At 50.1% G+C, this 70,907-nt stretch overlaps 2 protein-coding genes across 6 annotated transcripts in view; one reads left to right on the forward strand and one right to left on the reverse strand.

The window, feature by feature from the left end:
* The first annotated feature begins 1,650 nt into the window (after positions 1-1,650).
* Positions 1,651-46,302, forward strand: KY (kyphoscoliosis peptidase). The gene is made up of 11 exons (XM_036267412.1): positions 1,651-1,824; positions 4,842-4,904; positions 8,690-8,752; positions 20,786-20,860; positions 21,820-21,873; positions 24,531-24,613; positions 27,540-27,648; positions 28,958-29,075; positions 36,394-36,582; positions 37,830-38,020; positions 41,968-46,302. Exons 1-11 carry the CDS (start codon positions 1,689-1,691, stop codon positions 42,861-42,863), a joined length of 1,977 nt encoding a protein of 658 aa, XP_036123305.1. The 5' UTR covers positions 1,651-1,688; the 3' UTR covers positions 42,864-46,302.
* An 18,417-nt stretch (positions 46,303-64,719) lies between these two features.
* Positions 64,720-70,907, reverse strand: part of CEP63 (centrosomal protein 63) — a 46,938-nt gene continuing 40,750 nt past the window's right edge. For 3 of the 5 annotated variants that reach the window (XM_036266915.1, XM_036266913.1, XM_036266914.1), the window contains exons 13-15: positions 68,203-68,408; positions 66,913-67,192; positions 64,720-65,096 (exon numbers count right to left, since the gene is read on the reverse strand). In XM_036266915.1, coding sequence (XP_036122808.1) covers positions 64,938-65,096; positions 66,913-67,192; positions 68,203-68,408 — 645 coding nt within the window. In that variant the 3' untranslated portion in view covers positions 64,720-64,937. Of the gene's footprint in view, positions 65,097-66,912; positions 67,193-68,202; positions 68,409-70,907 lie in introns of those variants that run through there. The other 2 variants (XM_036266916.1, XM_036266917.1) reach the window with 2 other exon arrangements.

The following is a 70,907-nucleotide window of genomic DNA, read 5'->3' on the forward strand; positions in this document are numbered from 1 at the left end:
ACTTCCCCAGCCATCTAGAAAGCAGCAAGGCTCAGCCAGCCTCCCAGCCGTGTGTGGCGAGGACAGGACTCACTGCATGAGGAATCCTGCCTTGGGAGTCACCCACCTCCACTGGTCCCTCAGCTCAGCCCTCCAGGGCTCCAGTTCAACAGTGTCAGAAGCCAGTGACCTCCCCTTTCAACAGATGCCCAGTGGGCAAGGGGGCGGTGGTGATGCAACAAGGCAGCCACCTTTACCGGCAGCCAAAGTGTGAGCCACAGTCAAGGGGAGAGATCTCCAGAGTCTGAGGGCACAGCTGTGTGACTCCCAGCTCCATCACTGACTTGTCAAGTCACCTGTTCCTTTCTTAGTCCTTAAAATGAGGTAAGAATGACAGCCACCACTGGGAGACCACTTATTATGAGCCAGGCACCTCACATGCACAGCATTCCTGCAGCAGCTTGGTGAGGATGTGTGTTAGGCCCAAGATACCGGTGAGAAAACGGAGGGGCGACAGCTCGTCTGAAGTCACACGGGCAGTGAGTAGTGGAGCTGGGACTGGAACCTAGGCCTGTGCAATACAATCTGCTTCCAAGGCGGATGAGGGAGCTCTCAGAGGCCATGCTGCAAAGTGGGGTCACAACACTCCAAGGTGGAAAGGATTTTAGAGCAAAGGCCTCCATATGCTCCGCATTTATTAATGGTGGAAATCAAGCTAGGGGACTGTGCAGGCGGGTGGGCCCACCATACCAAGGGCTACCAGGAAGATGTGGCTGTAAACACTCCTGAGACCCAGAGCCAAAGGCCCTGCTGCTGTTGCCCGGGCAGGCCAGGCCCAGCTAAAAATAGCAGGGCTCTCAGGTCCAGCTCCCTGACCACAGCAGGCAAGTTGCTCCCTGTCCCCCAGCCTCCTCCTCTCCCCGCCTCACTTTCCCAACGGGCAGGATCCAAGCTTCTAGAAGGAACAGAGATGTTAAGATTTTCACTTCAAGGTGGAGAAAACTGTCAAGTTGATGCCCAGTGAGCATGTTCCAAGTTCTGGTGGGGCCATAATCTGGGGGAGGTTCTGACCCCAAGACTCACCCACTTCCTTCTTAGAGAGGGAACTGTCAACCTCCAAAACCCACCCCGGGAAGGAGTGGGGCCAAGGCCAAAAGTTAGCCATTTCTCCACACCTTGCAATTCAATCCGGAACCTTGTTTTTCCTTTCTCTGAAATGACTCACTGTTGACAGCTCTATGCGATTCTGTACTCGCCATGGCCACTGGAGAAGGTCTGTTTCAGGACCTCTCGGGGAACCCCTCACCCCCACCCCCACCCTGAGATGGCAGGGATGAGACGTGCCAGCCAGGCCAGAAGACAGTGCTGGGGTCCGGGACAAGTCCTTCCAGCGCAGGGGGCGGCAGGCGGGGGCGCGGGAAGGGAGATTCTGGGGCCGGTGGCCTGGGTGCAGGTCTGGACTCAGCTGGGGATTTCCTTTCAAAGGTGACTTAGAGCCGCTTCATTAGGGGAGCGCCCTCCCGGGCGGGCTTAATGGCGTGTTTGGCAGAGTCAGCGAAACGCGGCGCGCAGCGGCTCCGCGGCGGGGGAGCGCCCTCTCCCGCGCCCTAGCCATCTCCCGCGCCGGGCAGCGGCGCGCACGGGGCCATTTGCAGCGCAGGCAGCCTTGCGAGCGGCCGCGGCGCGCCGGCAGGGAACGAGGTGGCACCATGGAACTGAAGAAGGACAGCAACGCCGTGTCCATCGACATGCTGCTGATTGTGCACTCGGAGAAACGGCGCGCTGCGCAGGGCACGCACTCGGACCGGCAGGCGGACCCGGGCGCGCTGCCGCAGCGCAAAGGAGGTAACGCGCGCGGGGCCCGACCCCCTGAGGCCCCAGCATCTCGGCCTCTTCACCCCAAGGCCCGCCCGCCCTGGGGACGCCCCTCGTGCCCCCGAACGAGGTCAGCGACACTGACCCTCTCCCCATGGCTGCCTGCGCCTCCAAGCTGTGGCTCTGGCGTCCCTTGGCAACGCGCAGCCCCGTGATTGCCCTGAGTTGACTCCTGTGCAGGCCTGTAGGTGCTTCCGTCAACCCCGGCAACCAGTTCCCTCCAACCACTCTCTGAAAGGTGCAGATCAGGGTTAGAAGATGCCCTGGAAGAAGGGGGCCAGAGCCTCAGACCTGATTCCTGGGTGGCCAAAGCCTGCTCCCCATATGGCAAATGCAGGGTGCAAGGTGCCCAGGGAAATCTGTGTGCTGAGTCAGACTTGAAGATGAGGAGCTCCCCTGATGCCCTTGCACAACTCACGGCCTCAGTTTCCCTTTCTTGAGCCCTCTCCCCCTCTTCTACAGAAGGCTTGAAATCTGCTTCCCCCACCTTAATTTGTCTATTAATGTTTCTTTCCTTCAGATCTTCTGGTCACTTGTAGAATGGTAAATAAAGTGACTGTTTATAGAATGATTGTGAACAGCAGGTCCCAAGCCTCTGTATTCTCCAGAGGAGAGGACACGATGAGAAGAGAATGCAGGTGCATAATAATTGTTAACTAAGTCCCTCAGATGTCTGGGAACCTCTGGGTCCTGGGTCTAGGAGGAAGCCCTTAGGAAACCTGGCAGAGTGGTGTGCGCATGCACTAGCCTGACTGTGCACCAGTGCTTTGAGAGTGATGCCTAACAGCCCCACGGTAAAATGGCCTCTGCCTCCCACCTCCTCTCCAGCTCCAGAGCTCCGTGGAGTCTGCCCCGGCTCTTCTTCTGTCGCCAGAGTCCCCTTGCACTTTGACCATCCACTTTCCACCTTTCACAATGACACCATGGATAGCTTTGCCCCTGCCAGCCACACAGGCTGGAACTGCCCCATAGCTCCTGGTGACCCCGTGGGGAGGCAAGCAGGGGGAAAAATAGATTCTGGGGAGCTGAGAATGTTTCTCTTTAGTTCTCAGAGCTGCCCACCCAGAGTTTCTGTAATGAGGAAATGGGAGAGGCCGTCGGCTTTCTGATAGAAATGGGACTGTTCCCACTCCGCACATCAGAAGGCCTCCTCCAGTGTGTGGCACAGCCAGACGGCCCCCACAAGGCTCCGCTCGGGGTCCGCCCATTAGTCCCTAGTCCCTCTCCTGCTCCGATCACTTCTTTCCTAAAGGCTCTGTCACTAGAAGGAAAGAGAGAAGCACACAGAGAAGCCCCAGAAATGCCTGGGATCAGGACTGCACCTTCCACAAACCCTGCATGACTCCAGACCAAGGCACTTCACACTCGTGACCGTGACTCAGGGAAAGAAGACCCTGCTTGCTGAGCCCTTCCTGCCGATATTTTTCTCCAAATATTGTCCTAACAGATGTTTCTCCCAGATCCTGTGTCAGTAGAGAGATCTGTGTCTCATATTTAGTCAGAAGTTCTGCACCGGAGCAGAGAAGAGGGAGCATGCACCGTCTCCGAGGCCTGCTGGGCAGCGGTGATGGCCAGGAGACCCCTGGTTCAGCCAGCCTGCAAGCCCACACAGCCTAAGGAGGGGAAACGCTGAGCGAGTCTAGCTTGTTCCATGGCCTCTTATTCGTGTACAGATCCAAAACTCACCCATGCCCACTTTCAGTCATTTCCTCCTGTCTCCTCCCTGCTCCAGGTCCTCAGCTCTGCAAAGGAGGGCCTGAGGCTCAGTTATTGTCACCATGCAGAGGACTGACTGAAGATGTGACTAGGTGGCTTTCTGCTGTGTCCTTGCAGCAGAAAAGAGTCAAAGGGACAGGAGGCAAGGAGTGTGGCACCAGGAATTTGGGCCAAAAGGCCAACAGGTGCTCTCTCCCCTTTCCTCTAGGGCCCTAGCATTTTCCTAGCCACCCCTTAATGCAGTGCTTCTCAAAAACATGTCTGGACGCCCTCGAGTCACCTCAGGTAGTTCCCCGGCTGTGGACAAGCAGCCTGCACCAAGTCTGAAAGAGCTTCCGAGTTTTAGGTTTTATCCCCAAAGTCAATGTGACGTATGCATGCCACTCCAAAAGTGAGTCGGTGAGGGTTTCAGGTGGTAGGTCCCAGACACTGACTGTGGAGGGCTCTGCAGAAGGGGGACTGGGGAGCCTTGGAGAGGCTGAAAGGGCTGGGGAACCAGGCTTGAAGCTGAGCTTCCAGGAACAGCACTATGAGCTGTGCAGCAGAGCTGGTCTGGTGAGGAAACCTCTGCTGCCACCAAGGAGCACTCGGTGCTGCTTTCGCACCAGGAACTTGATTTTATTGCAGCTGTTCCCACTGCTAGAACGTATGCCGGTTCTGTGCCAGGAACTTGACCTTGCAGCCACCACTTCCAACTGTCACCTGAGGGAGAGAGAGAGATAAATTCCATTCCCTTCCCTGTTGCCTCACCGGGTCCCAAGACAGAATTAGACACAAGTGCCACTGACTGGCCAGGCCTAGGCCACACATGTCCATGCTCTAGCTGCAAGGGAGGCTGGGAGAGCAGGCAGCTATCACTTTCAGTTCCTATAGGGAAAGGCAGTCTTTGCCCTCGCCCATCCCACATCAAGACTCTAAAAGTGTGAGATTCATCACATGCAGAAATAAGCATGAATGGCAAACATATTCAACAATAATCCTTCCCTATGTACGCGGTGGAAATGTGGTGGTGAGAAACAGGTATCTGTATTGCAATGATCCTGATAATCAACCTTGCCACCCTTGAAAACTACTGTTGTAATTTTTTTTGTAATGTTTAAAACGTTGAAGGTTGCATTCATGCTTCCAAGTGCAACTCATTCGTGGGCAGCCTCCCTCGGATCCTGGGAGAGCCAGGTTCCACCAGCCCCACTCTAACCCAGACGCATCATTCTCCAGGCCTGGGTCTCTGCACCACAGAGAGCCTCACACCCGTCGTTGTTCTTTCACAGGACTCCAAGGCATCAGAAACGAAATACGGAAATGGCAGAAAATAGAAGAAAACGGCCTCTGTGGTAAATTCTCTCTTTTCTTTTCGTTTTTAACCTCTGGAGTTGAACACGTTGAGAAATGACTGGACTCATTGGGTTTCACTTGTTTGAAGACTGGCTGTAGTCATCTAGCCACTCAGAAGTGGCTGCTTGTAACTCAGCAGGGCCTCTGGGGCCACTGTGACCCTGGAAAGTTTGCCCTGGCATCAGGTCCCCCTATTTCCTGGGGGCTGGAAGGACAATGCCATAAGCTTTTGCACCCACTTGTTCACTGGCATCATTTGGATGTGTTCCCATGGAGGTGGGGCTGCTCATCTCATCTTTTGAAAAATTTTCTGAATAGAGAGGACAGAGTCGAGCCTTGGGACAGTGTTACTTGGGGCCTGGGAGATGCCAGTGGCTTCCTGCTGGCCTGAGACCCAGAATACCATAAAATCTGAGAGAAGGCAGCTTCCAAAGCCTCTTTTTTCTGGTGCTAGGTGCCTGTTGCCCTGCATGCCCAGGACGTTCTGGGAATTCTATGCACGGACCAACTATATTGAGCCTTATTCTGTGCCCCTCAGAGATTCATTAGCCCAGGCTCCAGAAACAAACACCCATGTAACTTGCACTGTGGGTATGTGAGAATTCTACCAGGAGTCAGACCTCACTCACAGAGCCCCAATAGGGGGCTCAGGCAGACCTCCTGGGTCAGATGACCGACTCATCAAATGCCAGTGTGAAGGAACCACCCTCCACAAATGGGGAAACAGAACCCCAGTTGAACAAGACCAAACAGCTATGCTCTGCCATCCTGCTGACAGTAACAAAAGGGAAGGATGAAGTTCTAAAAGTAAGTTCATTCATTCATTTCCCTCAGTAAAGGTCTACGGTGCTTACTCTGAAGCAGCCACCAAAGTTGGCGAAAGTATGCTGCAGGCTCATGAGAATTAAGATCAAACTCCGACCTCCAGAGACCTGTCAGCCACAGAAAGGCACAGCCCATGCAGGCACGTGAGCCCAGCCAGTACACATGAGCAAGTGGGCAATCGGGCCATAGTGGGAGGAAAGAGACGTAGCATCTTAGTTTGTTGCGGCCCTCTCACTTTGATTGGGTTGTCTGAAATGTATCTTATGTCTTCTCGGGCATGTTATTACATCAGGAGAGCACTGAAATATATTGAATTCATTCTGCTTTTACCATCTTCAGGGTTCCTGGTTTGGGGGAAGTTTAGTGGAAAAACACAGGGACATAGTAACTATTGCAAGACTTCTAAAAGACATGAAGTGGGTCCTAGTATAATATGTCAGCCAATTGCCTGGCCAGTGTGGCTCAGTGGTCAACCCATGCACCAAGAGGTCACTGGTTCGATTCCCAGTCAGGACATATGCCTAGGTTGTGGGCCAAATCCCCAGTGGGGGGCATGTGGGAGGCAGCCAATCAGTGTTCTTTCTTATCAATGTTTCTATCTCTCTCTCCATCTCCCTTCCTCTCTCTCTAAAATCAATAAAGGAAAAATGAATTTTTTCATGTGTCAGCCAATAAAGAGGATGGTTAAAATAGTTCTTGCAAAAACGACGAGTTTCAGTAAATGCGGGGCTCCACAAAGGCCTGGAGCCCGTGCCACTCCACCAAGAGCTGTAATTTAAAGTAAAATTGCATTTGTTTTTAAATGACACACTTGCATGAATGCAGAAATTAAAGTTACAGCTTTCTTCTATGTTTTCTGATGGTGAGGTTCTGGGTACATATCTGCGTTGCCTGTGCTCAAGGCACCCAGCCCTGGAACCTGGATGGCGTGTTCATCTGAGAAGGAAGCAGCTGATGGCTGTGCTTGTGGGGTGTGCACAAATGTGGCTGGACATGGGACTGATCCAAAAGGGCACATGTGCTCCCCCCCCCCCTTTGCTGCTCTATGCACTCCTTGGGCTGGGGCATTGGCAGGGTAAGAGGAACCTGGAGTGCTCCAAACTTTTCCAAGCAGCTGGTGTTTGGGGCTGAGCCACTCCCACACCCCAGCTTGCCCAGCAACGGGCTTCCCCTGCTGTGATTGGCTGCTTTCCTTGGTCCTGGCTGAAGTCTGCCTAGCAGCACAGGGACTGACGCCCCACACTTAACAGGGAAACCAATTGTGCAGCCTGACTATAAATACCCCACAACCGTTATGCCAGCTAATCGCCCTCCTTGAGGATTCCCTTCCCAGATCCTGTTTCCTCCCTCGGCCAGCAGAAATGCAGCCAGCTGTGCCCGCAGGAGGTGGCCTGAATCTGGCCTGGAGCGCCAACCCAACTACCATATCATGCTGGATAGGAGCTCCCGTGGAGCTGGCCCTCAGCCAACCAACCTACCGTGGGCCTGGGGGTCAGGGTCCTGGCTGGCCTGCTTATAGGAGAAGGCTGGAGCCAGGAGGCTTCTCCAGGGCAAGACCCTGCCAGGTGGATTGAGAGCCCAACCCAGCTCAGTGCCCCACCCACCCCCGTGACTGGCTCCTGCCTGGACCCAGGCGTGGGAAGCACCGAGTCGCAGATCTGGTTGGGTGCACAAGAGATGTCCTCTGAATCGAACCTGGACAGGCCAGTGCCCGAGTCGTGCTTGTTTCCAGGCCCTGGTCCAGCGGGTCACTTCCAGTGGCAGGCCCCACAGCCTTGCTGCAGACCCGTGGGAGGCCAGGGGGGAAGACGGCTGGCCAAGGTGGCAGCAGGGGGAAACCTCCCCGGCCACCACAACCCTGGCCTCCCAGCCCCTGCCCCCACCCCTCTGAAGCAGAGATTCAAGGGCAACCTCAGCAAGACCAGAACACCTCGGCGTCTGTAAAGGGAGAGATGTAGGAAGGGTGGTGCTTCCCCCAGGAGGGGCGGGTAAACCTGTGGGTTCCTCCTCATGGCCTATGGCAGGAACAGGGCATCTCCTTAGCAGCCTGACCCACTAGGCTCTGAGGACAGCTCCGTGTCCCCGGGACATAAATATTACTACCATGTGTAGGGCACTTTCACATATGGGTGCCCTGCAAATGTTTGTGCAACTGAGCCAAACTGCAAGTCACACCAACTCCTAGACTAGGGTAAGAGGCAGGCTGCCCCCTTCTTCTCAGAGGGAGTCCGGAGGCTGAGCTAGGAGTCTGGAGGCTCGTCTGACGCTCCCTAACTGCAGAGTCTGGCAAAAAGTTAACCAGTCCAAGCTGCAGGTCTCCTAGCTAAAAATTGGGACAGGAACCTCTCAGGCCACTCTAAAAGGTGGGAAAGTCACTGTGCCCAGTGACACCAATGTCTGAAGTGGTGACTTAACCATGGAGGCATCCTCACCTTCTTTGGAAGAATTTGTGTTGGGTGGTGAACACACAATGCAATATACAGATGACATAGAATTGTGCACCTGAGATCTACATAATTTTATTAACCAGTCACACCAATAAATTCAATAAAAAAATTTTCTTAAAGGAAGAGAATCTCATTCGTAAACTCAAAACAAGCCAAAGAACTACACTCATAATGCTACAAAAAGTTGTATATATGTATCTGGAAAACAAAACTATGACTGCAATAATCAAAAGGAGCTAGAAGTAAAAGTACAAAAAAAAAAGAATCTGTGCTGTCACCTGCCGGGTGTGAAGGTGTGTGCACAGGTTCCCATTCAGGTGTGTGACAGCTGATTTCCGTGAAGCACACTATGGGGCTGTGTAGATGGGTGGGCGTGTGTTCAGCCAGCCCTGGGATGAACTGGCCTCCACCAGCCTGCCTTTCCTGCAGACACACAGCTCCCCGCTCTGCCCGGGGAAAATTTCACTATGGTCCCAGTAGTCACTGCAGGTCCCTCTGTCTTCCTTAAATAGGAAACCTGGCCGAGAAGCAGCATCCTCAGCAGACCCAGGTCATCACTTCCTACGACAACCAAGGTAAGGAATTCGCCACCAGTCATGACCTCTTCTCAGCTCCTGTGTGCCAGAGACAGCTGGGTGCAGAGCACAGACTGTGGGGAGCAGGCTCCTCTCTGCCCCATGAATCTTGGTGCCCCCTTTCCCTCTTCCCACATCCCTGGGAAGCAATGAGAGGCTGCATGGTATCATGGAATCAAAAAATAGTCCTTGGGCCCTGGCAGGTTTGGCTCAGTGGTTAGAGCATTGGCCTGCAGTCCCAAGAGACCTGGGTTCGGTTCCCGCTAAGGGAGTGTACCTCGGTTGCAGTGTGTCCCCGGCCCTAGTTGGTCGTGCGGGTGGCAGCCACTCGATGTGTCCCTTTCACATCGATGTTTCTCTCTCTCTCTCTCTCTCTCTCTCTCTCTCTCTCTCTCTCTCTCTCTTCCTCTCTCTCCCTTCCACTCTCCCTGAACAAAAAATGGAAAAATGTCCTCGGGTGAAGATTAAAAAAAAAAAAGAAATAGCCCTTGGGCCACAGAATCCACTGGCGTCATCATTGTCACCCTCGTTGCTGTCACTCCAGCCAACATTTATTGAGCCCTAAACTTGTGCCAGGCACCCTGCCAAGCCATTTACATGATTATTCTCATATAAATTAAGTTCCACAACAATCCTGATTGATTGGTACTCCTACTACCCTCATTTTACACATGAGTCAACTGAGGCTTGAAAAGGTTGTCATGTGTCCAAGATCAAACGGCCAGCAAAATTCAGAGCTGGGCAGTTGACCTCCTGGCAACCACCACCAAGTCCTGAGCTCCTAACCTTCAAAGCTCCGCTTCCACCGCAGCCCTGCCCCCAAACCAGCCTCCCCCGCTGGCTCATGTGGAGCAGGAGGGCTCCGCCGCTGAGGCTGGAGGTGAGGCCAGGTGAGAGACCCCTCCCCTGCTTTGCATTAAAGATTCTCAGGGCCTGGTGTCTGAGGGCGCTCATAGGCTCCGCCCTGAGAGTTCACCACTGGTGCTCTGAGCACTGCTGTCCTAACCTGTGAGGAGGTGACCTGATGGCATCCAGCAGGCAGGGTGGGCGCCTGAAGGATTGGGAACCTCGGGGGCTGCTCTCTGAAACGTGCAGGAAGGGCCTGTCAACGCGGGTTTCAGCACGAGGCAGCCGGCTCCCCCTGCAGCCGGATCAGTACCCCTCTAGGCTAGAATTCCTGAGAATGCAGCTCCAGGACAGGCTCCAGAGCCTCTCAGTGGGCCCACCACAGCCTGACCCCACCCTGAGCACCACAAGGACAAGCCTGGCCCCCCTGCTTCTCTGGACCGTCAGCAGACAGCTGGCCACAAAGCCAGAATGAGCAGTACCTCGCTGAAATGAGCGTGTGGATTAGCGACCCGTTATCTCGCTTAGTTCTGGCGACACCCCCCTCCATGGGGTCGCGGTGTTATCCCTGTTTACACAGGAGAAAGGGAGCCTGGGGATACTTCAGTCCCCGAGCCGGCTCCAGGGTCAGACCTCTGCATGGACTGGCCGCCGTGTCACAGGCAGACAGGGTGGGCTGGGGCCTGCTGGCCACCAGAGCTGCACCCGGCACACCGCAGCCTGGCTCACGTGCGCCACTCACATGCCATCTCCCAGCATTCAAGGCTCCGGGGGCAGGAAGGAGGGCTGCCTTGGCGTCCTATGAGAAGGACGGAGCCCTGTGTAGGTCGGGATGGGCCAGCCTGACAGAGTCCTGTGGGAACCTGGGTCCCAGCAAGAGGAGGGCTCCCCCTTCTTTGAGGGCCTAGGAGAGTTCACACTGGTACTGACCTGCTCATTCCCCAAAGAGCAACTCCTGATGCAGGCACCGGGGACCATCAGAAGAGAAAACAGACAAAGGCTCCTGTCCCCATGGCGCTGACACCCTAGTGCGAGACACAGATGACCCCAACAAAGGGAGACGGATGAGGCTGGAGGGAAGATAAAGCAGGAAGGAGAACGGGGTGGGTGTATGTGCACACGCGTGTATTCGCTTCCTGTGGTTGCTGTAACAGATGATCACAAACTCGGTGGCTTGGCACACATTTGTTCTCCTAGAGAGTTTCAGAGACCCCGTTTCATGTCAGTCTCGTTGGGCGGATGCCCGAGGGTCGGCGGGGCAGGTTCCTTTTGGAGGCTCATGGGGAGAACCTGTTCCTCACCGCTCCCAGCTTGTCAAGGCTGCCAGCCCTCCTTGACGTGCAGCTGCATCGCTCTAACCTCTGCTGCCCTGGCCACGTGGCCTTTTCTCCATATAAGAGTCCTGTCTCCCTCGGCCTGTCTTATAAGAACCTGTGATTGCACCGGGCCCACCCAGATGCTCCAGGATAATCTCCCGATCTTAAGGTCCCTAACTCAGCCACATCTGCTCAGTCCCTTTGGCGTACAAGGTGACAGTCACAGGTCCCTGGAATTGGAACCTGGATATCCTTACGGGCAATTATGAAGACTACCACAGGGGACAATTTAAAATAGAATAGTTGTAAAAGGCCTCCCGGAGAAGGTGACATTATGGTAAGGGGGGAGGTGAGGGAGCAAGCCATATGGGCCTCTGGGGAGGAGCTTCCGGTAGAGGGAGCATAGTGTGAAGGCCTGGTGTGTTCAGGGAGCGAGAGGTCCCTGTGGCTGGAGGGACGGGGGAGGGGGTAGCAGAGCTGAGTGAGAGAGGACACAGGGCAGACCCTGCAGGCCCTGAGGCCACCCTCCGTGTGCTGGCTTCTACTCTGAGGGCGCCTGCGAACCACGTGGGTTCAACCCGAGAGCCTCCAAAGAGTACAGGATAAACAGAAGTGGGCGAGGGCGGATGCCAGAAGAGCCTGTAGATGGCAGCATGACGATCCGGGCGAGAGGGGCCTTCCATGGCGTGGACTGGGTGTAAGAGGAAGACAGGAGTGAAAGCTGGGAGCCGAGGATGGAAATGGAGGAGCTGCGGGGGGTGCATTTTAGGGGAAGAACGTGGAGGATTCAGATTGGCTTGTTGAGGTTGCCAGTGCTAAGCAGCCACATACCCGCTCTTCTGGACAGTAGTGACCAGGGACATCGGTATTCCGTGTGCCGCGTCCCTGCTCATTCAGCAAGGCCCGCAGCTTGTGAGCTCTGTTCTGCCACCCACACCAGCCGGCCCAGCGCAGCCTCCTCGGCAGCTCTTCCTATGGCAGGAACAGCAGGGCCCCAGGGGGACACTCAGTGTGGGCCAGCCTGTGTCCTCAGCCCCTTTTGGGGTCACCTCATGTAATCCTACAACCACCTTCTGTGTAGTTTATCACTCCCATTTGACAGATGAGGAAACTGGGGCCAGAGAGATTTTAGTAACTTGCCAGGAGTTACACAGCTGGCACATGCCAGGCCTCAAAGTTAAACCCATGTCCGTGGGCTTCCAAAGCCAGTAAGCATAAGTATCCCACCCTACGACCCCTTCCACACCGGGCAGGGACCCATCTGGTGGGGACGATTTGGGTACCGCACCCCGCCCCCCACCTTCCCACCGGACAATAAATTCAAGATTTCAGCCAGATCTTGTTACCCAGAATGCTTCAGCCTTTCCCCCTCCTCCTCGTGTTGCCACTCAGTGGAAGATTTGATGCAACAGGTGACAGAAGATCATTGGAATCTGGGACCTTTGCGTGCAAGGGGCTTCAGACGGTCCGTCTGGAACAGGTGTGGGGGCTGAACGAGAGGAGAGCGCTCACGGCGCCCCTGGACTTCAGGCCTCCGTACTGATTCTCGGAGTCAGTTTCCTGTTGAGCCTTTCCTCCTTCCAGCCATCCGCCCTTATCCCCGTGCAGACATTCTGTCGTCTTTGGGGCCAAACTGCCCTGTTTCCAGACCTGCGACATCTCTGTGGAGTTCCACTCTGCAGAAGACATCGTCCGTGGCGCTGTGTTTTCGAGAGCCCAGTGGAAGCCGGGTCATTTAGGGCCACAGGAGACGTCCTTCATCACATGCCGGCCGGGGCCCCGGTGAGCTCAGCCCTGAGCTCTGGCACACTGAGTTGTCATCTCATAACGAGAGCTGCTGAGTGGGGCTTTCACGCCGCGTCCAGCAGGACCCGGTGCACATTCCACAGAGCTGGACACTCCGCCGTCACCACCCGGCACGCTGTTCCTGGGATGTCACAGCTCACCACGTCCCGCACTAAAGCTGACCAGTGCACTCCTGGCGCAGAAACCACAGCAAGTCTCTGTTGAACACCTCGCTTTAGCTGTTCAAGGATGTTTTTTAAATGCTTTAGCTGGAGTTTGCTGATGCTCCTCCGCCGCAGGGAAATTTTCCAAGGCAAAGCCTTCGGGTGGTTACAGAAAGAGTTCTTGGACAACTTACATCAGTGATGGCAGACATCTGAGATGAATCCCTCATTCCCTGCACATCCGTGTGTGTACACTCAGTCTTTGCTAACTGATCAATGCTCCAGGCAGCCACTTCCAATCAGAGTTAATGAACACCACGAAATCTGTTTGCCGTCTCTGCATTAGTGATTCTGAGCAAATTAGGCCTTTATAGACAAATCCTGATTCAAACCTGCAGAGACCTGGAGAGGCGCGGCTGGGTGGGAGGACTCGCCTGACTGAGGAAATGGCAGGCCAACGCAGTGTGCCGGGGACATACAGGGCCGCGGACACCCTGGGCTTGCCTGCCACCTCTCCACTCCTGGGCAGGCAACAGGGAGCCGAGCCAGCGGCATCTGGGAGAAGCACCTGGGAGACACTTCTTAGGGGAGCAGAAAACAATCGTTAATACACTTTCACTAAGACAGCCAAAACTGCAGCTTTAGAAATGTTATTTGGGTGACAACCAGTAGAATTGGGGAGGAATGCCGCGAGAGAGCCAGCCAGGTGACCTCAAGTCCCAGGAAGGACCTCCTTTGGGTTTGATTGTGACTGTTAAGATCGGTGTAGCTGTACCTGACTGTACTTACGGTTTGGATCTTACTTTAAATTTTATTCTAAATGATGCTCCACTCTTTATCCTTGGAGACTGGGCAAATTAATTTTTTCCTTGAATTAAGAGCTTTATTTGATACAGCTGTCGTTGGCATTTCACCCTCTTAGGAAGCATGGGGCTGTGACATGAATGTTGCCGACCTGGAGACCACAAGCCCAGGCCCTGGCTCAGTTTCCGGAGCAGAGAGCCTCCTAGAGGTGCCCTTACACACCTGTGAGTCAGAGCTGGGGTCGCACTCCCACACGGATCAGGCAGGCCAGGGAGCGTTGCTGTTTCTCTCGAGAGGGTGCTGGTCAGGGGAAGAGCCAGGAAGAGGGACTCAGGAGAATGTTGGACATCGGCCCTGTTCAAGGGGGAGCGAGAAGAGGAAGTGCAGGAAGGAGAGAAGAGATGAGCCATGGTGATGGGTGGAGCTTCCGGCCAGGGCTGCTGTGTTCCTTGTGGGCTATTCCCTCAGCACCCAGCCTTAGAAGGGCATCAACGTTATTTTAAAGAGCGGTGTTTCAGCTTGCTCATCCTTTGACAAAGAGATGAGGCTGAATTGGGAGTGGTTGGAAATGCCTGGACATTAGAAGTTTGGGGAAGAGGTTGGTTGTTGAGCCCTAAATCAACAAGTTGCTCAGATTTGCAGTTTTAAAGACTTTAGGAGATTGTTCTAATCCAGCATTTTCCAAATTGTTTTGACAAAATGGTACTGAGTCAATAGATTTCTTTGCTGCAGGACTTCTCAGAGCATTGTGTACCAAAATCTGCAAAAGGGGAAAGAATGGTCATGTTTCTCAGTTTTTGTTTTCACAAGGTGCCTTGCGGCCAAGTACAATTTGGCACCCCCTTTAAAAATACCTCAGAGCAACAGAAACAAAGGAGAAAATGAACACATGGGACTACATCAAACTCAAAATCTTCTGCACAGCAAAAGATACAATCATCAAAATGGAAAGGCAACCCACTGTACGGGAGAACATCATTGCCAATGATATATCAGATAAGGGGTTAATTTCCAATATATAGAGAATGCTCATACAATTCAACAAAAGGAAGACAAAGAAGCCAATTAAAAAATGGGCAGAGGAACTAAATAGACACCTCTCCAAACAGGGCATACAAATGACTAAGAGACATATGAAGAAATGCTCAACATCACTAATCATCAGAGGGATGCAAAGTAAAACAACAATGAGGTACCACCTCACACCTGTCAGAATGGCCGCCATCAATAAATCATCAAACGAGTGTTGGTGAGGGTGTGGAGAAAAGGGGATTTTAGTACACTACTGGTGGGAATGAAGGCTGGTGCAGCCACTATGGAAAACAATATGGTGTTACCTCAAAAAATTAAAAATTGAACTTCCATTTGAACCAGTGATCCCACTTCTAGGAATATACCCTAAGAAGCCTGAAACACCAATCAGAAAGAATACATGTATCCCCATGTTCATAGCAGCACTATTTACAATAGCTAAGATCTGGAAACAGCCCAAATGTCCATCAGTAGACAAATGGATGAAAAAGCTGTGGTACATATACACAATGGAGTACTACGCAGCTGTAAGAAAGAAAGATCTCTTATCCTTTGAGACAACATGGAGGGACCTGGAAAGTATTATCCTAAGTGAAACAAGCCAAGCAGAGAAAGACAAATATCACATGATCTCACTTATTTGTGGAATATAATGAATATAACAGTCTGAGGAATGGGGTAGTCCCAGGGAAGTGGAAGTGGGGTACAGACTGACAATCCCCTGAAGAGGGAGTGGGGGGAGAAATACACCACAGAACTTATATGCATGTATGTGTGAACAATGGACATGGACAACAAAGGTGGGGACAGGGTGGGAAGGGAGGGGAAGAGTGGAATCAGTGGGGGGAAAAGAGAAACATCTGTAAAAAAATAAATAAATTAATTTTTTTAAAAAAGAAAAGTACCTCAGAGTGTTTCAGGTGGAAAAGGCAAAGGAAAATGGCCCCAGGCCTTGCCCATCTGTTTGGCATGCTGAGCAGGTGTATGAGCTCAGTATTGTTATTCTGTGAAAAGTTGTTCTAATACATGTAGCAGGCAAAGGGTTAATAAAAAGAGCACTTACAAAATCAGTAAGGAAAAAAGCCGTCTACCAGTAGGAAACCAGGCAATCCACAAGAGAAGAATTTGAATAGCAAATAAATATATGAAAAATACTACACTAAAAATGAAGGAAATACACAAATACAACTAGATGTCATTATGCATTAATAAAAAGTCAAAGGATTGATAAAAATCAAGTGTCAGTGAAGGTAGTCATAATTTATTTTTACATTACAAATCACTCCAAAACTCAGGGTGTTAAAACAATAAGCATTTATCAGTTCATTCGTAAGTCTACAGGTTGGCTGGGCGTTCTTGTCTGAGCCACACCATCTGGTTGTGGGTCCTGGCTGGGCTTGCTCACGTTGTGTTCAGCTGTAGGGTTGACTAAAAATCTGCTGGTCTAGGGTGGCCTCACCTGAGATGGCTCTGCTCTGCTCCATGTGGTCTCTCATCCTCCAGGCGGCGAACCTGGATTCATTCACATGGCAGTTGTGGCTGGAATCCCAAGCATGAAAGCAGCAGCTGCAGTCTCTTGAGGCCTGGGCTGAGAGCTTGCACAATATCACTTCTGACACATGCTAATTGGCCAAACCAAGTCATAAGGCCAGCCCCAAAAGACCTCTTAATGGGAGGAAGTACAACATATTATGGCAAGTTTTGCAATCAAACAGCAAGAATGAGCAAACTGGGCATTCTCTTGCACTGTAGATGTGATCATTAACTGAAAAAAATCATTCATGGGTAAAATTTGCCAATATCTAACAAAAAGCCTTTAAATACTTCATAACTGTTGATCCATGTTTAAGAATTTATTCAAAGGAACTGATTTGAAAAGTATATAAAGAGGCATGTGTCAGAATGTTCATCACATCATTCTTTATAATAGCAAGACATTTGGGAAAAGTTAACTATCCATTGAAAATGAATTGCTTATATGGATCATAAACCACCTGGAGAATAGAGTACTATGCAGCTATGTAAAATGATGGCATATGACTATATTCACTGATGTGTTAAGATTTAAATAAAGAAAGTAGGTTACAAAAAGCATGTTTACAGTAATCCTACTTTGGATTTTCAATTTCTATTTTATAACTTTCTGTATCATCCAGGTTTTTGCTTTGTTTTAATTCTGCTTGGGCTTTTTTTATCTGGTTGGGGTTTTTTTAATTTTAATTATATTTTAAATTATGGGTTTCAACATATGCATAGATTTCTGTAACCACCACCACAGCCAGATTTCAGAGCAATTTTGTTACCCTAAAAATTATCTTCTGCAGATTCTTTGTAATCACATCCTCCCAGCACTCCTAAGAGTTTCTTGGCACTGATGGAAAGTATTTATTAATTATGGACATACCACTGAAGGACATTTAGGTTGTTTCCACTTTGGACTGATTATGAATAAAGCTTCTGTAAACATTTGTGTATAGGTTTTTGTGTGAACATAAATTTTTATATCGCTGGGATAAAAGTCCAAGAGTAGAGTACTTGGGTCTTATGTTAAGTATATGGTTTGTCTTATAAGAAACTGCCAAACTATTTTCCAGAGTGACTGTACCATTTTACAATACCACTAGCAATGTATGAGAGACCCAGTTTCTCTACAACCTTGTCAACATACAGTATCATCACTATTTTTTATTATTGCTCTTCAAATAAGTGTGATATTTTGTTATGGTTTTAATTTGCATTCTAATGGCTAATCGTGTGGAATATCTTTTTTTGTGTGTGTGCTTACTTGCCAACCTATTTTGGCAAAATATCTGTTCTTTTACCCATTTTCTAGTTGGATTGTCTTTGCACTTTGTAAAAACTCAATTTGCTATATTTGTGTGGCTCTGTTTCTTAACTGTTTATCATATGCTGCTGATCTGTGTGTCTATCTCTTTGCCATTATCACACTGTTCTGATTATTGTAGCTTTATAGTACATCTTAAAATCAATTTTTTTTTTTTCAAAATTGGTTTGGCTACTCCAGTTGCTGTATCTTTTCATCTAAATTTTAGGATCATCTTGCCTGTATCTACAATCTGTAAAATTCCTCCAAGGAGTTGGATTGAAATTGCATTCAATCTATAGGTCAATTTAGGGAGAATGCTAACTTGGCAATGTTGAGTCTTCCTGAACATGGTATATCTCCCCATTTATTAAAGTCTTTAAGCCCTGGCCGGTTTGGCTCAGCTGTTGGAGTGTTGGCCTGTGGACCAGAGAGTCCTGGGTTTGGTTCCAGCTAGGGGCACGTAGAAAGAAAGAAAGAAATAAAGAAATAAAGAAATAAAGAAAGAGAGAGAGAGAGAGAGAGAGAGAGAGAGAGAGAGAGATACTTAGGTATTTCCATTTTTGGAGCTATGGGAAATAGCAATTTTTAATTCAATTTTCAATCATTTATTGCCAATACAAATAATATTAACTTTAGGGTGCTGATGATGTATCCTGTAGGCATGCTAAACTTACTTATTAGTATTAGGAACTTTTCTTGTAGATTACTTGAGGTTTTCTATGTAGACAGGCATGTCATCTGTGACTAAGGAAAGTCTTATTTCTTCCTTCCCAACCTATATGACTTTATTTTTCGCTTTATTGCACTGGGTAAGACTACCAAAACAGTGTTTATTAGGAGCAATAGGAGTGAACATCCATGACTTGTCCCCAATTTTAGGGGGAAAGAATTTTATTTTTCACCACTAAATATGTTGTAGCTGTAGAATTTTGGTCAGTGCCCTTTATCAGATTAAGGAAGTTTCCTTCTATTCCTACTTTGTTGAGAGGTTTATATCATGAAAAGATGTGAAATTTTGTCAAATGCCTTTTCTGTATCAATTGATACTATCATGTGATCTGTTTCTTTTGGCCTGATAATATAGTGAATTACATTCATTGGTTGTCAAAAATTGAACTAGCCTTGCATTCCCAAAATAAATCACACTTGTTTGTGGTATATTATTTTTTCACTGTATAGCTGTATTTAATTTTCTAATATTTTGTTGAGGATTTTGTGTTCATAAAATATATTGGTCTGTAGTATTTTCTTTTATTGTTTTTCTATGGTTTTGGTATCAGATTAATGCTAGCCTCATAAAATGAGCATGAAACATTCACTACTCTTCTATTTTCTGAAGGCTTTTGTGAAAATTTTGTGTTATTTCTTTTTAAATGTCTGTTAGAATTTTCCAGTGAAATCACCTGAGCCTGACATTTGTTTATTTGTTTGTTTATTTTTGGAAGATTTTGAAATAAAAATTTAGTTTTAGAAATAAATATAGAAACATTTAGTTTATCTATTTCTTTGGTGAGTTTTGGTAGTTTGTAGCTTTCAAGGACTTGGTCTATTTCATCTAAGTTGTAGAATTTATGTACATAGATCTGTTTGTATTCCATTATTGTTATTCTGATATATATGGGGTCTGTAGTGATACCACCCATTTCATTCCTGACATTTGTGTCTTACCTCTTTATTTTTTTTCTCGTCAATCTGGTTAAATGGTTTATCCATTTTAGTGATATTTTCAAAGAACCAGCATTTGCTTTCATTGATTATTCTCTCATTAATTTTTTCAAATATTTTTTTCTGTACCACACTCTTTCTCCTCTCTTTCTAGCATCTCAATGACATGAATGTTTGGCCTTTAGGAATTGTCCCACAGGTCCCTGAGGCACTGTTCACTTTTTCTTTCTGCTATTCATATTGGATAATTTCTGTTCATCTATATTCAAGTTCACTAAATCTTTCTTCTGTCATCTCTCTTCTGCTACTGGGCCCATCCAGAGAATTTTTTAAACTATTATATTTTTCAGTTCTAATATTTACATTTGTTTCTTCTTTATACCTTTTCATTTTTTGCTGATACTTTGAATGTTTATATTTATTTCAAGACTGTTTGCCCTCACTTTTTAGAGCATAGCTGTTTTAAAGTATTTTGCTGATAATTCCAAAACCTGTGTCATTGTGGGGTTGGCATATGTTGATTATCTTTTCCTATACAAGTTGAGATTTTCCTAGGTCTTCCTACGCTGAGTAGTAATTTTGGATTGTAGCCTTTGTAATGCTATATAGTTCTGCCTTGTACATGTACCACCCAGTGGCTCGTCTGAGCATTGGACAACCCATAGTTAGTTCTCAAAGACTATGGTATGATGTTAAGATGAAATCCAAACATGCACAACTAAGAGGTAACTACAAGAGTTTATCCATAACTTTATGGATTTGCTTTCTTGAGCTCCCTCCTCTTCACAATACACTATCCAGTCCTATTGTAAAAAAAAAAAAAAAAAAAAATCTGGGGCTTTAGATTTTTTACTCTGTCAGGCACTTCTCATAACCATGTCTGCTTCTGTAGCCAATCAGTGAGAAGAGAGAGATTAAATAAATAAATAAATAAATAAATAAATAAATAAATAAATAAGAAATAATTTGCCCCCACACTTTGGGAATCATAGTTTCTCTGGTACTCTCCCTCAAAGATGTGTCTCCTGGCCACCAAAATCACTCCGTACTGCTACCAGTAGAATTTCCTGGAGACTGAGTGGGGAGATAACAGAAAAGTGGGGTAACAACAGGGTATTTTCCCCACTCTCTTACTCTCAGAGATTCTCTTTCTTGCTTCATAGGGTGGAATAAAGGGCTTCTCTGCACCCATTGTGCACTTCTGGGTCTGGGGTTGCTGTTGAGTCCATTCGACATAATACCACAGTGGGAAGAGAATGGTAAACTCACTGCCAATTTGGTGATGCTTTAAATTCTAGTCTTCTCCAATGTTCCTTCGGTCATTTCCTTTAGAGTCCTCAAATAGTGAGTTGCCTCATGCACTCTTTCCGAGGTTATAGTTGCACTCAGTGGGAGACCCAAGGTAGAATGTGCTCACTCAGTCTTGTGTGGATCTGAAAACTGTCTGCTGGTTGTTTTAAAATAAGAATAACTTGTATATTCAAAAGAAAGCTCTAAAACCAATTGTGTTTTGTTATTCAAATATCTGTCATGAGACAATGCACCTTTCCCTAGTAGCATCTGGATGGGAATGTCACCTCCTGTTCCTTTACAGGGACACAGCTGACTGTGGAGGTCCACCCTCGAGACGCCATGCCCCAGCTGCTCAAGAAGTTTTCCTTGGCTAAACGTACGTACGTACAGGGCTGCTCATGTGTAGAGGGCTGGCAGGGAGGATTGAGGGCAACTTAATGGGCCAGAGCCCAGCCTGGGTATCTTCTGGGATAAGGAGAGGAGTAACCTGGACCTACACACTGGTAAGAGACAAAGGTATGACAGTTTCATACTGGGGGTTCTCCTTCTTCTCCATACCCAGTAATCACTGTTCTTGAGTGTCTGCAATTCACCGTGGGTAAACAAGGCATTTAGCTAAAGATGAATTGCATCACAAGAGTGCTTTGTTTTTAGATACCATTATTGACTGTCTAAAAAGTAGCATGTGTAGTGCTAAGCTTTTACATTCATTAACATTTTAACCCTTTGACATATACCAGTATTATCCCCAATTTTTAGATCAGCAAAGTGAGGCACAGAAAGGTGAAATAACTGCTAAGTGACCAGCTAGGAAGAGGCTCAGAACCCAGGTCTGACCGAAGCCTGTGTTCTTACTCACCATGTGTGGTTGGCCTCAGTGCAGTGTACACAGGCCCAGGCCCAGGAGCACTAAGGTTTGGTACAGCTCTGGGGTTGTCTGACATGAATTTGCTGGTGCTCTTGGTATCCCCAGCTGTGCTCCTGGGAGGCAGGAGGATGTGGAAGAGGCAGGAGCAGCAAGCTCCAGGCGGGCCCACTGAGTAATCCAAGGTGTTGCTGTCAGAGGAACTGCTGCCTCTGCTCACAGACTGCAGGTGTCTTTCTTGCCATCCATCCTTGGTTCCCAGTCTTCCTTCTGCCTCACCAGGAAGTCCAGGGCAACTACAGTAACAGTTTGGTAGGGGGTGGGGATGGGAGCAAGAAGGCTCTGAGAAAGAGAGTGAAGGGGAGGGGTCAGAAGCAAGGACCACTGCACAGAGAATTGTCTGTGCTTGCATTTCTATTTCTTCTGAAATGTCTCCACATCTGACCTTTGGGATATTGTATGTTTACAAGGTGATAAAAATGGAAACACAAGACCCCGGCAGCCTGGAGGGAAAGATGCCCATGGTAAGTTTCAGGGCCTTTTCTGGGGCCATTCTCTGAGACTGGGAACTGGTTTAGCCTCGTGGGGAATCTCCAGTCAGTTGAGAGTGGCTCCCTGGGTCGCTGTGCTGAGAGTCAGGGGCCACCTCTGGGCTCAGGGGAGGGGGAGTAGTGTGATTGATTAGCAATGTCTGCCTTGGACCCAGGGAGAGGTGAAAAGCTCACACACCAGATATGAGCCCAAAGTTAATGCACAAACCCCACCAATAACAACACAGCCCATTATGAAAAACATGGTACAATGAGACTCTAGAATTGTGTTCACTTTAAATAGAATACCAAGCATCTATAAGGTCAACGGCATGTAAATAAGCAGAGTGGGGCAGAGGAAGAAACCCTGAATGGGGTGATAGACAGCCTGGGTTCGAATCCTGTTTTTGTTTCCCACTCACCTTTCCTGGGCCTCAGTTTCCCGACCAGATAGCATCTGAGGTTTGGTACAGCTTGGCACTTCTCCCCACTGTTTTGTTTTAAAATTAGGATAATTTAGTTAATGCCACTGGTATTTAAATGTATTTGTGCAAAATCATATTTGGATTTATATAATCTGCTCAGAAGGCAAACTTAATGAGGCATAAATCATTATGGGTAATTTTAATGTTCAGATATTGTAAAATAGAACCAAGAAAGGCTAAAACTAGTAATAGGGCTTTCAGTCCCATTTTAGAAATGCCATCTTTCTTCAAAATGGGGGCAGGGAGACCTCATTTGCAGAGCTGTACTGAGCAGAAATTGTTCGATGAGTAAGTCCCCTTCAGATCCACTTAGGTCACCCTGATGGCCCTTGTCAGAGAATGGCAGAAGCCAGATTCCACAGAGGGAGAGGGCACTGAGAAGTGGGGGAGCTCAGCAGGCCTGCCCCCTGTCTCCGCGCCCTTCTGAGGGGCTGGCTGGGCCAGGCTGCACTCGGGCCACGCAGCACAGGGGCTAACGGTGACCTGAGCGATGGGAGACAAGAAGTCCCAGCTCCGCACCAGAGTGGTAACCACGACAGTGCTGAGCGTCACGGGAGCTCTGATGTAAGACTGTGCAGGACAGCAGATTTGGGGTGTGGGGCCCAGAAAACGTCTTAGTCCTTGTAGAAGAAGTAGAGGAAGAAAGAAAATGCTAGGTTGCTGGGCAAGGCCATGGCGTCCCGGTAGGGACCTCGGAGCAGTGGGAGATGCAGAAGGATCCATGCGGCCTGCTTCTGACCACTGAACTTGACCAGCGGCTAACCAGCGGGCACGGCTTCTCCTCCAGGGCTGGCCCAGAGCGGGTCAGGCCAGAGCTGGTGGTGACCCCCACCCTCCCCTTCTCACCACACCCATTGCATCTGCAGCACCACGGTACGGGACTCTCAGCCCTCGGGGAGTGTGGGCAAGTGCCCAGGCACAGAGGCTCCCTCCCTATTCCCCTTCACATGCCTGCAGAGGACCCCCATCCTGCAGCCTCCAGGAGCACAGTGACACTGACCTTCCACCGGGAGCCACCATCTCATTCACCCTCCCAGGTGCCCCAGAGATGTGTGCCTGAGGCCCAGTGGCTGAGTCCAGCAACCCCCAGTGAGGTGGAGGTTGGGCCCCAACTAGAACCCATGCCTTATGCTGCCCCCTAGACATTCTCCCACATCGCTCTACTCTTCCTGGGTTTACTGCTGCACCCTGAACCCCACCAGCACCCCTTATTCACCCAACATTCGGAGGCTCCTGAGATGCCTGGCTGAGTCAGGTGGTCCACGTGAGTCAGGGATCCCCGGTCCCTCCCCCTCTAGCCCTCCCTGTCCTTCCACCCAGCTTGTCTGATGTTGCTCAGCTTGGCTCAGGGGGCCTTAAATAAGGGGCTCCTGCCATAGTCCAGACTCTCTTCCGGGGTGGTACAGGGGTTTGCTGCCATCCATCACTTGGCCGCATCACTGGTGAATTAGCCCTGCAGCATCTGACTGGGCCTGTCCTGTGTCCAGGCTTTCTATGAGAAAAACTGAACATACATGAGTGATTCTGGGGCGCTGGCTCCCTCAGCAGCCTCCCCACAGTGCCTCGGTGCCTGTTGTCAGAACACTTGGCTTTCTGAGGTGCTCCAGTCTCCAGCTGACCGGGGGGCAAGAGAGAAAGCCTATCTGGGTGCCAAACCCACCTCAGCCTACCTAGGCCCAGATGACCTGCCTCCACCACCCCCTTCCCACTCCCAGGATGCACTGCGGCACCATGGCCTCGGCACAGACCCTCCCTCCTTGAGCTCATCAGGGCCTAGCAGCACTGCCTGGACACTTCCCACAGAGCACTTATTCCTAGAAAAGTTAGCAGGGGTCCTGCGTAAAAGTAAATGGTGGGGAGAAGGTGATGTCATCATCTGTCTGTCTGGGGACTGCTGAGTTAATTGAGGTGAAATCAGTTTCTTTACTGATGGTTTCATAGGGTCTGCAAATAGGCTTATGTTCCCTGTGAGTCTCCAAGAGGACTACAGGAGTTGCCATGGTCCCCAAACCAATCTGACCAAGGAACCTTTCTACGAGAGTTTCAGGCTCCGGAAATCACGATGAAGGTCGGGCAGGCACAGCTTCTCAAAAAGACAGGGAGGCCTGGGCCAGGCGCCCTCGTCAGCAGGTCCCCACACCTGACCAAGCCTCCCTGTGTTTCCAGCCTACCCCTGGGATCGGTCCAGCCTGAAGTCCATGCCCCTGGACCTGCGGCAGTTTGAGAAACTGGACGCTTATGCCTCACAGGTAGGAGAGCGGGCCCCTCTGCCTACAGGTCCTCCAGGGTGGCTTGGAGTTCAGCCTTTCCCCAGGCCCGTCCTGAATATCTTGCGTCCCTTGAATGATGGCCCAGGGTGCCTTTTCACAGTGTAGGGATGGGGGACAAAAGGCCCAAGATAGCAGGTCCCTGCCCAGGACCAAAGTCATTCCACCCACACCCGCCCCACCCATGATCCCGATGCTCCCCCAGGCTGCACACCCTGCAGCTACTGCTTGGCAGGCCTCTCTGGCCACCCTACCCGCCCTCTCCCTGCCCATTTGGGCATTGCTACAACAGTCCGGGAAGGAAGTGAGCGAGAGGGTGGAGGAGAACCATAGATGCAGATGGCCAGCACCCACTGTCACCATAGCCAAGCTCACTCCTGGAGCATGTAGGCTGCTAAGCTCTCACATCTCTGGGCCTGGGCACATGTGGTGTGAGGGTGGGGAGGGGCAGCTACCAGAGCTGAGGCACTAGGGGCATACTGGGGACATGGGAGCCAAGGGGGCCCTCACCACAGAGAATCTGATTGGAGGGGCCAAGGAGCTGGACCCGCCGGTGAGCTGTCCTAGCTGGTAGGCCCGGAGAGCATGTACAGGCTGCTGGCCAGGCTCAGAGAGCAGTGCCAGGAGCCCAGCTGAGGCCACAGACATGGCCACGGAGTAGTGGATGGCTGGAGCCCTCCAGGCCCAGGGAGAGCCAGAGGTGAGGACGGAAGTTCGAGGTTAAATCAGGAGTCAGCCCGGCCATACTGTGGGCCTGCAGGATGTTCTAGGTGCTGGGAAAGGAACAAAGACAAGCACTGTGGAGTTGGAGATGGACACAGAAGAAGAGAAGCAGAGTGAGTAGGAGACAGAAGGGACCCAGAGGTCTCCTGTGGTTAGAGAGTGGGTCCCGGGGTTCCGATATGAGCGGTGGACAGTTGCAGGAGATAATACCCTAGGGTGGGGGCTGAAGGATGTGTGGGCAGCTGTGGCCCACCTGAACCCCCAGTTGACCCAGTTTCTCCAGAAAGATAGGGTTGGAGCAACCCCAACCCAGTTTCCTCCTGAGGGCCCCACAAGAAAACCTCATTTGTTCCTTTCTTTTTGTAACTGTGATAAAATATATATAACATAAAATTGTCATTTTAATCATTTTTAAGTGGCATTAATTTCATTCACATTGTTGTACAATGTTCCAAAATCAGAAACTCTATACCCGTTAAGCAATAACTCCCCATCCTCCCTCCCACTGGCCCGGGTAAGCCCTGATTTACTTACTGTCGCTATGGTTTACCCATTCCAGATTGTCGTCTAAGTGGAACATACAATATGCACCCTTTCGTTGCTGGTTTATTTCACTCAGCATCTTGTTTTCAAGGCTCACGCATGTCGTAACACGTAGCAGAACTTCTTTCCTTTTAATGGATGAATAATATTTCATTGGATCTATCACATTTTATTTGCCCATCCATCTGTGATGGACACTTGGGTGGTTTCTACCTTTTAGCTGTTGTGAAGAAGGCTGCAATGAATGCTTGTGAACAAGTATCTGAGCCCCTGTCTTCAGTTCCTGTGTGTATGTACCTAGGCGTGGAATTCCTGGATCATATGGTCGTTCTATGTTTAACTTTTTGAGGAGCCGCCAAACTGTTTTCCACAGCAGCTGCACCATTTTACATTCCCACCAGCAATGTACAGGGTTCTAATTTCTCGACATTCTTGCCAGCCCTTCTCATCTTTTTACTGTCGCCATCCTAGTCGGTGTGAAGTGGTATCTCTTTGTGGTTTTGATTTGTATTTCCCTGGTGACTAATGATGTTGAGCATCTTTTCATGTGCTTATTGGCCATTTCTGTATCTTTGGAGAAATGTATATTCAAGTCCTTTGCCCATTTTAAAATCGGGATGTCGTTTCATTGTTAGTTGTAGTTCTTTATATAGTCTGGATAGTAAGCCCTTATCAGATGTATGATTTGCAAATATTTTCTCCCATTCTGTAAGTTATCTTTTCACTTTCTTAATAATGCTCTTAGGTGCACAGAAGTTTCTGTATTATTATGAAGCTCAGTTAATCTATTTTTTTTCTTTTGTACCTTGTGCTTTTGTTATCATATCTAAAAGTCCATTGCCAATTCAAGGCTATGATGATGTACCCTCATGTTTTCTTCTAAGAGTTGTATAGTTTAAGTTCTTATGTTTAGGTCACTGGTCCTTTTTAATTTTTATATGGTGTGGGGTAAGGGTCCAACTTTATACTTTTGCATCAGATATTCAGTTGCTCAACACCGTTTATTAAAGAGAATATTCTTTCCCTTATTGAATGGACTTGGCAGCCTTGTCAGAAGTCAGTCAGCCATTGATATAGTGTGAGTTTATTTCTGGATTTTCCATTCTAGTCCATTGGTCTATATGGCCCTATGTCAGTACCACACTATTTTGATTACTGAAGCCTTGTAGTAAGTTTTGAAATACACTCCAGCTGTGTTCTTTTTTCGAAATTGTTTTGGCTATTCTAGCCCTTGCAATTCTATATGAATTTAAGAACTGGCTTTTCCATTTCTGCAAAAAAAAAAAAAAAAAAAAAAGGCTACTGAGATTTTATAGGGATTCTGTTAAATCTGTAGATTGCTTTGGGTAGTATTGACCATAACTAGCAGCTGCTACAGCCAGACAGATACCCACCTGGCTGGTCCCAAAATCTGCAAAGAAAGATGTAGTGGCTCTAGGGTCAGTGACTCAGCTGGTCAGCGTTACCCACCACGTCCAGCCCCCACACCAAGGGTCACCCTAAGCCCAGCCTTTGTCCCTCTGGGCCTCCGCTCCTCTTCCTTTGCCTGGAGGAAAGAGACCACTGGCTGCAGGTGGCAGGGTGCTGGGCTCCCCACAGCCCTCGTCCAGGCCCTGACACAGCACACCCCTCCCACCTCCAGGTGACGGTCAAGAGTGGCCTGGACGAGCTGGTGAACGACCTGCTCCAGGAGGCCCACAGTGACCTGGAGAGGGTCCGTGCCATCTGGATCTGGATCTGCCACCACATAGGTAGGACCACCTGTGGTGTCACTGGTTCTAGGACCCCTTGACGCCACTCCTCACAGCCCGTCCCCAGCGCAGTATCTGGGGCTCACTCAGTCACCAGTGAGTGTGGAATGAGACGAAAGATGGAGGACAGGGGCTCCCAGGTGACTAGATTGAATAACCTAAGACTAACCAAGCAGAAGAAGTCACCATGTGCTAACAGTCTCCATGACGGGTCACTGGGTGAGGAGTCCCACGTGGCCCTCTGCCCACAGCCAGTGGCCACAGCTGAGGCCCATCACCTAACAGCCACCTTCCCTCAATCCTGGCTTCCTGGTAAACCTGCTCCAGAGAGATGAGAAACCAGCACAGAAGGTTATCTTCGAAAAGGATGACAGTTCGTTGGGGAGAGGTCGTTGCTGTTTGAAAAGTTATTGCAACCAGAGGCTGCTTACAGCAGCAGTGTCGGGAAGGTGGGCTCTCCTCTCCCTGCTCCCGTCTCCCACTGACAACTTCGGGCACCGGACTCAGCCCGTCTCCTACAGCTCTTCACAGCACAGTCTTGGGAGTTTGGCCAGATCAAGCCAAGCCCCACAGGTGGTTGCTAAGAGGATAATGGATGCTGCCCCTTGCAGTCAAAGGAAGAACCAGATGGTGGGTGGACTTTCAGTGTTTAGCCCGTGACATAGCAACCCTGGGGGTGGGGGGGGCACTCTCCTGACCTGCTACCACTGGGCTTCTCCTCTGTCTTCCCAAAGCAGCAGTTAGAGATGTAGCTGGATGAACTCAACTGACACAAGTAGGGGGTGTGACCATAGGCCTAAGGGGCCACCTGGTCCTACCCCAACCCCAGCAGCTCGGCCTGGGCTTTAAGAGGGCAGGATCAGAAACAGAATATTTGGTAGACTTTTTTACTGCACACACACACACACACACACACACACACACACCTTTGTGCCCTCAGTGGCCACTGTGCCTCAAGCTCTCTTAGTGAGGTGACAGGCTGTAGGAGAGCAGTCTTCCCTGTTTGGAGCAAGCCTTGACAGTAGCTCAGTGCCCCTTGTGGGTCAGCGTGAGGCCTTGGCTTTGGGGGCCCAGCAAGGACAAGAGTAGCCTCACTGGACCGGCCTGCAGAGCTGAGTGGTGGTGGGGACAAGTTCACACAGTCTCCCACCCCCAATGCTTCGCCCAAATTCGAGAGAGGCCCAAATACTGCCAACAGCACAGCCGGGGGCCGGGGCCATGCCACAGGCTGTGGACCCCCCTCCTCTGCATCTGCCTTGAGGGCCTCCCAGAACCTTTTTTCCTCACAGCCTCCTTCTCTGCCCTCCAGAGTACGACGTCGAGGCTGCCCAGGAGAAGGACCGGCAGGCCTTCAAACCCAGCAACATCCTGCAGACCCAGAAGACCAACTGTGATGGCTATGCCGGGCTCTTTGAGAAGATGTGCAGGTACCAGAGGGTCCTGCAAAAGGCAGACAGTCCCGGGGCTGACACCTCCCCTCCCCTCCCCCACCCCTCTTCCGAAGTGCTGTGTGCCTTCGCCCACATGCCAGCCCTGAAGCCTGAGTTTGCAAACTCTGCTCTGGAATCCAAGTGAGTCCTGAAAAGGTCAATTCCTCCCGCTTTAACACCAGCATAATTGACTTTGTACCATCTGCCGAGCTTCGCGATGCATTAACATAATGGCAGATGAATGCACAGAAATAATTTGGTTATAAAAGGCCCCTTTTCCACCCTCTCCCATCTCTGTGCAGCTGAAGGTTAGAAGAATGGCAGATTTGGGAACGGGAGGACAGTGGCTGCTGACGCCAAGGGAACTGTGAAAGGCTTGTCCTCCAGTCTGGCACTGGAGGCCCCTCTCAGGGGAAACAAAAAATCTCCTACCTGAAGAGGTTTGTCAGCCAGAAAAGCTGAATAACTAGGAGGCAGCGTCTGTCTTGGAGCCTTTGGGCTCCGTTGCCATTGCTCTGGGGGTGAGCACCTGGCCAGGTTTGCTGGGTGGGTGACAGCGGCTGAGTGGCCCATAAGAACATCATTTGTGTGTAGTCATCATCGCCAGTTCCGGTGACCTCAAGGCAGACTTGAGGCTGGGGGAGCCGCACGGATCCCCGCAGCTCCCTGTGCCTGCTCTCCGAGGTCTGCTGGGTTCCCCAGGAAACAGTCAGCCAGCCCCCGGGCAACTGGAAAGCCCTCTCCACAGGGGAGGGATGGACTGCTGCCCACTGTCCCTGCAGGCTTCTGGGAATGGGTCTTCTTAGGCACCCATCCGGCAGCCCCAGCTCGGCAGGCGATGAGTCATCAAACCAAGTGTAGCAACAAACACTTGGAGTCCGCAGGCGGCTACAAGGTGTCCTACTCAGTTAGACCAGCTGTTTGCCTCCCACCCCCCATGTGCCCGACCCCTGTGCTGTGCTGACACTCTTGCTTGTCCCCTCCCCTGCCCCCAAGGTTCACCCCTGAGACCACAGTGCAGAGGCGACCAGGGCAGGGCAGGGCAGGGTGCAGAGGATACCAGCCCCTCCACTCTCCATTCACTCCACCAGAGCAGCCCTCGCCACCCCTAACGTTCCCACTGCCACCCCCACCCCAGACCTAGGTGCCCCAAGTTCCTTTGGGCCTCTTCAGGAGCTGGGATCTTCCCCAGCCCCCCGCCCAGATTCCCCAGGCCCCAGATTCCTGAACAAGACTGACCTGTAAAGTCTTCCAAAACCTGATCTTACCCACCCTTCCAGTCCTGCGCCCTCTGATGCCTCCAGACTTCCAGAACTCACCCTGCTCCCCTCTCCCCAGTGCTCCCTCCAGGCCCCACGCCAGGACGTCATCAGCACACCTTATCCACACGCTCACGTCTTGCCTTACGCTTTTATTGAATACGTTTTCTAAATTCAAAATATACTTGTTAATTATAGGCGATGTATAAAGTGCACAGAAACAAAAAGAAGCAAATTAAATTACTCTGAATCCCACCCCATAAAGATAACATTTTGTCATATTCCTCGTGAGCTTTGTTCCACCATAGAGGAGTTAATCTGCGCTCATTCCCTCGCCTGTGTCCATGGGTCGTTAGCACCGCCCTCTGTTTCCCCTGTCACCACCCATCTCAGAATCCTACCCGCAGTAGGCCCCCAAAGTCAGGAGAGGAGAGGATATTCCAGCCAATGTGGGCAAAATGGACCTTATTCTCTTCTTCAATGTGGAACAACCATCGATCTGTCTGCAGCTCTATTTGTGTGTAGCATCTTTCAGACCATAATTATTTTTACCTGACTTTGCAAATGTGCAAACACTCGGGGTTTTGAAGCCACAGCGTATACCCTTCTCTGTCCAGGATAGGCTTCCTAGCAGGGTATAGAAGAAGTGCCAGATCGAAAGCCAGAAGGCTTCCCCCGTGCTCAGTTTCCCAGTCCTTAGAGTACCACTTACTAGTCTTGTTCCCTTCGGAAGGCACTTACCGTCTCAGAGCCTCAGTTTTCTCATCTGTCCACTGGGACTGTGTTGCCTGCTGGAAGGGCTGTAGGACTAAACGAGGACATGCAGTTTGGGGTTTGCTACCCCGACTTTGGAATTGTTTTTTTAAGCGTTCTTGTCTCTCTTGAGTGCTGAAGTGCTTCTGCTCTGTGGAACGTCCCTACAGACCCACAGAGACGTGGCAACTCAGAAAACCGACACCAGCCTTGAGTGAAACTGTCAGCTTTTGGCCCGGTCCAGACGTTTAACAAAGGCCACCTTCTGGCCTGCAGCTGATCATTAAAATACATTCTAACATTCTGCATCATTTAAAGTTAGGTTCCAGCATGGCAGTTACCAGATGTAAGACTCCTGGCGTTGCCCTGGATGTTTAACCATAGCTCACACTTCCTTGAATCCCTTTAACTTCTGCTTCGAACCTCAGTAACCTCGTCCAGGCATCACTCCCCTAATTCCCCTTACCTTTCAAAGAACTGCCGAAGGTTTGGTAAATTCATTAGCTGATTCCTTAACAACCGGAGACATGTCATCCACACTTGCTGATTTATCCCTGCCTAGTTGTCAGAATGTTCTCTTAGCAAGAGTTGTACCCACACGGCCATCATTACTGCTGCCAGTCCCTTCTGCCTCCCTGCAATGGCCTCATTAAAGACTGATTTAATAAAGTAATTTGGTGGGGAATTCAGAGATTTTCACAATATCATTCATTTCCTCATCGTCTTTCCCAAGGAGCCGATGCGAGGTTATTTGTTGATGCTGTAGCTTGTAACTGTTGGTTCACTTCCTTTGGACTTTCTATCATCCAGTATTAATGTCTTTCCTTTTGTTTCAATCAGCACAGCTGTAATGAATTCTGCTTAATTTCCTTGCAGGGCCAAGTTTAATTCCCCAGATCCCTGCCCCTGAGTCAGCCTCCAATACGTTCCCTTGCCCCGTTATCACAGCTATAGCACCAGCTAGCAGATTTTCCAGAGATTTTTTTTATATATATAAAGCCAGGAGCTTATTAGCAGCTTGAGGCTTTGATGCTGAGGGGACTGGTTGTCACCCATCAGATGTCAGTTGGTTTTCCGTCCATCCATCCTTCAGCTGTCACAGGGAGCAAGTGCCGTGGCATGCCTCTGCTTCACATGACATCCTGGTGATCCCCAAACATCTCCTATTTCCAAAGGCCTCAAAACTGGGGAGTGGCCTTCTCAGCATCCTGAGAGAGGCAGATACGTTGGATAACCTGAAAGTATGCCCAAATATGACGTTGTCATATAAGGCCCCCAGAAGAGACCTCCAAAGTCTGCCACCATTATAGATACATCAAAGGACAGTGCTCACAGTTATGAATGATATCACTATAGCAAGCCACCCTTTAATTTAGCTCTGTATACCACCCATAAATTTATAGATTAAAACATAGCTTGGTGAACAAAAGGGCTGGTGCAAGGCACAGCTTCCCAAACTGGGGGCGTTAGGGCAGCTGGGTCCTAATGCTGCTTTGGCCACTGATTGGCTGTGCGCCCCCAGGCAAGTCAGCCTCCTTCTCTGAACCTCTGTCTCCTCACCTGTCGGAGAGGAGGCCCCTGAGGTCACACCTCAAGAGGCTCTCAACAGCGCCTTCAAGAGAGAATTATTACTGCGATTGCACTCACTGACCTCACCCCAAGGATGATGTAAGAAAAGGGAAAGGGGAGGAGATAGCAGAACTATAAAGATACTTTCCAACTTACAAGAACCAGCTACATAAATCGTGACACGTAAGTCACGGCTGTGCTTGTCCTGCTGCAGAATGGAAATCACAATATGTCTGGGCTGGTTTAGAATTTATCTTTATTATGATGATATTAACCTTCTCGAGGACCATGTTTATGGAACAGCAAGGCCCTACGACTTCTAAATCACATATGCTTGCCCAGTGAAAGTGAACATTAGGCTTAAAGTTAATGAAGCCATATTTTCTAATTTCACTACTGAAATCACAACATTTTTCAACAAGATACCAACAAAAGACCAGGCTTTGCTGCCTCTCCTGCAACCACCATTCCTCCCTCCAGCCCTCTGGCCTTCCCCACACGGTTCAGACACACTGGGATAGGTGTCCGAGCCAGGGCAGTCCGTGATGGTCAGAGCCTGGTGGTGCACCCTGCCTGGCAGTGTGGGGCTGAAGCAGCATCACAAGGTTCCTATGGTGGGCCCTGGACCATCTCTGCACAAAAGGACAGTCACAGTCTGCGTCCTCCACCTCCACAGCTAAAACCATTGGCTTTGAGATTTTCAAAACTGTCAAAGGTACAAACTAAGATTCTGCAGCCTGTGCTTATGAGACAGATCTCCCCTGGTGATGTTTTGAGCTCTAGGACAGCTGGTCTGAGCGCTGTAGGAGGTGGGAAAGTTTCTCATCCTCTGCCCCTTCTTCAGGGCTCTGCCAGTTCTTTCCAGCAAATTCCTCCTCCTTTGGCTTTCCCAGGGCTTTGTTTATTATCACTAGCATGTGAGTGGCGGTTCACTTATCTGCCCTGTTCCAACTTCCAACTACGAGCACATCTAGGGCAGTCAGTGAGCCTAATTTTTAGAATATTATATTTTATTATATTGTAGTATTTATGATATGATATTATATAATTCTTTGGTGCCTGGGACAGTTCTTGACTCATAGTATCAGTGATTTTTCTGATGGCATGAACTGGTCCTGGGCCACCCTGACTAGCTACCAGCAGCTGGAATTACTAGTTCCACAATGTGGCATGAGAATTATGGAATATTAACTATAATGCTTTACATTATGGCTGCTTTGTCCAATTTATCTTGCACATTGCTGCCAGGTAATAAAATATCTTCATATCATAGTCAAGCACGGCATAAGCTTATAGCTGAGTTTATTTTTTCATCTTTATTCTGCCCCAGGCATTCCCCACGGCCCTCCCATCGCCTCCTCAGCCTGTCAGAGGAGAATCAACCCCCAGAGATCATTTAATGCCAGCTTTTCTTTTTGCCTGTAATAAGCCTGGCAAGGTGACACTAGAGGTGACCACTAGAGCCGGGAGTAGAGCTGTGTGCAGCCCAGTGCCTGCCCACTTCAGCCTGGAGCACCCCAGGAGTTAGAGCTCCCCTGCCCAAGCCTGGGCAGGTTCTCAGATTTTACCTCCCGTGGGAGGGCACCCAGCAGGATCCTCAGGCAGAGTTGAAAGGGGCTCCGTTGCCCCGAGAGCCCCTCCTTCCTTCCCTGACTCCAGGGGGCTCTGAGGGAGGAGGCACGTCAGTGGGCGGGGCTCCACTCACCAGCCTCCCTGCAGAACAGGCCGCTCCCGCGCCTCCACCTCGGACTAGGAGTCCAGATGCACAGACATGCTGGGCAAGCAAGGAAAACACCTCACTGCAGAAAGTAATGTCAAGTGGTATTTATGAATTTTTTCCAATCCCAACAGGAACATATAATCACTATTGAAAAGTTAGAAAATACAGAGAAGTTCAAAGAAAAAAATTTAAATCACCCATAATCCCTGGTGACTTTTGCTCTCTCTGCCTCCCCACTGCCTCTCGACCTCCATGGATGTGTGTGCGGCATGAGCGCGCGCACACACACACACACACACACACAGCGTGCTGATGGTGGAGTTTTACAGGCTCTTGTCAATTATAACTGCTTCAGGAGCATTTCTCACCTCGCTAAAGATTGCTCACAGCCTTTCTGCTCCTCCCGCTCTCTGAGTACGTGGAGCGCTCCTGTTGCGGCCCAGCCCCCACAATACCTCCTTCCCACCCTCTGGCCTTGCTTTGGACCCTCCCTTCTCGCTGGCGGTTTCTCTAGGACTGTGAACGTGTTCAGACCTCCTCATCCTGAGAACGAGCCCCCTCAGCCCTAGGTTCCCTCAGCCCTGCACCCCTGAGCCCCTTTCTCTGCAGGGAAATGAGGCAGGGCTGCCCTCGCTCTCCTCTTGCGGCCCCGCCCTGCCTGCTGGGCCTCTGGCTCTGAGCTGCCCCTTCTGCTCCCAGAGTCAGTACTGATCTTCACCAGCAGAAAATCTAGGCATCAGGATCCAGTGTCTCTTGCTTTCTGACCCCGTCCCCCACGTGCTCCCGAAATCCTTCCCACAGGGCCCAGGGGTCTTAGACAGTCTGGGAGACCAGACCTCCTTCTGTGAAGCTGCAGGTGAAGATGGGGTGCCCCGGCTGCCCAGCCCACCCGGAGCACCATCTAAAGAGCCCCCGTGGCCATCCCAGACAGCGCAGATCCGTGTATTTGTTATACTAATCTTCCATGAGTGAAAGGAAAGTGTCTCACAGAAGGGGCAACTTTTCCCAATTCACACCAAGGCCCAGAAGGGCTAGCATGGGGTGTCCCCCTCAGTCAGACAAGCAGTTCGCCCCCTCGGCTGCCATTTGGGGGGCTAAAATACTGGAGAGGAAGGCCAGCTGACCCTCATAGGACTGTCAGAGCTCTTGCCTGGCCTTGGGGTGATGCCGACCGCTCAGATCTGGGCCTCGGGAGTATAGCTACAAACACCCCGGTTGCAGCTTGCCAGTGGTTTCTGCGGTTCCCAGGTGTGGCCGGCCCCCGTCTCCTGCTGCCCAGGCCCCAGGAAGTGTTGCCAGCTTGGTTGTGAGCAGCAGGGGGGTTCACCGTCAAGGGGGCTGACCCATGCTCCACGCCCCAGAGTTCACTGTGGGGACTCCAACACTGGCCGATGCCATCAGTCAGCAGACGACCTTATTGCACGGTGTGGCCCTGGCAGTCAGACCAAGCGATCCTGGGATGGGCCTGTCCTCCCGAGTCAGGGCTGCAGACACAGGCTGGCCCGCCCCAGGGGTCCCCGAACAAAGGTCCTTGAGCAGGGGGAGCAGGGCTCAGCGTTCTTCTGCACCCTCACCCCCAGCGCACCATCCTGACACCTGTTCGTGTCACCTAGACCCAGCTCCTCAGGCAGACACGTGCTCAGAGCGTCTCTGGTTCTGCAAGAACGTCTCCACTTCCCTGGTTCCCATGCTCTTGAGGGTCCTCACTGTGGCGCTCAGTGTCCCCAAGAGGAGCACCAGGCAGACTCTGGGGGGAGACGTCTTAGTTCGAGGGAGGAGCAGGCAGCAGGACTACAGCCAGTCTTCACCAGCAGGACCGCCAGCCCCGTGTCCCTGTCCCCTGTCCCCTGCCCTGGACATAAGAGCCCTCAGGCTGTAGATAGGTGCTCTGTGAGAGGTAAGGAGGAGACACAGAAGGACTCGGGGACAGCAGACACACCTGAGGCCTCAGGCCACGGGCAGACGTGGGGGCACCCAGCAGGGGCCAGCTCTCAGACCCCCTGTCCGCCCCCAGAATCGCTGGAGTGCAGTGCGTGACCGTGCCTGGCTACTCCAAGGGCTTTGGCTACCAGACGGGGCAGAGCTTCTCCGGGGAGTTCGACCACGCCTGGAATGCCGTGTACCTGGAAGGGAGATGGCACCTGCTGGACAGCACCTGGGGCAGTGGCCTGCTGGACACCACCACCTCCAAGTTCACCTTCCTGTAAGTACAAGGCTCAGTGTGCTGGGTGTCTGGCCCATGGAGATGGGGGAGATCAAGGTTGAAGGAGGCGGCACGAGGGAAGAGCCGGGATGGCCTCGGCCAGCTGCGGCCGCTCCCGCCCTTCCTTGGGCTCCAGAGTGAGCTAGCTCCAGGCCAGTCATGAAGGCCTAGAACTTTCTGTCCCCTCACCCTCCACTAAGTCCCTCCTCTGGGTCCCTAGTACTTCCTCCACCCAAGTGTTAAACGCCTCCAGCATTTGCCCGTGGCCCACATATGAGGACAGGGAGGGCTCAGAGCCTTCTGGAACTGCCGTGGGCTCCCTGCAGGCCTTGGCCCCTGGACTGTATCATGATGCACAGGCACCAGAATCCACTCCCGCTGCTTCCCCAGACGCCCAGCCTTCTCCCCTCCTCTCTGGGCTGAATGCAGCCATATCACAACTTTAAGGAAGGGGTTAGGGATTTGCAGGAAGGAGTGCGGTTGGTGTGCGGGGGTCACTGAGCCACACTGGGTACAGGGGGCTGAGCATGACTGTCCTCCAAGGCTCTGGTCAATCCTGGCCTTAAGCGAAGGCCATGACATTCATTGTGGATTATGATGCTCAGATCCATCAGAAAAGTCAGCACTGTCTCAGACGTTCCGATTAAATCTTGACAGCCCCACACACAGGGTAAACACAGTGTGTGCACATACCTCTCCACCCCAGGCAGGGCCTGTGCACTCCCGTGCCTCCTCACTTCGGGCCCAGTGAAGACTCCCCATCTCAGATGAGTCTCCCCATTGTCTTCTTGATCCCCATCACTGACCCCCAGATAGCCACGTCTGGTCGTCTGGTCGACCCGAGATTCTCCTGAAAAGCCTCCTCCGGCACAGCCGCTCAGGCATGGAGACTAGCGGGGACCATGGAGCCGGCCCACCCCAGCACTCTCTCCCTGCCTCCTTCCATCCCTGCTCCGTTCGAGTCTCTGGCTTTGAGAGCAGGGAGCTGTCGGCTGTGGCCTTCTCTAGGACAGGACCTCAGATCCTGCTCGGGCTCCTGTTTCGGGAACAGACGCTGAGGGGTCCTCTCCAGTGCCCATGTCAGGGTGGGAGATGGTGCCTCCCCACTCAGGGCGTCCGCAGGCGCCCTCCTGTGGGTGTGCTAGCCTAAAGAAGGCCCCAAGACCCCCCTGTGAGGCCCCCTCCCCCTCCACGGAGGGGGCTCAGCTCACCCACTCGGCTGCTGACCGGCTTTCCCTCCGCTCCAGCTACAACGAGTTCTACTTCCTGACGCATCCCGCACTGTTCATCGAGGACCACTTCCCCGACAACAAGAACTGGCAACTGCTTAAACCTCCTCAGTCCCTGAGGCAGTTTGAGAACAACATGTACCACAAGAGTGAGTTCTACAACAAGGGGATGCTGAGTGCCCACCCGGAGACTCCCGTGATCAGAACAGGTAACGCCGGGACAGGTGGCTGGTACCTGGCCGCAGGGGCCCTGTCCTTCCAGGCCCGTGAGCTCGGAGTAAGCTGTGTGTGTGGTGGGGGGGGTGTGCGGGGGCCACTGAGGAGCCGAGGCTGTCAGGCCATCGGTCACCCCTGCAGGGCCAGAAGCCCGCTCACACCAGCACGAACCACGAAGAGGCTGTGGTGGAACCTGCAGGGCTCCCGCCAAGGGCTGCACTCAGCCCAGCCTGTTGGGCAGCTAGAGCTGAGTTCCCCACGCTGGCTGAGCGCACCCAGCTCACGGGCAGGCAAGGACAGCCGCGGCCCTGGCCGAGCCGCCCCCCAGTTCAGAAGCTGACTGCCCTGCTGGGTTCTCTTCTCAGACCCCTGGCAGGGAGCACGGTTGGCCCAGCCGAGTCCACATCTGTGTGTCAGTGGTCTAACCGGACAGCCAGGAAGGGCAGGGGTCTCCGAGGACCAAGGGTGGGGGGAGGCTGTCTTAGGGAGGTGGCTGCTGGGCTGGGTCTTGGGAGCTGGAGTAGCGCAGGCATTGTGGTGCATGTGGACGGACCTGTTCCAGGAACGAGCTCACGCACCCCAAGCCGGGCCAAGGCTCCAGAGGGCAGTGCAGCCTCCTCAGTGCCCGGGATGCCTGTTGGCTCATCTGGTCTGGGCTCCTCCCTCCTTCCAGGCAACAGGACCCAGCCTTTTCCAGCTAGCTTCCCAGGGCTGGCAGAGCAGAACCCCAGCCGGGCTGCCCCCATGGCTGGCCTGGAGTGACATTTGTGGCCCACCTCCCCATGGGGACCACACAGGCAGCCAGCAGGGTGTGTCTGCACACTGTGAGGCCTTTGGGGGCCAGCTCCAGGGGGCCAGCACTGTGGGCCTCACAGGACTGACTCCAGAGGACGGTGTCATGCATCCTCAAGTCCCTGGTGCCTGGTTCTGGGCTGGGCATCTGGCTAGACACGCCACTCGGCTCAGCACAGCGGGGTCACTGCTCCCCCACTTCAGCAAAGGACTGCCTCCCTGTCCTCTCCCTCCCTGCTACCCGGGGGCCTGTGTACCCTCAGGAGGGAAGGCAGAGCTTGTGGGTGCCCCACCTCACATTGCAGGGGTGTTGGGGGCACCTGGGAACACAGGCTGAATTCTAACCTACCTTTTTATTTTTTTAGTCCTCACCTGAGGACATTTTTTGATATTTTGTTCAGATAGAGTGGGAGGGAGAGAGAGAGAGAGAGAAATATTGATGTGAAAGGGACACATCGAGTGGTTGCCACTCACACGACCCAACCAGGACCGGGGACAAACTGCAACCGAGGTACATGCCCTTAGCGGGAACCGAACCCGGGTCTCTCCAGACCGCAGGGAATTCTGGCATACTTTTTACAACTACAATACCTGGCGGCTCCTGCTGCCAAAATCACAGCAGGAGGCCTCTCTCTTGGAGGAGGCCTGTCCTGAGCTGGAGGCAGGATGGCCTTGTGCCTGGGGTCTTCGCAGGTGGGGAGCCTGCTGTCTGGGGGGGCCGTGGAGCCACAGGAAGAATGGGCCAGGCCACACCAGCATCCACTGAGTTGAATTTGCCCTTTCACATGACCAAAATGTAAACACTAGGTGCTTTCATAGATAGTAATCTAAAATTTGATTCCATATTCGTGATGCATATTTAAAGACTGTCACTGGTTGGAGCTAGGTATGCTAAGAGTGGGGATGGGAAGGAAGGAGAAGAGGGAAACAGGTACATGAGGCAGGACAGGAAGAGAACACAGGACAGTGCGGGGTGGAAAGCCACTGAGGGCCAAGGAGAGGGGAGGGGAGGAAGGGAAAGGGTGCAAAGGAGGTCACAGGCTCCTGCAGTTCCCAGGGGTCCCCAGCCCTTTATTTCAAGGCTTCCCAGCCATACCACTCACCTGACCCCTCTGGGTGGGCCCCCTGGCCACAGTGCCCACACCCGACAGGGAGGACAGACACGACACAGAACAAACGTGACAGCAGTGCTCAGTGCCCCTCGCAGGGGCGAGCGGCCTCCAGGGCTCAGCCTCACTGAGGAGTCCGGAAGGCTTCTCGGCAGCCAGGTCTTACTCGGAGGGAAGCAGTGGAGGGGAAGAGCGGCTGAGAGGGTCCTGGGTCTGAAGGGAGTGCCCCTGGGGGACGCGGGAGGACGCCCTGTGGCCCCGAGGAGGAGGCCCTGGCGCTGGCGAGGCTGGAGGGACAGCCCCACAAGGTTCCCCGGGTGGATGGCGCCCGCAGAAGTCAGCCAGGAGGGCAGGAAGGACACCTCTCAGGAGCCCTCAGGCGGCCTGTGCAGGCGCGGGGCGTGTTCCGCCATCAGACGTGAACTGCAGGGGCGCCTCACAGCCGCTCTGCTGTCCGCTGGACCGGACAGGCCATGAGCAGTTGAGACTGGGACAGCTCTGCCCACTGATCCGGCGGTTTAGAAGAGGAAGTGCGGGGGAAGCGTTTCAACCTAAAGAGGATAACAAGTCTTTTTTGGTCACTTTCTTTGGAGGTTACCTTGGGAAGGATGTCCCACAGGTGCTGAAGGCCGTAGACAAAAGTATAGACAAAGAAAATAGCACAAAAGCACAAAGAACCCCACAGTTAGTGCAAGAAAAGGGAAGGAATGACAGCAGAGATCAGGTGGCAGTCAGAGGGACAGGAAGAGCGCCAGGCTGGAGCAGGTGGCACACCCAAGGGGCGGAGAGGACTTCCGGAAGGGCATGGCCAGCAGCCTAGTTCTCCAAGAAAGTCACTGAGGACTTTGGGGAGTGGGGACGGAGGCCAGATTTCAGAAAACCAAACGGGTAGAGGGAAGGTGCAGAGGGGAGGGTTTGGGGAGTGAGAGGCAGGGGAAGCTTCCCAGGTGGAGGAGCCCCATGAAGAAAGCAGAGGGGAGGGGCCGACGGCTCCCTTCCCTGTCCCGCTGCCTGCCTGCGTGGGAATTCTCATTCCCAAGTTGGGGGTTGGCACTGAATGCAGTAGCTGGAATCGGGGTTGAGGCGGCTCGTGGCAGATTAAATGGGAAGTCTCGGGGCACTTGTCCTAGAGCCTGGTTGGCTTTCCGCCTCCCCAGCAAGAGCACTGGCACCCCAGACTTGGGTGAAGTCACTGTGAGCATGGATCAGACAGCCTGTCTCCCTCCAGTGTGACCACCCATGCGCGGGGCCGGGGAGGTTGCTGGAACAGGACCAGAACAGAGCGCTGACCACCTGTCCCGAGAAGTAATTACCAAGAAGGGGGATGATACAACTGCAGGGTATGGGGCAAGGCAGAGGGAGGGTCAATGCCGAAGACCCTCCCTCGCACCCACTGACTCTCCCCGCCACAAACACGGCTGAGACATGCCCATGAGAGAAGCAAGGGGTGGGCAGGGGTGGGCAAGGAGGCAGCCCCTCCCTCTGAGCACAGTCCGCAGGAGTGAAGCCATTCCAAACAATTTTTAAGGAAATGTGTCGACAGGACAGCTGCTGACACTGTGGTGAAGAGATGCTGGAGGGAGTGGTGTGAAAGCAAGGCTCAGGACTTGGAGGAGATGGTCAGAGGTGGCTGTCCACCCAGCGCTCCGGGCCCTCCTTGCTCCGGGCCCCCTCCCCCGCTCTGAAGCAGACTAGGCCTCCTTGCGCCTTCATCCAATGTGAATCAAATGAGGACAGTTAGCACATACAGCTGGGGGCAGATATCTTTCTTAAGACCCCAGCTTTCAAATCCCCCAAAGAGAACCGCCTAAAGGGGGTAAGGGGACCCTTCCAGTGGTGTGCTGCAGCTGGCTTATGTCATGTTCAGGGACATCACATTGGATGCTTAAAACCAGTCATGGGGAAAGTATTTACACCATGGAAATGGGCCAGCACTACAAGTCAGGGCTTTTTCATTCAGAGAGCCAGTTGTTAAACATTTGCCTGCCCGTCATCACAGCCCGAACCCATCTCACTTGACCTTGGCTTTCTCTCCACAGTGAATGGGAAGGCCACAATCACCATAGAGAGCTGTGCCCCAACACTGTTCATGTTTATGCTCAATGGCAAGCAGGAGCACGGGCTGCTGAGCCTCCAGAAGAACGGGATGAAGCTGGAGGTCTACCCTCCAACCATGGGCACCCACAAGCTGCAGATCTTTGCCAAAGGCAACTCCGACATCTACAGCTCCGTGCTGGAGTACACACTCAAGTGTAACTACGTGGACTTGGGTATCCAGCTGCCAGCTGAGCTGCACCAGCCCGTGGGCCCCAGTTGGTTCTCGGAGCAAATGGGCATCCTGAAGCCCTCCCACCCTGACCCCATCATCCACACCAGTGATGGGCGCTGCTGTGTCAGCTTCGGCGTGGAGGAGGGCATCAGCGTCCTGGCTTCCCTGCATGGGGACGACGGCCCCATCACCGAGGAGACACAGCGGCGCTATATCTTCCAGCTGCACCGGGAGAAGCGGATAGAGCTGAAAGTCCAGCTGCCCCATGCCGGCAAGTTTGCCCTCAAGATCTTCGTCAAGAAGAGGCAGGAACCGGGCAACTACGTCTTTGTCTTCAATTATCTCCTGTGCTGTACCAACACCAAGGTGAACTGGCCCATGTTCCCTGAGAGCTTTGGCAACTGGGGGCAGGACAATGAGCTGCTGGAGCCTCTGTCGGGCGTACTGCCCGCCAATCGGAACGTCTCGTTCAAGTTGAAGCTGCACGGAGTGGCCAAGGCTCTGGTGAAGGGGCAGGACACGTGGCCCCTGACCCTGAATGGCGAGGGGTACTGGGAGGGCAGCTGCAGCACGGCCGGCTGCCAAGAAGTCTATGTCATGGTGCTGGAGAACGCCAACCACAACTTCTATTCCTACATCCTGAAATACAAAGTGAACGACCAGTGAGGGCCCGAGCCCCGGGCCCCCCTCCAGGGAGGGCCCAGGGGAAGTGCAGAGAGCCCCGGACACCCCTGTATCTGCATGAAATCCCTTCTAGGCCTCTGCCTCCACCTCCCTGCTCTGCCACAGGAGCTGTGACGTTTGTGTTCTGATGGCTTCACCCCGTTGTGGCGATGGCCGATGGCCAAGGGGACAGAGGCAAAGGCCCTTTAGAAGAAAAAGGTGCTATGTAAATCCAAAGCATTGTGAACTGTCCGCCGCTGCCCAGACGCCCCCTTCTCGTATTCATGCTGTCGTCGTTGTTATAGGGTTGCTGTGGGACAGCTGGGGTGTGGCCCAGGCTGAGAGCTCTCCACGAGACGGTGAGAGAATTTATTCTCCTTCAGGCCCCAGAGGGACGTGATTTGCAAGGATGAGTCCTCTTCGATCCCAGAGCCCTCCCAGGGGCATGACAGTGTTTCTCACCCACTCCTGCACCCCAGGGAAGGACCACCTTCCACATTCCTGCTGCCTCTTCATCAGGTGCTTCTTGCTCTTCGGGAGCCCTGGGGGACAAGAAGGTGTGAAGAGGAAGCCAGCACCCCCAACCGGCTGGAGGCTGGCGGCCCCCACCTTCCCCGTGTGTGCGGAGAAGTTCCCAGGAGACTGCGAAGCAGGGAGAAGCCGTGCTCCGTCCTGGGTGTCCTGGGGGGGCACCACGGCAGTCTCGCAGCCTGAGTCTGCAGGATGACACCCCCGGCTCTACTCTCAGAGGGGCGCCGGACAGCTGGCTCCATTGGGAGCGACCCTCCGGGCCCTCTCCGAGCCTGCCCCCTCACAGGGAGCCTGCCAGCGCCTGGGGAGCCTTGTCGGTAACCCTAAGTAGAGACCTGGGCAGAGAGGCCAGGTGGGGGAGCATTGCGACACTACGATGCCAAGTAGACCCCCAGATTATAGGGCTCCACAGGCCCCCGGGAGTCCTGCCAGCAAAGCCACAGCAGGGGGACCTCAACTGGCCCTGGGAGCAGTCCCTCCCCATCTCCCTTCCTCCCTTTCTCTGACAAGAGAAACCCTCGGGGTCCCACCTTCTGTGGGGACAGTTCAGAGCCTCTTGCTTGCTCAGGTCCGAGAGGCCGCCACTGCCCAGCTGGCCCTCAGCAGCACCTCTGGCAGGCATCGCCATGGCAACAGTGAAAGGCTGGCTCCAGTGAGGGCAGTGGAGAGGGAAGGATGGAGGATGCCCCCGTGGCTGACGCATCACCATCCTGGCACACAGAGCTTCTCGAGGTGGGCCCTGCTGACCTCCTGGCACCGCAGCTCTGTGGCCTCTGCCTATCTCAGTGCCCCGCCGCCGCTGACAGCCAGCACTGCCCATCACTCTCCCCCACTGCCACTCCAATTGCCCCCAGGCTCAGCTGCAACCAGGGCCAGCCGGGGGCCTCACAGCCTCCTCTGCCTGCGCCCTCACCCTTGTGTATTCAGCTGACGTCTGGGGCACTACTGTGCTGCATGCTGGGGCTGCAGAGGAAACAAGGGGCCCTGCCCCTGCCATCCCAGAGCCCAGGGCGGGTGGCAGCAGCCTCCTCACCCTGACCTGTCTGAAGTTCTAGGCTCCCAACTCTTCAGTCCATCATCCCCCTGGGCTCCCTCCCCAAAGTTCCCCACAGCCACCCAGCATGGACCTGGCCCAGAGCAATGTCACAGCAGTGCCCATCCTCCACCAGGCTAGAGGCCCTGGGACAGGAGGGGGCACCCCCATGGGGGCTGAGTTTCCCTGCCTTCTGGCAGGGTCAGCACCATGTCACTCACCTGGAGAGCACTCAAAAGCCCAGGAGAAGGAACCACCGCGCACCACAACAGGTAAAAAAGGGAACTCTTTACACCCTGAAAGCAGCCTTTTCTCACACCTTTGATTTTATGGGCTGAAAGAAATGTGCTGTTTCATCAAAATAAATAAGTGCCTTCAATGAGTCATGTCACTCACTGGACCCAGAGCTGGCTGCCTCCTACTGAGAAGGACACGCATCTTTTTTAAAACAATATATTTAATCAATATGTTCTGGAGCATGCAGATGATGCCACCCAGCAAAACAGGAGCTGTCTGGAGAACGGAGACAGAGGCCCAGCCTCTCAAAGTGCCTGCAGGGCATCTGAGTGCCCTTCCCTCATCTTTTACTCAGGCAGCCCCTTTGTAAGACAACTGCAGACACCGTCGGAAAATCACCTGCATTTCTCCCCACTGAAGTAAAAATACATGAAATGAAATCCCATATTCATGCATTTTTACACGCATGCTGCTCAGGGTAGGATTTGGGGTTGCATTTTGAAGTCTTTTATTCAAATCTGCGGCTTTGTTTCCTGGTCCATGAGTCCCAGCAGCCGGTGGAATGACACGGACGCCCCCTGGTGCCCGACGTGAGGAGCTGTCGTCGCTGCACATCGCGAGACTGAACCTATCGCCAGGGTTTTTCCGCAGAATTTGTAAAATGCTGCTGCGATATTTGTTAAATTCACTTGGTGCTCTCTCGTGGCTTCTCAGTGTTTCCTTGTGTGTGCACCGAGCACATTTTTGCCACGCACAAGCTGTGAAGTGAGCGTGGGGGACTGCCTAGCGAGAAGACACAGAATATAATAGGATGTGGGCATGCTTGGCCCGGGAATCCCGTCTTGAAACAGAAACACTGGACATAAGACAGGATGGGACAGCTTTGACCACACTCATGACTATACCAGTAAAGGACTGAAGCCGATCAAACCCAGAGATTTGGCCGGCCAGTCCCAGGATGGCCAGCCCTCAGGCCACAGGTGGAAGGGTGCGGAGGGTCCCCAAGGGAGGGAGCATGCTCCCGCAAGCAGGCTACAACCACAACTGCAATTAACTTCTTTTCAGCATGTTTCAAAAGCGGCACCAGCGCAGCTGGACTCCGTTTGCAGTCTGATTGTGATCATTGTGAGCTCCCCATGTGTTACATTGTCCCACCAGGACAAACTCCGCACACACAGCCTGCTGAGATTAAAGGGAAATAAATAGATTAACTGAAGCTTGAAGGATTTAGGCTAGACATAAAGAACTGTTTCCTGTAGTTGAGCAGGAGGGACGCGTTGCTGAGAAAGTTTGTGAAATCCTCTTCTCTAAAGGACTTGGAAAGTGGAAAAGTTTTCCCAGTGGTCTGGGGTTTGGAAGCCACACCCACTGCAAGGACTAGGTTTTCAACAGACCTGTTAACCTTGAAACACACGTACTTGATCCCCTGCCGCAAACAGGGTGAGCGGTGTGGCGGAGTCCTTTGCTATTGGCAAAGTGTTCCGCGGTGGCGAGCATCTGTGTCCCCCACCAGTTTATCTGAGGTCTATCATGTTTTCTCCTTTGGAACTACTAGTCGGACATCTGTAAGAGGTGGTTACTTTTCATAACGCGTGCATCGGGGTGTGTGGGCCGGTAGCTGTGGAGTATGCTTTTCCCACATTGTTGCTGGTGTTGTTTTTCAATAAAATTTATATTCATTTGTATCCAACAATGTAATTATCGATCCATTCTTATCATTGCTCTCACAAGAGGGGGGGGGGAATACACACACACAGGAAGAAACACTTTCATGTTCAAAGGAAGCCCTAGGAAAAAAGAAAATCAATGTCCCAGCCATTTGAATGTGATGGTGAGATGCAAATGGAATGTCAGGCAAATAGTGATTCCACATTAAAGAAAGCGTAATTAGGTTAGCTCCGGCCCCTCTCTGGCGCACACGCCTTTGAAGAACATGAAGGCGGCATTTCTTTCATTGAATCTTGTTTAACTTGAAATTTTTAAAGTCAATCCTAATTTCTGTTTTTAGTGGGAGAGAGAGAAAAAAATCTCCCCAAAATGCCTATCACCCTACTTTTTTTGTTGTTTTGAATATACATAAATATATATTTCTTGATATTCATGTACATGGAGAAACTTTCCAGCAGGCTTTCTAAACAGATTATTCATAAATGAGACATTTAGGGAAATATAGAAAATGAAAATCGAGACACTTCTAGGAAACTGCCGTAACCATGGAGACCATTCTCCTAGCTGTGGTGTGAAGGACAAAAAGAATGTGTGTTCCCAAAGCCGGCCCCGTGGTGGCCCTCAGCGGCCAGATCCAGGATCGTGATGAGTCCCGGCACGCTTCTCCTTTGAGAGGAGGCCCGCAGGTGGACTGTGTCTTTAACAGCATATTTAAGGGACATCAGAAGAAACAGTCTTCCACATAACAGAAGGAGGAAACTCTCAAATTATTAGAAGAGTCTGAAAATGCCAACCCCGAGGCTGAATGGACGACCTCTAACGTCCCTTCCAGTCCGGAGAGTCTGTGATGCTGTGTCTCCGAGAACAGATGCTGGCAGGCAGTAGACCTGGGACTGTCAGTTGCGGGACATCTGAAGGGCCCTGCTGTGTTAAGAGCCTGCCCCGCAGCCCCTAGAAGAGTGTGCTGCTGGCTTCCCTCCTGCCTGAGGGCAAGGGGCTGGAGAGAGCCCGGCCTCAGGACCACGAGGGAAGCAACAGCCCTGAAAGAATGTTGCTTCTCTCTGATTTTGCAGAACTAAAGAAAACTGGAAGTCAGGCAGCAACAGAGGTGTCCTCTCTTGGATGTCTCACAGGCATCTGAGTCAAAAGAGAATGAACCAAAGTCACTTTTCTTTCCCAGATTACCACCAACTCCTCCTGGGCCCCCAGTGCAGTAAATGCACCCCCCCCCCAGGTACCTAAGTCAAACCCCTGGTGGCCACTAATGACCACCCCGCCATCCCCCCACCACCCACCCCCAGTGATGAAATCTGGTCTGTGCTGGCTGTGTCTCCTATCTGACCTACTCTTCCAACTCCATGTCCACTCACTGCACGGCCTTTGCCAATAGCCAAGCCCTCCTCATATCTCCGTTACACTGTTGTGGTTGCCGCCTGTGATGGTATGAACCCTCCACCCGCCCCAGACTCCCCATGCTTCCTCTTATATGAACTCCAGGACTACTGGGTTGTGTTGGGACCAGGTTTCCGTGAAAGCCTTCCAGAAGAAGTTTGCCGTCTATGAAGAAGGCATAATTTGTGTCAGGCACTGATGGAAAAGGTAGGTCTTCAAACAAAACTGATTTTACTGGGAGGCTCCTTTTTCTGGGCTCTGCCGTCTTCACTCCCAGGTGATAGTGTGTAGGGTGGCTCTGAGCACCACAGCCGATGGGGATCTGAGACAGGGTGCAGCGGTGCAGCCCCGAAGGTGATAATAGGTCAGATTGTCCAGAGGAGAACGGCCACCAGAGAATGTCCACCCTGCTGGTGACGGTGGGTGACAGAGGACGCTCAGGGACTCTTTGGGGCCACAAATAGTTTTATGGAATTTCCTTTTCTCGATCTAATTAGGATTCCTGCCCAGATTTCTCCCACCACCAGCCCTGTTTAAAGGAGATCCTGTAACCTATGCTGGGTGCTTCTGTTGAAAAGTACACAGATGAAGCTGAAGGCATCTGCTGGTCCCACTCAAACCAAGCCCAACAAATAAACCTTTCTGCAAGAAAGCTCCTAAACCCCAGGAGAACATGCCGTCTTAGGAAAGAACTGTGGAAAGGCGAATCTTTGATTATTTAAGAGCAAAATGCATAAACATTTTCTACCCTATGTGGGACTATCTTCAGGAGAGCTGCTATTTTAGAAAGCAATGCTCAAGCGAAGCCAGAGCTTCCTCGAGCAAGGTTGTCCTCGGGGCTGATTCTCTAGGGAACACCTGCGGGGTGAGGTGTCCGAGACAAAGAGCCTGGAGGTTCTTGGTGTATCTGGTGGCAAAGCTAAGTCATGAGGGTTTGAGAAGGAGAAGGAAACTCAGACAGGGCCTGCCAAGTGGTTTGATGCCTTACCTTAAACCAGCTTTCCAGATGTTTGGCCACTGTTGCCTGGTTAAGAAGGATTCTGAGGTCACATCGAGCTCTGCAGGAAAGAGTGTTGTGATTAGCTAGCAATCCACGGACACACAATTGAAGTGAGGTATGCCATGCATGTGCCAATCCTGACTTCAAGGCAGACAAATCAGGCTAAGACCAAAATAACAAAGGAGGTTATTCAGATCCTCGGGCGAGCCCCGGCTTCCCAGCAGCCTAGCCCACTGACTGACAACCCGTCAACTCCAAGTCATGGGCTCCGGGAGGACGCCACCCAGCGTGCCCACCTTAGCACACAAGAGCACGGACATGTCACTCGAGGAGGAAGGAGCCCGAGCCAACCTTGTTAGCTATTTCATCGCCATGATCAAACAATACCTTGCATTTGGAATAAGTGATCAGTAAATGTTTGAAGTGAACATCAATTTGCCGTTTCAAAAATGAATTCATACATCACTGGATTTATTTACATGGCTGTTGACCAAAAAGACTGTTGAGTTACAACCTCTAAATAGTCATGTCCTCCTTCATTCCAGTTCGCGGACACAGCACAGGCCAGGCGGCGAGCTCCCGGGCCCTCTGGGAAGTGTGTTTACAGGGGGAGAGACGGCCACCTGGCTTGGCGTGCTCGCGGTGTTCGCCTCCACGAAGCAATCAGGGCAACTGATCGATCCGAGGGGCGCTTCTTCTCGGGGACTCTGCCTTCAGCTCCTGCTGGGATCGCTTTGTTTCCATCAGGGGCACAGCTGACTGCCTTTGTGACACAAGGAATCAGCCATCATTTCACCCCGGCTGTGCGGGGACCGAGGCAGGTGCACCCCTCCAGGGTGGCAGGGAGGGCTGTGGAGAAGCTTGTGGAGTGCGGGCAGCGGGGCAGCCACACGGTGAGTGACCAGGCACAATGGGGCACCTAATGTAGCACAGATGGTGGGAGTGAGGGGCCCCTGGCAGCTCCCACATGCACAAAGAAGGGTGATCAGGGAAAATAAGGAAATGTCTGTTTAATGCAAAATGAATGCAGAGTTGCAAACTGCCCAGTGAACGCTTTGCGATGTATTTGTATGTATGTGAGCACCCGGAGGATCTGAATTAACATTTTATGATATTATGAAAAATTAAGTGTAGCCAAGATGCCAGAGGCATTCGGAGGCTGTTCCCCACCCCCATATCCTCTGACCGCCGCCTGGGGGCTGGGACGAGCGTGGGCACCAGGCACGCTTGGCATCCACTTCATCAGCACCAGACCCCCTTCCGTCTCCCCGGAGAAACACAGTGAGGAGAAGAGTAACCTGGTCAGGGGAGGAAGTCCACTCTGACAGTAAAAGCGCTGCTTGACATTTTAAAAGCTCAATGACAGTGTTAAAAAATCACTTCTGAAAGAAGCCAGTGGGGAGTGGAGAAATGGGAGGAGGGCATGGGAGGTACATGGTGATGGACGGAGACTTGACTTGGGGTGGTGAACACACAATACAGTGCACAGATGATGTGTTGTAGAATTGTGCACCTGAAATTGGTATAATTTTGTTAACCAGTGTCACCCCCAATACATTCAATAAAAAGGAAAAATAAAAGAAGCAAATAGGCTTCTTTCTGGAAAGATGGTCTCTCAGCCGCAGGCTCCTGTTTGACTAAAAGTCAGGAGCCCTTACTGTAGGATCGAAGGTTCTGCTTCCTTCTCCAAACGAGGATGTAACTGGGGAAGCCTGCGGCTAGCTGGGGACCCTCCTCACAGAGCTCAGCGTCCTGAGGCTGGGGAGGCCGGGGTCAGACCCTGTGGGACACAGCGGGAGGGTACACGGGTAATAGTGCTGCCCCTGCCTGTAATCGGCCACACCACCGGCACCTACCCCAGCTCTGCCACCCCTCAGAGGCCCTTGGCAAGTTACTGAACCTCCTGTCTTAGCTTCCTTCAAAGTAAAATGTGACTGACACTCAGAGCCCTGACCATGTACATTTCTTGTGGGGATGGAATGAGTTAACACTCCACAGGGCACAGAACTGTCCCCGGCACATAGAAGTGCTCAGTGAGGGTGAGCGGCCATCACCCCCATGACACAGTTGTCACCCACATTATGAGGATGATACTGACATGTTGTGTGTTGTTCCCTGAGGAATCCAAAGGCCCGGGCCCCTCATGAAATCATAGAACTCACTGATTTCAGGCTCTAAGAAAAGAAATCCTGTTTCCAACGCCTGACCACCCTGCCTCTCCTAGAATCCTCCCAGAGACCAGGAGCTCACCACTCTGCAAGACAGCTGTTGCATTATTAGACACCTCTGTTCCAAAGGCCCTCCCTCACACATAACTGCCTTCAATTGGACCAGGTGAGCCAACCTGCCCACTGACTCATAACCTTACCTATTCTGTTCAGGACCACCATGTGGCAGGAGACCTGAGCCACCCGTACAAAGCCTGGATCCAGTCTGGGTTCTGGGAGCCAGGTAGAACAGCTGTAACTTAGAGAGAGAAAAAGAAAAGGAAAATCTCCCACTCAAGAAGAACTGCAAACCAACATCTGAAACCACAGAAAAACAATAATGATTAAAAATATATACAGTGATACCTCGGTTCTCGAACATAATTCGTTCCAGGAGGACGGTCGAGAACCGAATTGTTCGAGAACCGAAGCAATGAAACCCAATAGGAAAGCGTGACTCCACAAAGCGTGACTCTCTCTCTGCACTCACACTGATGACGCAAGCAAGGCGCGCTGGGCCGAATGAACGCCATTCGGCTCAACTCGGCTCATCTCGGAAGTTCGAGTTCCAAATATTTGTTCGGATTCCGAGACAAAAGTTTCTCGAATCTCCTGGTCGAATACCGATTTGGTCGAAAACCGAGGCGTTCGAGAACCGAGGTATCACTGTACACAGACTTCCGGTCAAGATGGCAGGTAGGTAAACGCGGTATCGTGTCCTCCCACAACCACATCAAAGTTACAACTAAACTACAGAACAACCATCATTCAAAACCGTGTGAAATCACGCTGAATGGAAGTCCTACAATTACGGGATTAAAGCAGCAGCCACATCCAGACTGGTAGGAGGGGCGGCGGCAGAGCGACCGGCTGGTCCCACACCCACGTGTGGCGGATAAAAATCAGGAGGCTCCCGCGGCTGGGAAGGTCCTTCCTGAGGACTGAGGGGTCCCCGTCCCACACCAGGTGCCCCGCTCAGGGTTCCAGTGCCAGGAAGAGAAGTCCCCATAACTTCTGGCTGGAAAAACCAGCGGGAACTGAGGCTCAGGGAGGCTGAGGTGGCTGGAGCCCCAGGCAGCTCCTTAAAGGGCCCGCGCACGGACTTATCGGACTCTCTCCCTCTAAGCTTGGAGGGGAGGCAGCTCGAGGGGCGCCAGAGACATACAGGGAAGAACTGAGCTGTTTGGTACTGGAGCGAGGGTTGGAGAGGGGCTTTCTCAGGGACAAACGTGCTGTCAGAGGCCTTTGTTCCTTTGGTGAACCCTTCCCGGGGGCGGCAGACAGCCGCCATATCTGGGACTCCAGCAACCTGGCTCACACTGGTAGCCCCGCCCTGGTGATTCCCTGAGGCCCCGCCCCGCCCCACCCAACTTTCAAGCCCACCCAAGTTGTTGCCACTTGCTTAACCATAGGATTGGCCTGTCTTGGATCCTGCTTCAGGTTTTTCCTAAATTCTTTCAAATGAGCAGCATCTGGTCTCAGCTAGCCCCATACCTCTCATTAAGTAATACACTGAAACAAACACAGGGAGGCAGCCAAAATGAGGAGACAAAGAAACAGGTCCCAAATGAAAGAACAGAACAAAACCCCAAGAAAAGAACTAAGCGAAATGGAGATAAGCAACCTAACAGATGCTGAGTTCAAAATACTGCTTATAAGGATGCTCAATGAACTTAGTGAGAACCTCAGTGAACTTAGGGAGGGCCTCAAGAGCATAAAAAAGGACCAGTCAGAAATCATGGATGCACAGTTAGAATTGAAGGAGGCATTAACTGAAATAAAGAATAATTTACACAGCTTCAATAATAGAGGACGTAAATCCAAGGAGCAAACCATCGATTTGGAATATAAGGAAGCAAAAAATCCCCAATCAGAACAGCAAAAAGAAAAAAGAATCCAAAAAAATGAGGATAGTGTAAGGAGCCTCTGGGACAACTTCAAGCGCGCCAACATTTGCATCTTGGGGGTGCCAGAAGGAGTAAAGCGAGAACAAGAAATTGAAAACCTGTTTGAAACAATAATGGCAGAAAACTTCCCTAACTTGGTGAAGGAAACAGACATACAAGTCCAGGAAGCACAGAGAGTCCCAAACAAGATGAACCCCAAGAGGCACACACCAAGACACATCATCATCAAAATGCAAAAGGTTCAAGACAAAGAGAGAATCTGAAAAGCAGCAAGAGAAAGGCAGCTAGTTACCTACAAGGGAGTTCCCATAAGGCTGTCAGCTGATTTCTCAAAAGAAACTTTGCAGGTCAGAAGGGAGTGGTAAGAAATATTCAGAGTGATGAAAAGCAAGAACCTACAACCAAGATTACTCTATCCTGCAAAGCTGTCATTTAGAATCGATGACCATATAAAGAGTTTCCCAGACAAGGAAAAGTTAAAGGATTTCATCACCACCAAATCGTTATTATATGAAATGATGAAGGGTCTTTTTGAAGAAAAAGATAAAATATATGAACAAACAAAATGGCAATGAATATATATCTATCGACAATGGAATCTACAAACAAAATGAACAGGCAGAACAGAAACATTCTCATAGATACAGAGAACATTTTGATGGTTGCCAGTTGGGAGGGGGTTTGGGGGAATGGGTGAAAAAGGTGAAGGGATTAAGAAGTACAAATTCATTGCTAGACTGATAAACCTCAAAGGGAAAGGTGTTGCGGTGGGAAGAAATAAACCAAAGAACTTATATGCATAACCAATGGACACAAACAACAGTGTGGGAAAAGGCAGGAGAGGGGCAGGAGTGGGGAGGAGGGGGTCAATGGGGGAAAAATGTGGAATATCTGTAATACATTTTACATTCAACAATAAAGTTTTAAATATATATATATATATATATACACACACACACACACACACACACACACACACAGTGGTGAGACTACCGCCAAGCGTTTAACCACCTCAACACCCAAACCTGGCTGCCTGGCAGATAACCCAAGCAAAGACGTTCCTCTCTGAGGAGACTGAGCAACCTAGGAAAAACCATAGGTGCTACCTGTGAGCACGCTCCAGTGAAAGGACCAGGACTCCACATGCCCCCTCTGGTTACAGATGACGTCTGCGGTGTTCTAAAGCTTCCTCCTTGTTCTCTCGGAGATCGCTTGCTTTAGGGAAAGATGCTCAAGCCACATGGTAAGGAGCGGAGGCCTCCAGCCGAAGCCACAGCAGTAAGCCCTGGGAGGCTGGCTCCTCTGCGGACTCTGCAGCCAGATCAACTTGACCAGAACCTCGTGAGACATCCTGGGCCAGAACCACTTGCTTAGACCATTCCTAGATTCCTGACCCATAGACATTCTGAGATGACAAAAGTTTGTTCTTCGAAACTGCTGCAATTAGGGGTCATTACATGACAATAGACGACTAATGCAGCATTTTAGTGTTTCAAAGATCCCAGACTTGAGGAAAATGTCTGGCTCATAGGAGTTCCAGGAAGAGAATGATAACGTTAGCAAACACCATGGTGCCTAGTTTGGGCCAGGAACGGCCGAGGATTAAATTATTAAACATGTCATTCATTCAAGAAAATTTCCCAGGATTGCAGGACACAATTAATGAAAACAGACCCATTCAAAGGCTCCTGGTCGTGGATTAAAGGACACTGGGGACAAGCAGGTCCTCCAGAGAAGACATAAAACAAGTGACCTGCAAAGGATCAGGAATCGGATGGCTTCACGCTCCACAGAAACATGGGAAATGGGGAGACCGTTGAGCGATGCCTCCGACATTGTACGGGAAAATGACTTCCAACCGGAGTTCCATACTCAGTCAAAATCTCTCAAGAGTGAGAGCAGAATAAAAATATTTAAACACATCCAATGTCTCAAAGAAAACCTTCTTCCCATGAGCCATTTCTCTGGCAGAGTGTGCTACCTAATGAGAGTGTACACCAAGAACCGGATCCACTTGGGACCAGGAAATCCTACCCAGATGTGAGACCAGGGAACCTGGGAGGACGCTGAGGGAAGGCTCTGGAGGATGACTGTGTGGCCAGCAGAAAGGAGCGGGCAGACCCGTCCAGGAAGTCTGTCACAGGACACTTTATAAAGTGGGACCTGTACACTGGTTTCCTGATGCAGTTGACTGTATTGAGGGAATTTTATAGCGATATTAAGAAGTTTGGGGGACTATTTGGTGAAAGGTATGCAGAGATCCAAACAAATGCTAATTTCACGGTGGAAAGTTATACCAAAAAAAGTCACATTAATCATAGTCTATTACATGCTGATATTTACACGGTCAGACTGTATTTGGACATCGGATGCCATTCCAACCCCCTTCCCCCTCAGAGAAGGAGGGAGCCAATTTCTCCTTTCTCTCGGTGATATGCTGTAGATTTTTGTAGAGTCTTGCATATCTTTTATTAGATATACTTCGAGGTATATGCAGGTGTATTTTTATGTTATGGTAAATGGTATCAATTTTTAAGTTCATTATCCTATTGTTTCCAGTGCATATAAATACAATTACGGTGCAGGAAATCATATGTGTTCTTTGTGCAGGTGAGCAGACAAACACAGAAAACCGACTGAGGCGTGTTAGCCCGTAACTGGGACAGCACTGGATCCTGGAGACCGCAGAAAGGGTGTGCCATTCGGCAGCCACAGAGACGTGTTCAAATATCGTTTATTCTATGTAAGCTTTGGAACATATATGAAGAGATGTTGGCATTTCTTAAATCCAAGGGAAAAGAAATAATCCATGCCACCATTTTTTTTTTTTTTTTTAAGAATCTTTGCCTGCCCTGGCCGGTTTGGCTCAGCGGTTAGAGCGTCGGCCTGCGGTCCAGAGAGACCCGGGTTCGGTTCCCGCTAAGGGCATGTACCTCGGTTGCAGTTTGTCCCCGGCCCTGGTTGGTCGTGCGGGTGGCAGCCACTCGATGTGTCCCTTTCACATTGATGTTTCTCTCTCTCTCTCTCCCTCCTGCTCTACCTGAACAAAGAATGAAAAAGTGTCCTCGGGTGAGGATAAAAAAAAAAAAAGAATCTTTGCCTAACTCAGGGTCACAAAAATTTTCTCGTTTTTCTCCTAGAAATTTTATGGTTTTCACTCTTAATAGAACAAGCCCTCTCTCCCTGGAGGATGGAACACACACAGCGCGTGGCCAACTTTTCCAGCATCAGTGTCCCTGGGAGCCGGCAAAGAAGGAAGGTGGCCTCTCCTGCTGCCTCCCCACACCCTCTCCTGGGGACCTAGCCTCTGGTAATAGATCCGGGCCCTTAGTCATTACCCCAACACTGGTGTGCGCAGAGGTTGCAAACTTGATGTTCAGCCTGCACAATGTTTTTTTTTTTTTTTAAGTTCATTGGCACCAATCAGGAAATCGCATTAAAATCTGAGTGGCCAACTTCTCCCAAGAAGCCTGTGAATACCTCCAAACAGAACCAAGCTGCAGCTCCCCTTCTGATAGACAGACTTGACTATCCAGGTCTCTCACACCCCGCTTGCCCCTCTGGTCGTCTCCCAGACCCCGAGGCCAAGTCAGCTGCTGACCCTGAGTGGGTGCTGTCCCACAGCTGCCCTCTTCCGTGACTGATGCTACCCCTGAAGCCCCATCCACAGCTTTTCCATTCTCTTCCCTGTTCGGCGGCTCGCCTGGCCTGGTAGAGGCCTTGCTCAGGGAGGATCCGAATCCGCATTCTGCATATGAAGAAATCACCCACGAGCAGGCGTACAGCTGCGAAGTGGCTGGCCAGCTTTGAGGCCCTCTTTGCTCTCAGACTCATTTCACTGGGTCCCACCGCCCTGGTACTGAGTTGTCTTTAAGCATCCGTGATGCAAATTGCTAAGGGTGCAGGTGTGCCCACTGCACACACTTGTCAGAGGTTCTGGGAGCATGAAGGGAGCTGGGGTCTATGTGGCATCTTCAGGGAATAGCAGGAGCTCAGTCTTCTAAGATCAGAGGTTAGCTTGATTAAATGTCTGATGAATGAATGAATGAATAAATGGAAGAACTGTCATCTGATTAGCCCACATAAGTTTAACTATTAATCAAAATAGATTTTAACTGCAGAAATATTTTAGCTGAGGCATAAAGGAAGAGGCAGAAGGGCTGGCCCACAACACCCTGGAACCTACACCAGGTCCTCGCCACCGAGACCCTCTCGTCTCATGGCTGAATATTTAAGAGAGGACCTCTCATGAAAAGCATAGACAGTAATATTTGCACAACCCTCGGGGGTAAACTGAAGAGGATTTATGGGTGTCTACATGGAACAAATTTCATTACATTTTCTCTGCAATATTTAATTATGATGATAAAAATAAAATGCAAGTATTAGGAAAGACATTGAATTTATATGAAACTTCCAATATGATCTTTTCAAAAAACTTTAATGAAAACTCTGAGCGTTCTTTCGTGAACTTAACTTTATATATCTGGATTTATGCTTGAAATTATTACATACAATTTCTGATCAAGATGTTTTTAATTAGCAATGTCTTTAAATTCTTCATAGTTTGCTTTGATGAGAAACTTGGCAAAGTAGTGATAAGTTTTATTACAACATTAATTTGAAAATTACAACAATACAAATTGTATTTAAAGACTCTAATTGCAGCCCTGACTGGTTTAGCTCAGAGGTTAGAGCATCAGCCCTCAAACAAGAGTGTCATTGGTTTGATTCCGGCCAAGGGCATATACTTCAGTTGAGGTCCCCGGCCCTGGTCAGGGTTGTTTGGGAGGCAACCAATCGATGTTTCTCTCTCTCTCTCTCTCTCTCTCTCTCTCTCTCTCTCTCTCTCTCTCCCCATGCACATACACACACACTCTATCTGAAGATAAATGGAAAAATATCCTCAGATGAGGATTAAAAAAAAACCTCTAATTGCAATTCCTCTTCTTTTTTTTTTCCTCCTCATTTGAGGACATTTTCCATTTTTTATTCAGGTAGAGTGGGAGGGAGAGAGAGGAAGAGAGAGAGAGAGAGAGAGAGAGAAACATCAATGTGAAAGGGACTCATCGAGTGGCTGCTGCCCGCACGACCAACCAGGGCCAGGGACAACTGCAACCGAGGTACACGCCCTTAGCGGAAACTGAACCAGGGTCTCTCTGGACCACAGGCTGACCTCTAACTGCTAAGCCAAACCGGCCAGGGCTGCAATTTTTCTTCTTTCATTGACAAATTTATTGTTGAAGTTTCTGGTCATTTTATGGATAGAGTTTTTATTCCAATCAAACATTTTCAGATCTAGTGTTAACGCAAAACACTAATTTGGAGAACTTCTTTTTCTCATTGAAGCAGTCACCCTGTAGCTGGCTTGGGGTGAGGGGCAGCAGGGCACAACAGCAGGCAGCTGTGATTATCTGACCATGGATGGATAATACTTCTGGCCTTGTTTGTAGTATTCACCTTTAGGCCAAGGGTCCAAATTACATGAGTTGAGATTCCAGAAAGATTCAGACTTTTGGATTATTTTGTGAAGACAGACTTGCACTACGATCTAGAGTTGCACCCACAGGAACTCCACCTGGGCTCCCTACACCAACCACCCTCCACCTGTCCCTTGCCCCACAGTCCCCAGCCGGTTGCACTTGGGTGGCCAAATCCTCCTTGCGTGCACAGAGCCCCGCTCCTCCAGTATGCCATGGGCCCCTGCCCATTGTCCAGAGGACAGCGGTACCCTCTGCTGTGTCAAAGGAGATGTACAAATGGTCCAGCTTCTCCTCGGTCACCTGCAGCAAGCCCAAGATGCCACATGCCATTCATTGAGCTTGTAATGTAGAGAGATTATGGGTTGCTTAGCCAAACTTGGCTTTCCTCTGGGGAGCCCCAGGCCAGAAGCTCTGGCCACCCCGGGCCTGACCTGGCTGCCCCAAATGTGGAGGGCTTCTAAGACCTCAGGGTTCCCCAATAACCCAGGTGGAATGCTCTGACTCATCTAATGTACAACACTAGGTCTCCAAGATGCCCAAAAGTACCCATGAATAAGTGTGTAAGTCGGTTGTGTCACATCCATTTATAGACTAAATTCTTCGAGTCACAGGTGAACCAGACTGCCCATATATAAGGGAAAGCACACGGAAGCTCAAAGCCACTGAATTCTTAACCTGAAGTCCACGGACTTCCTACCAAAGGTCCAAGGACAGAATTTAGGACTCCATGAATGTGGATAGGAAACAGACATCCTTATTCTCAATAAGCTCTCACTGAAATTGAGCTTGTATTCCATTAGAAATCTGGCCGTTAGCCTCAGCAGGGCTGCAGCACCGGGGGCTTCCTTCCGGTGGAGAACACAGATATTTTCATACGTCATCACAGTGTCAGACATCTCAACACATTATGTTCATGTGTCCCTGCTTCAGAAGCACAGCAGGTGACAGACCTGTGGCTCGGTCTTGGTATTTAATGAGTTAATGAAGAGGCACGTGGCCCTGGCCGGTTTGGCTCAGAGGTTGGAGCCTCAGCCCACAGACCAATGAGTCGTGGGTTTGATTCTGGTCAAGGGCACGTACCTTGGTTGCAGTTCATCCCTGGCCTCCATTGGGGTCGTGCAGGAGGCAACCAATCGATGTCTCTCATATTGATGTTTTTCTCTCTCTCCCTTTCTCTTTCCCTCCCTCCCACTCTAGCTAAAGATAAATAAAAAAGTGTCCTTGAGTGAGGCCTGAAAAAAATGTTTTTAAATAAAGAGGCACATATATCACAAATCTTTTTCTTAGGTTTGATAACTGAATGTCAATATAATTGGTTTTCTTTCTGACATCACTTTATTGTATGCACTTAATCATTATTCTGAGGGACCCATAAGCTCCACCACTGTCACAGAAGTCCCCGGCGCACAGAAGTCAGGAACTCTAAGTGCCGAAGGCCACCAGCTGCCATGACTGGGGAGCAATCAGGAAGGCCTCAGGGAGAGGGATGGATCTGGCCGGTGGGGGAGAGAGGCAGCTCTCCCGGGTCCAGTCTGGCCCTGGGGCTACAATACGCAGCATTTCCCACTCTGCTTTGCCATACTTCTAAGGAATATGTTAACGCATTGAAAATGTTCAGATCTCTGGAAGACAGTTTGAAAAATGTGGATTTAAGGAATGTCTTAGCCTGGGAAAATACTGGAATTGCTTGGTGGTGTTAAAAAATGTGTTAGTGTTAAACCTGTTTGGAGCAAAGGAAAAAGATCAGGTGATGCCTTCTTAGTGTATAAATGTCAGCTCATGCTGAAGGTGGCAGGTTGAACCTATCAGCGATCTAGAACTTTTCCCATTCTTTGCTCACAGTCCAGCACTAATATGAACAGGGTTCCACGCTGGGCTGAGGGGCCTTCTAGCCAGGAGGGGGCTCCCTGGGGAAGCCACTAGGCGCCTGCCCGGCCACCTCTTACTACCAGGTTACATGGGGTCCTGCACATCTGGAGTGCATGCTTCCTGCTGAGAGCAAAGGCTTGCGTTCAATCATGGCTGAAGAGATTGGTAGAAGACGCTTCTTACCTTATATGTGGCATTTAATTACAGGCTGAGGAACTGAGCTACATCTCCTAGATTGCAGAAAGATCCAGGGACTGGTGAGTTGTTTTAGTTTATGCTACACATCAGAGGCAAGACAAATTCTAGAGCTGGTCCACCCAGAGGCCCACGTCACTTCCCCAAGCCAGTGCCATGGGCATCAGGTCAGCGCTGGGAACTGGCAATGAGCTCATCCACACTGCATGCCTCCTACAGGAGTGGCCGTCTGTAAAAGCCCTGGGCAACCTAGTGTCTTAGCTGATGTTTTCCATGGCTGAGGACGTGAGTGGGCATCTGTAATGTACCTTGTTCTCTTTCTCTATTTTGCCCAGCCATGTTGGTAGAGATACTGGGGGACTTGCCAAGCAGTCTCAGGGCACAGTCCCATGGGCCCACATTCCCATCAGTGGTCTGTAACCCTCTCTAAAATGTTCTGTAAACAGTCCACCTCTAACACGGAGGTCAGTGCCGAGCACTCCTCAGCCCCTGCATACAGTATGCTTAGCCAAGAGGCTCTGCCTGGCTGATTACCATGGACTTGCTGCCAGAACCCTCAGCAATCCTGGAAACTGCTCCCCTGACAGGCAGCCCAAGACCTTGCTGCACTGGAGGGAGGGCAGGAGCCCAGCCATGTGTGGCCCCTGGCAAAGCCCACACTCGTTCTCTTGGTGCAGGACCACCCCGCCCACAGCACCCGTTCAGAGCCGATCCCACTCTGACGACGGCTGCCACCGTCACCCCTGACTGTGAGTTCAGAGTGGAGAGTATGAAATTCTAGAACGTGTGCTGCATGTGCTGCGGTGTTTTCTCAATATACGCTTAAATTTTTAGATATTATTACCCATCAGTCTTTTTTTTTTTTGGTAACAGCTTAAGATATAATTCACATACCATATAATTCACGCATTTACAGTGTACAATTGAATAGTTGTTAGTTGTGTTACACTCACGGTTAGGCAACCATCACAACTGATTTTGAACATTTTCATAAGCGCCACAGGAAGCCCCGTGCCCTCAGTCACCCATCCCCCTTCACCCTTGAATGACTTCACTTTAAAACTCAGCCTCTTGGGCGTGGGTGGGCTCCTCCGGTCTTGGCTGTTTCCCCAGGAAACAGTCCCTTCAGCTGTGGTTCTGAGCCTGCTTTGGCTCCCAGACCTCTGAGAGTCTGATGAAATCGGTGGCCTCTCGCTCGGAGAAACGCGCATCGCAGGTTTACACGTTGCATCCGATATGCGGAAGTCCCTGGGCCTCACCATTCCAGCACTGCCTTGATGAGGGTCTTTCTCTTCATAAGAGGAGTGGAAACTTACTTCCGATAGGATTGTCAAATCATCTGAATGTGGTTGTAATGGGCAACATAAAATTTCCAAATTCTAGGTTCCCACAGGGGAAAAAAAAGAGTGAACTGTGTTTATCTGAATTATCAAAATTGCACTGTGGAGAAGTAGCTTTGATAGAAGATTGCCTCAAAGCCCTGCCGTCCATCATTCTTCTGATGCCCCCTTTGATGGGGCCAGGCCACAGCACTTTCCACCACGCCTGGGACCCTGAGAACCGGCTCCGCCACAGTGCACAGAGGCCGAGGCCGGCAGCCCCGCCCTGAAAAGGAGCTGTGCACATGCTCTAGCAGCAGTTACGAAACGTGCACCCCTCCCAGTGCGCGGACCCCCGGCAAATGCCACACACTCCAGAAAAAATGTGCTTCTCCCGACCCTGGGGTCTGTTTTCATCTGGGAGGCCCCATAAACCTTTTAAGTCATAATGGTTTCTTTGCTTTTGCCCCTAAGAAACTCGAAGGTAATTTTTCTGCCTGCTTCTAGCAACTGGACTGGGCTAGGTGTTCGTTTATGAATCAACATTTACAGCCCTCGTATCCCCTTTGGCCTGAATCCACTGTGTGTTCCTTTCTGATGTGTTTTTCTGTTGCTATCTCAAACTGCTTCTAGAACAAGTCAACACATTTCTTTTGCTAACCTTGCCATTCTGCACTTGAATGCAATTCATGACAACCGTTCGCTTGATGTATGTTCTCAGTGATAGCTGATTTTATAGTTCTTTTTCTCACCTGCAACTTTGAGGTACAAGACTCGGGGTGTTTTGCAAACAGATAATCATCACCCACAGTTCACCAGATGTTATGTGTCTGTGTAGGGTTTTTTAGAGTTAAGTAGACATAACAGAGACAAAGTCCTTATCCTCAAGGAGCTTAATTCTAAGGTAGAAATAAACAATAAAAACATAAACCCAACAAGAGTGTGATTTCAGAGAGTGGTGAGCAGTATGAAGGAAGTAACTCGGAATGAGCTGGAGAAGCTGGGAGAAGCTGGGAGAAGCAGGTCTTCGGCGCAGCAGTCAGGGAGGGGACGTTTGAAGGCACAGCTGAGAGAGGAGGGCACGCCAAGCAAGGGCGAGGTGAGGGAGAGGGATCCCAGGTAAACAGCAAGCACAGGGCCCTAACGGGTCAAAGCTGGCTGCAGTCAAGACAGGCGGGGAGGCCGGCGTGGCTGCGGCTGGAGCACCAGGAAAGAAAGACGGCAGTGGTGATGGCCTCGTGGCTACGGCCGGCGGTTCGGATCTACCCTGAGTGCAGGGAGAAGCCTTTGAAAGGTTTCAAAGGAGGCAGCGGTGACAATGTTCATTTCCATTTCTAAAGGATCACTGAGAAGGCACTGAGGAGAATGAATTATTGGGGTCAGGAGTAGGAGTAATACTAGTCAGGAGGCTACTGCCAGATTCTAAGTGAGACACTGGGTTCGTTGGGATCAGGGTGATGGCGTGGAGCAGAGACAACGGCTGGATCTGAGATAGATTTTGGAGGCAGACTGACAGGGCCTCCCAATAGCTTGGATAGGGAGGCGTGGGTGAGGAAGGGATTAAGGAGAACACCTAGCAACTGGCAAGCAGGATACTGTCCTCACATGGACTATTGTGTGAATGCAGGGTTCTCTCTTGAAAATGTTCAACATAAGATGCTCATCAGACATCCAGGTGGAGATGGTCCATAAGTTGGTATCTGAGACAGCAGATCTGGGGAGAGGCCAACATTCGTTCTGAATGTAGGGGCCCCTGGCCTGAAGATGGTAGCAAATGCGTGAGCCAAATGGATTCTTCTGGGGGGAGAATGATGAGGGTCAAATCCCAGGGGCAGATCGGGAACTTCAGAGGAGGAGAAGTAGTGAGAGAGGAGGGACATCAGGAGCGCCAAGTCATCGAAACCCAGAGACAACGAGGGGGAGGCCGACTGGGGGAATGCTGCTCGGGGACGAATGAGGTCACTGGGGACCCCGAGAGCAAGAAAGCAGTTTGATGGTGGGGATGGAAGTGGGGTGGGAGAGGGTTAAGAAGGGAGCAGGAGCCTGGCCGGTGTGGCTCAGTGGCTGAGTGTCGACCCATGCACCAAGAGGTCGCCAGTTTGATTCCCGGTCAGGGCACATGCCCAGGTTGTGGGCCTGATCCCCAGTGGGGGCATGCCGGAGGAGTCCAGTCGATGTTCTCTCTCATCAATTTTCTATCTCTCTCTCCCTCTCCCTTCCTCTGTCTCTCTAATATATCAATAAAGAAAAAAAATTTTTTTTTTTTTAAAGAAGAAGAGAGCAGAGGTGAGGAAGTGGTAACAGTCACTGCAGAAATTTGGGTGAAGGGGAGCAACTAAATGGAGCAGTAGACAGAGGCATGTGGAATTGAAGTTTTGTTTTGGTGTCAAGAAAGGAGAATTCACAGGATGTTTACATGCTGACAGGAAAGCTGCCCGGGAGAGAAGGGAACCACAGGAGCCATGTCCTTGAGCCGGCAAGGACGCTACGGTGACCTTGTCTCTACCTCCATGTTCTAGCTCTCATGACCTACTCCCTGTGGTCTTCATATGCAGGGTCCTTAGGCCCCAAGCACTGCGTCCTGCTCCTCTCTCCCCTCTCCCTCCCTGGTAGATCTTATCAACTCTCCAAGGTCTGAAATGTCTCCTGCGCATTGAGAACATTCCACTGGAATTCCATAGGCACCACTCACCCAAACCGCCCGTCCCTCCCTCTGTTTCTCTTATACTTGTGCTCTGCGCACGAGAGGCCCTTCCTGTCAAAGGCTTTATCCCCTTTGTGTACCTCCAGACCGACTGCACATTACCAGCCCAACTGGCTAGAAAGGAGCAAAACCAGAACATCAACCAAATCAGTGACTCTGAATCCACACTCCTCCATACGTCCCTCAAAGGCGTTCCTGTGGTTACTTCACTCTCAGCACGCACCATAAAATCATTATGTTAGCCTATAGCTATTCACATTTAAGTCAGCAAGAGAAAGCATCACTGTATGATAATAAATACAGATAAGAAAAAGTCTAGCAAAGTGGTTTATTCTCACAAGTTTTCCTGGGGAAAGTCCTTCAAACAAGCTAGTGCTGTGGAAATGCCTTGGGGTAGGATCGCTTTTTCAGATTTCTTCATGGCAGTTTTACAATGTTTACATCTCCGTGTTTTTAAAGAGCCACTACTTCAGATGACAGTGACTCCCTGGTGTTTGTTTGTATCTCCAAGTCTGTGATTTTTCTGAAGAGGCTACTTTATGGCTGTGAACTGTCTCACTGTCTTTTCACTCTCTCTCTTCAGCTCCTCGATATGGGCATCCAGGCGCTCCAGAATGTGATGAGACCTCAGCTCCTCCTCTTCCAAAAACCTGGCAGCTATCGAACCCAGGGGAGAGACGGGCAAGGGACTCTAGAAGAGAAACAGATTTTGACATAGGTAAGTTGACACATTATGCATGGTAGTTTCTAACTAGCAGTATTAAGGGGTGATTTTTTTTTTTAAATACTTTTTCCTCTGAAGAGATTTTTTTTGTTTATATCATGACAAAAATAGTTCTAAAAGAAAGTTCTGCAAAAATTAACACAGATCTCTTCCTTTTCGACCCACTTTGTGTGTCACATAAATATAAAACATGAATTATTGGTCTGAAGAATGTCTCATTTCAGACTCATGCATACATACTTCTATGCCCCAGAAGAAAATACTCTTAATGCCCGTCATCCAGTCACTTTAAAACTCTAAATATGTTACTTTCACTTTAAAGCACAGAATATCTACCTATAACATTAGACACCAGTTAAAATCAATTACTTTTCCCTTCTCCAAAATTTCCATCCACAGCCCCATTTGACACCCCTGGGCTCAGTGGTAGTTCAGAGGCTGGACTTTAGAAGGTGACACTGGGCACACACCACATGCATTGGAGCCTCCTCTCCACAGTCCCTTTCTCTGAAGTCACCTCACACACTGAGTGAGTGGATTCAGAAGCACTGCCCCAGGGAGACACACACACATGCATCTCATACAGAGCATCATGCTAAACACAACTCTTCCTGGTAGACTTTATTTGTGTTTTTACAAAAGAGAAAATGAGGTTCAGAAGTGGTTAGTGCCTTGCCTGCTGCCAGCCCACTAAGGAGCCAGAGCTGAGATGCAAACCTTGTTCAAGGGGGCCCAAGTCCAAGCTCCTTGCTATACTGTGCTGCCCTCACCGGCTGCAGCCTCTGGTCATGCATGTTCAAGAGTGGAGACCAGGGCAGGGCCACATGGTCACCACAGCTGGGACTATGCCAGTCTGTCACTCGAATATTTCACAGCTCTGCCCCAGGCCGTGAATGACAAGGCAGAGCTTCAAGTACTGACTAAGGGTTACAAATATTTTAAGCAAGGAGGCAAATTCACAAACACCAAATCCATGACTAATGAGGTAACATTCCATAATTAAACACACTGATATGACTGAAGTCAAATGCCAAGTGGGGTAAATAAAGTCTACATATATCATCACATCAGTTCAGGTCAGGTCAGGTTTTAGTGCCAAATAAATGCTGCTGCCAAACTTGGGAAGGTTAGATTTCGGAACTTTTTTTGGAATTCAGAATTACATTAAGTGAAGTGGGGACTTATTTTAAAAGTGATGATGAAAGGAATGACCAAGGCAGGTGCTTCCGTGCGGAGAGCAAAAACGATGGTGCGTTTGCACAGGAACAAGGGGCCAGCAGAGTGTCAAAGGGCAGCACCTACCCTCAGGCCACCATGGTGTGGCACTAAATCCATGTCCTGGACACGTCAGATGCAATTCCTTCCTCCACCTCTGCCTACACCCTTCCCCTTCCCCACAGTTCCTTTTTTCCTCCTTCACTGTCTATGCCTCAGGACTATCCTGCATCCAGAAATGATCCTTAAACCAACCATTCCAATACAAAATTGACCCTCTCTGAAAAAGAAGGGAAGGGAATTTCCAATTAGAGTTAAAAACAAATGAATATCTATAACTTATGTTATAGTTCAGAATTAAGATGTATTCTGAAAAGTAATCATGGCTGAATGTGTCTTCATAAGCAAAACCATAAGACAGAAATACATGAGAATAATAAAGGATGTTTAAGATAAAGAACCAGTAAGAAACAAAACAAAAACATATCACCCTCCTCACCCTTAAAATAAAAGATACAATCAAACTAAATAAAGTTAATACACTAGGAAGATCAGAAAGTTTCCATACCGAAGACATAAACTCTTCTTGGTCATTTATACTCTCAGAGAAAGTGTCAGAAAGAATGGCTTCACTTGGATCTAGCACTGAAGGCAAAGAGTGAGCCTTATACAGAAAGTTGGAAGGCAGAGAGATGCAGGAGCTGCAAGGGCTGACGTGAGAACTCAGGGAGCTGAGGACCCTGGACACGGGCTCTACGCTATCCGACGCTTGTCCTCGTGGAGAACGAAGACCTGTTTTGCAGTGCTCAGTCTTCATTCCATCATGTCTATGCTGGCCATGGGATGGCCTGGATAGCAGGTTAGAAAACAAAACAAATAAAAATTGTAGCAATTTTTCTCTTTTAAAACAGAAATGTAGGAAGTTCACTTAGAAATAAAGCTAACTTGGTAAGGCTGTAACTTATAAAATGAGCAGCCCACTGAGACCAGGTGTTCTTTCATTCATTCACTCAGTTTCCAAATGCTCAATCCCCGTGGCCAGGCCCCTGCCCTCATACACTTACAATACAGGGAGGAAGACAAACAAGCTGCCAGAGTAACCTAGTGTGCTTAGTGCCAGGATAAGGAGAAGTACTGTGTACCTAGCCCTGGCCGGGTTGCTTCGTGGTTAGAGGGTTGTCCCACACACCAAAAGATTGTGGGTTTGATTCCCAGTCAGGGCGCATACCTAGGCTGTGGGTTCGATCCCTGGTCAGGGCACATGCAGGAGGCAACTGATAGATGTTTCTTTCACATCGATGTTTCCCCCTCTTCTCTCTCTAAAAAAATCAATAAACATATCCTCAAGTGAGGATTGAGGGAAAAAGAAAAAAGAAGGGCACCTACCCTCATCTCGGGGTGGAAGAGGGTTAGGGCAATGAGGGTGTCAGAAAGGATTTTGAGAGGAACACATGTAAACCACAGAGAAAGACCTGAAGCCAGGTGGTTGTTCACTGAATGCTGACTTATGGTGCCAGCCTATAATTAACTAACCAAAAATACAAAGCAAGCTTTTTCTAAAAAGCCAACTTCTTATGGGGCAAGTGCGGTTGGGGAGGTGGCAGGCAGCACGAAAAGGCTCAGGGGAACAGGGTGTTGCTTATACCCACATCCAGAATGTCTAAACCAAAGCCCGAATGAAAGCACTCAGCGGCCCCTCCATGTTTTAACCTGGCAGTAGCCTCACTTGTGCACATTGTACTTCAGAACTAAATACAGTCCTTTGATGACGATTTAATATCTATGTCCAATAATTCTCAAAGAAATGAGAATTATATTATAATGATACACATTTCAAATAACTGTGAAGAAACTGTACTTGAACTCTGTATTCTTGAACTCGGGTGCTCTGCTGTGTGTCGGTTTTAAGAGCATGCCATGGGTTTTTGTGCACATCTGAGTAGAAATCTCCAGCTTAGATTGGGTATCCATCAAATCTTTCTGTAGTTGTTGATTTTCAGACACTAATTTATTTAATGACTCAATATAATTCTCTTGGAGGTCTGCTAGTGAAATCTCTTTTGCCTAATAAAAAAGAATACTAGAGTCACTTCATTTGTATAAGAACACTCATGATCTGTAATACCGCTGCTAGTGGAAAATTACATTCTTTTTAGTTGTAACTAGTTCATCTATAGCTTTGCTTCGGAAAAAGTGAAGATTTGCTTTAGCTCTCTGAGACGAAGAGAGAAAACAGGTTCTGCTTCTTGCAGTAAGTGGGGCGCAGAGGTAAAGCAGTGGGCGTTCCTGTAACAGCAGGAACATGCACGGGCAGGAGGAAGGCTCAGAACCAGCAGGGAGGAAAGCTACAAGTGAGAATCAGAAGGAGAGAAAGCAAGAGAGCAGCCAGGGGTTCAAGAAAGAGAAGGTTGAATAGCCTCAGAACAACTGTGGAAAAAAATCAAGACACCAAAAAATACTATTAAATAAATTAATTAATTAAACAGAAGTTTCTAAAAAGGAATTCTGTCCAGCAGTGACAACTTTTAAATAAATACTCTCTGGTCTTTGCTCTCCTTACATAATATTGACACCTATTCTTGTGTGTGAAATACATTTGGACATGATAAAGCAGCATTCAAGTATAAACTGGGAATAATTCCTCTGATCTGGTCTGAGTTTTGTTATCATAAATTTTATTGCTCTTCAATTCTAGGTGTTGCCTGGTAATACAGTACCTAGGAAAAAAAAGTGGTCTGGACCATTTTTTCTAATGACAAAATATTTTCATTAGCAGTCTAGAAAATTACAGTAATCTCTGGAGTTTAATACAATGCTTAGCTTGGTCTTCTCTGTAAAGAATTTTCTGAAAATAAGCTGATTAAGAGTGGTTCGATATACAGAATTTATCTAACAAAAGCATAACTTTAAAATGTAACCTTTTAACTATCTGTGTACCACTAGTGAAAATAAGTTACAAAATCTTTACATAAATCAGCAATGCCGGTTGAAATCCACCCCCCACCAAAAGAATTGGCAGAACGTGGATTTAAACTGCAAACTATTGTCAATTTTTTTTTTTATTCCTTACTCGAGGATATTTTTCTATTTATTATCAGATAGAATGTGAGGAAGGGAGAGGGGGGAGGGGAGAGAAAGAGGCGGGGGGAGAGGGAGAGAGAAACACTGATGTGAGAGGGACACATCAACTGGTTGCCTCCAACACAACCCAACCAGGGCCAGGGACGAACTGCAACCAAGGTATGTGCCCCCTTGACCAGAATCGAACCCGCGACTCATTGGTCCGCAGGCCAATGCTCTAACTGCTGAAACAAACCTGCCAGAGCTATCGTCAATTTTTAAATGTGGTAAATAATTTACTTTACCAGAGCTACTGTTTTCATTAAGATAATGGATTTATTAAGTTACTTAACCCTGGCCAGTATGACTCAGTTCAATTCCATGCATTGAAGGGTTGAAGATTTGATTCCTGGTCAGGGCATGTAGAGGAAGGAACTTATCGATGTTTCCTTCTCTCCCTCTTTCTCTCTTCCTTTCTCTCTAAAAACATATCCTTGGGTGAGGATTAAAAAAAAAAAAAAAAAAAAAAAGACCCTGACCAGTGTGGCTCAGTTGATTGGGTATCATCCCATCCATTCAAAGGTTTCAAGTTCAATTCCTGGTCAGGGCACATGCCCAGGTTGCAGGCTCAATCCCCAGTAGGGGATGTGCAGGAGGCAGCCGATTGGGGTTTCTCTCTCTCCCTCTCCCTCTCTAAAAATTAATTTTTAAAATCTTAGGGAAAAAAAAAAGATTACTTAATCCTAACATTCATTTATGATTTATTTATTTTTAATTAATTTATTTATTTTTGTTACAAATGTTTATAAAAACAATTCCACCTTCCTAGGTGGTAAAATGCAAAAAGACACTCTGTAACAACTATTCTTAATATGTACAACATATTCACACTGTGTGTAACTTCAAAACCAGAGGGGGTTTAAACTGCTGACAGGATTCCCACCAGCCAGAGTCTGACGTCTGATATCATTACATACACTTGTTTAAAAAAGATAATGCTTGCCTTTGCCAGGCATCATTTTAAGTTTTCTCATATTTTATTTTATTAACAACGACAGATAAATGACTGTAAATGGGTATATAAAAACCACAGCAAGCACACACCTGGCTGTTTAAAGGAAGGACAGTACTACCACTGTGTGATAGAGGTTTCAGGAGAAATGATGCTGAACAGAATCTCTGGACATGATCAGGCTTAAGCGCCCCAGAGAATTCCCAACTCATATGTAAACAGGTCATCACTGTTAGAGAAGATTCTATCAATCAGTTGTTGCCAAATTCTGGGCCCTTTGAAGATTCTGTGCTATAAACCCCTCAGCTCTTGGCTTTCCCCACTGCACTTCTGTCCCTCCCTCCAGGCACTCCCTCACAAGATGTTTAGCTATTGTTGTCTCCTGTCCTATTTTTACCATTATTGTAAAGTGCGTGCTTTAAAAAAAAAATCCTTTCATTACAGTTTTAGAGGGCTAGGGGGAGGGAGCAGGATTAAAGGCATATTTTCAT

This window comes from Molossus molossus, unplaced genomic scaffold (genome assembly GCF_014108415.1).
Source record: "Molossus molossus isolate mMolMol1 unplaced genomic scaffold, mMolMol1.p scaffold_m16_p_18, whole genome shotgun sequence".
NCBI lineage: Eukaryota > Metazoa > Chordata > Mammalia > Chiroptera > Molossidae > Molossus > Molossus molossus.

Coding starts and splice junctions, on each gene's coding strand:
- KY (XM_036267412.1), top strand. CDS start 1,689: ATGGAACTGAAGAAGGACAGCAACGCCGTGTCCATCGACATGCTGCTG. Junction 29,076..36,393: donor CTCTTTGAGAAGATGTGCAG/GTACCAGAGGGT, acceptor GTCCGCCCCCAG/AATCGCTGGAGTGCAGTGCG. Junction 38,021..41,967: donor GACTCCCGTGATCAGAACAG/GTAACGCCGGGA, acceptor TTCTCTCCACAG/TGAATGGGAAGGCCACAATC.